At 38.8% G+C, this 72089-nt stretch overlaps 5 protein-coding genes and 1 long non-coding RNA gene across 7 annotated transcripts; 2 read left to right on the plus strand and 4 right to left on the minus strand.

The window, feature by feature from the left end:
* Nucleotides 1–3002: 3002 nt before the first annotated feature.
* Nucleotides 3003–3508, minus strand: LOC121992469. Its single transcript, XM_042546880.1, has one exon. The coding sequence runs from the start codon at nt 3358–3360 to the stop codon at nt 3148–3150; it is 213 nt and encodes a 70-aa protein (XP_042402814.1). The 5' UTR covers nt 3361–3508; the 3' UTR covers nt 3003–3147.
* A 140-nt stretch (nt 3509–3648) lies between these two features.
* On the minus strand, nt 3649–7100 carry LOC121992468 (membrane-anchored ubiquitin-fold protein 4-like). 2 transcript variants are annotated; one of them, XM_042546878.1, is made up of 4 exons: nt 6939–7100; nt 6679–6822; nt 4189–4359; nt 3649–4020 (listed from the first exon to the last, which is right to left on the minus strand). In XM_042546878.1, the coding sequence occupies exons 2-4, from the start codon at nt 6806–6808 to the stop codon at nt 3965–3967; spliced, it is 357 nt and encodes a 118-aa protein (XP_042402812.1). In that variant the 5' UTR covers nt 6809–6822; nt 6939–7100; the 3' UTR covers nt 3649–3964. The 2 variants fall into 2 exon arrangements, with proteins under 2 accessions (XP_042402812.1, XP_042402813.1); XM_042546879.1 differs by lacking the exon at nt 6939–7100 and adding an exon at nt 6337–6452 and having other exon boundaries at nt 3763–4020; nt 6679–6820.
* Nucleotides 7101–22952: 15852 nt separating this feature from the next.
* Nucleotides 22953–24729, plus strand: LOC121992470. Its single transcript, XM_042546881.1, has one exon. The coding sequence runs from the start codon at nt 23115–23117 to the stop codon at nt 24570–24572; it is 1458 nt and encodes a 485-aa protein (XP_042402815.1). The 5' UTR covers nt 22953–23114; the 3' UTR covers nt 24573–24729.
* Nucleotides 24730–27150: 2421 nt separating this feature from the next.
* Nucleotides 27151–28666, minus strand: LOC121990203 (chalcone isomerase-like protein 1). Its single transcript, XM_042544396.1, has 4 exons — nt 28410–28666; nt 28075–28318; nt 27898–27989; nt 27151–27388 (listed from the first exon to the last, which is right to left on the minus strand). The coding sequence occupies exons 1-4, from the start codon at nt 28663–28665 to the stop codon at nt 27249–27251; spliced, it is 732 nt and encodes a 243-aa protein (XP_042400330.1). The 5' UTR covers nt 28666; the 3' UTR covers nt 27151–27248.
* Nucleotides 28667–57684: 29018 nt separating this feature from the next.
* On the minus strand, nt 57685–58767 carry LOC121990204. The gene is made up of 3 exons (XR_006114500.1): nt 58207–58767; nt 57987–58096; nt 57685–57723 (listed from the first exon to the last, which is right to left on the minus strand). It is a non-coding gene; the product is annotated as an uncharacterized LOC121990204 (long non-coding RNA).
* A 2580-nt stretch (nt 58768–61347) lies between these two features.
* On the plus strand, nt 61348–64468 carry LOC121992471 (alpha-humulene synthase-like). Its single transcript, XM_042546884.1, has 7 exons — nt 61348–61499; nt 61692–61935; nt 62257–62629; nt 62803–63021; nt 63600–63735; nt 63826–64074; nt 64160–64468. The coding sequence occupies exons 2-7, from the start codon at nt 61767–61769 to the stop codon at nt 64451–64453; spliced, it is 1440 nt and encodes a 479-aa protein (XP_042402818.1). The 5' UTR covers nt 61348–61499; nt 61692–61766; the 3' UTR covers nt 64454–64468.
* The last annotated feature ends 7621 nt before the right edge of the window (nt 64469–72089 follow it).

Below are 72089 nucleotides of genomic sequence, written 5' to 3' on the forward strand. Positions count from 1 at the left end.
ATTCCCCTTCTTTTGTATCAAATTTTTTATATAACCGTTTAAAAGTTGCATTCACTGCTTTCTAAGTCTCTTTCTTGGCTATTAAATATTTTTTTAAGTTTTTCTCGTTCTTATAAATATATAATTCTTTATAGGTTCGTTTTCCCTTTATTTTCTCATGCACTTTTTCATTTCACCATCAAGATTTCTTATTTGGTGGTGCACGCCCCTTTGACTTGTCAAGTACACTCTTAGCTACTATTTTTAATTTTGATACTATCTTATCTCATGTCGTATTAGAATCGTCATATATTTTACCTAATACTTGTACTCCTACCTTTTCCTTAAATATGTCTTGTTTCTCATTCATTAACTTCCACCACTTAAGTTTAGGAACCATGTATATTTTTTTTATTGATACTACGTTTGAGGTTTATATCCAACACTACTAACCTATTCTGGATAGTTAAGTTTTCTCTAAAGATAATCTTATAATCTTTACAAATTTTTCTATCCCTCTGATTAATCATAAGAAAGTCAATTTATAATTTATTATACTCACTTTTAAACATTAACGATTGTTTCTCTCTAGATCATAAAAATAAAATCACAGGTTAGTTTGTTCTTTTGTAAAAATAATTAAGAAATAAATTGCTTTCATTTAATTTATATTTTTTATAAGTGTATTCATTTAGTTTACAATTTCCATAAATGACTTTATTTACTTTCCAATTTTAGATGTGCCTTTAATGGGAGGTTTAAGCTGATTAATTCTGGGTAACTGATTTGGCCCTATGAAATCCAGCATTACTCTATCCTTAAATTTTTAAAAAATTGAGAAAAGGTATGCATCATTACCTAAGGTTAGATGCGCCTTCATTTGATTCTTCAATATTATATGTAAATATAATTTCTATATCAAATTAAAATATCTCAATTTCAGTGCTTTAAATTTCATACACTTGGACAAATCAAATTTTACATTATTTAAAAACATTTAATAAAATAATCAATTCAAATCAAATTAAGATTAAAATTAACTGAGTTGCTTAAACAATTATTTAAACTTGTTCTATTTAAAAGATTATTGAGCTCTTACTTCTAGTAACTTGGACTATTTAAATTTGTTTATATTTGATTGGTTAGAGAGTTTAATATTATAATTTTTTTTTTCACAAACACTTTCATGTATCCATTCACAAATATTTTCATAAACATTATTTATTTTTAATTTAATAAATTATTCAAAATTACTAACTGTTCCTAAAAAACAAGTTCTTTAAAATACTAGACCTCGGTCGGCCCGTGGCTACCCCATGGCACCATAAGATTGATTAAGAGCGAGGGCATAGACATTAATAATAAAAAAAGAAAAAAATATTTTTCCCTATTTAAACAGAAAAAAAATACCAAAACAATAATTCACAAATAGATTTATTAATCCATTCACCTTATTTATTTTAAAAATATATATTTCCATAGATAAGGCTTTTTTATATAGTCCTAAACGTTCTGTCTCCGTTAGTTTTAGGACGAAAAGAACAAGTTTAAGGTGACTGACCCGTTGTCCATGCTCTATTCCCTCGAAATTAATGCAATTGAAAATAAGGTGAAATTAATGCAATTGAAAATAAGGTATGATCGTATCCGAAACTTGTGAAAAAGATTGATTGGGAGAGGTATGATCCTATCCGAAACTTGTAAAAAAGATTGATTGGGAGTGTGACTTCTAGATTAACTATTTATGGATCTTGTTCCGTTCTGTAACATAAAAAATATCAATATCGAGATAGGGAAAAAGTCTCCAATGTTGACATTCCAACGCTTAAGTCAGTCATCGAAAAAATAAAAAGAAATGGAATAACAGTAATCACAAGCATGAATAATAAATAACGTGTACATTCGTCGATACGTGAATTCTCTTTTATATAGTACCCCAGTGAACGACGTGTGCTCTCCTCAAGATGTGAGCACGTTCTTCAAATTATATATGAATAGATATGAGAAGGGTTCCACTACTTCATCGAGCGAAGGAGTTGTTCGATCAGGGATCTCCGTCCGATCGACTTCAGTCGATCTTCTCTATAATCCTTTAGCCTAGTTGATTGTTACCGGTCAATCAAACCAGCGCTCCGGTCGTCTAAGCGTTCCTTTACTTTATAATGAACCGCTGATATTTTTGCCATAGTACTCTTGACTGTACGAACATTCTACTCGAACAAACCACTTACCGATCAAACACTTCATGTCCAATCGACAACTACTGTAGACCTTCACTCGATCCACTTTGATGAACGTTGAATTTAACCTCCACGCCGACTGTTATCTCCGTCTGACCCATACTTGGTGTGCCATGGGCCCTTATCATTTTAACATAATAATCATAATATATATATTTTTAAAATTTTATAAATAAATTAAATCGATTAAATCAAAATATCATCATGATATACCCTAATCAAATCCAATCATATAGAAATTGGATACAACCTAATTAATAAACCAATCTAATTTGACTCTCCGATATTGATTAAAAAAAAAATTCTAACATCAATATAATGTTATTAATAAAAAATATAAATTGATTCATTAATTAATTTTATAATTGTATCCTTCTTTCTCTCTCCCTCTCCTTCTCTTCCGTTTCACTTGGTTTTTTTTGCCCCCAGGGGCTGGATCAGTTGGTAGGTTGGCGGGACGTTGCTCCAATTGGTCGAAGGTTCGAGTGTCACCAGTTGCAATGAGGGATAATATCCCCGTCTGCTGGTCTAAATGCCTCGAACCCCCGTCAACCTCCAACCCAACATTCACCCTGATTTACCTCCTCCTGCACACCTGTGGGGCCGGGCGCAGGGGGCCGCTGGGGTGGGCGGTTCCCACCTTTGCTCCAGTTTCACTTCGGCCCGACTAAAAACAAACCCTACTGAATCTCCTCCGACTTCATCCACTTTAATCTGATCGATCGACCGAATCCCTTTTAACCGCATAATATCATCCTATTTTGCAACCGACATTTGATGTCATACAGAATACAGCTACATCCATCAATCACAGATAAATACACAAAAATCTCGCCGGCAAGACGACGAGCTGTGCAATCCAAAAGAGCATGCCATGTAGAATAATTCACACAGATTTCACGCAAATTAACTTCGATATCAAAAAACATTAGCCGGTGTAGATGTGAACGCCAATGGCGATGAGGAAGATGGTGATGAGGGCGAAGTAGAGGACAGCGTGGACGAGTATAGAGAGGCCGCTCGTCTGCAAGTTGCCGAACGCCACCACCCGCCCATTCCCCGCCGGCAGCTGGAACAGAAGTCCCGGCGAGAGCACCACGAACAGCACCACCGCGATCACCACCGGCCCCCAATCCGCCATCCGACCGATAGGAGCAATGCAGATGTAGATGAGGAGGAGGAGAAGCAGGGCAGCGAACTAGATATAAAGAAGGGAAAAGAAAGTGGTGGTGGCGGTTGTTGTGGAGTCGCGTCGTGATGTGCTGGCCGTTTATGGAGGTGGGCGTGGCTCCCGGGTATGTGGCGACATGGGCGGCGGCAGAAGCAGGAGGAGCGTGCACGTACCCTCTTGCGTGTTCAATATGGCTAAACGTTGGGAGTGACGTCGCCTGCGTTGCAGGTCGACGAGATGCCGACAAGGCATGTGATGTGAGTACGCCGATGAACACAGATCGATATGGTTTAATTTTGAATACAAGGTCCTTGTAGAATTACAAACTAGAAGAATCGTACTAAACTAGGAGTAGGAGTCAGCAAAGGTAAATTAGAGACAATAAGGGCTCACATTTTCTTCTGCGGCACTTTCTTTGCGTGTTGCGGAATGAATGTAGATCTAGCTGCTTTAGTAGAAATAGCAAACGTACGTAGACAACAATTGTGCAAAAGCTTACAGACTAGAGAGATGGCAGCAGCTTCCTTCAAGCAAAGAACGTCTTTTGTTGGCGTGCTACAAGTGACTCGTCGTTCTACAATATCGAACAAGAGCAGAAAGTCTTCTTCGGCGATTCCTCAATCTTCTTTTCTGGTGGGAGAATCAAAGTGAATAAGCAGAACACAAAATTGAAATCTAAAGATTCTTCGAATTGTATAAAATAAACTATTCAGTCTTGCTGTTGTACCGTAAAATCCGGATAAAAACATGGGATTTTAAAAAATGTGGAAAACTACTTGCCGGAAAATCCAACTCTACCTGTTTTAATTTTAGACGAGGATTGTTGTACGACGACATGCATGGTGATAATCCCAGCGGGAATTTCACCAAAAGGGGATCTGCATTGTGCAATGGTCTTGTTGTTCTCTAACACTTTGCCGGCACTTATTAATTTCACATCATTAGCCACCTTCGGAACAATCTTCTTATCTACAAGGATAGTCAAGAACAAAATCATCAATTTGGACCACGTTAAGAGGTAAACAAATTTCAAAATAAACGAACATTATAAAGTTAGCAATTTAAATAGATAAATGCAGCTAGAGTTACAATAACGTGTAAAATATGTAGTGTCGCCAGATAATTATGCCTGGACACGAGATTTCCTACTCACATCAAATATAGTAGTGATTAGGATTTTCAGGAATTAATAGATGATGAATTTTAGGAACTCATTCTTCTTTGGGGTAAATAAAGCAAACTCCATTCAGTTTAAAACTTAACCTGGCCGGAAGGCAAAGTCTATAAGCTTGCCCCATAACTGAACTAGGCAGGTATTTCTCTGCCTCTCACCAAACTTGCCTATTATTGTATTCATGCACTAGGAGCAATTTTTTTCTTATTTGTCGTGACGAATGTTCTTGCAAAATCATCCATTGTTGCTATGAATTTTTTGGCACATAGGTTCTTTGGCCCACTTAGAAAAGGAACATGATTTTAACATACACTTCATTTAATATCATTGTCAAACACAACAGAAACTCCATACTTAACATACTATTTGAATAACCTCAAGGCCATCACTTCAATAAGGCTGGGGCTAACTACCTAATATTTAAAATACAGTTTTGGCTGCAAGCTAAGAAGAAAAACACCATTAGCCTTCTGCTACCATTCGCAGCACGTATAGTATCTGACAAAAAGGGGACTATTTTTGTGTGGCATTTTATGTAGAAAAAAAGAACCTATACAAGCTCCACGACTGAAAACAGTTAATGCAGAGTCACCTTGATACTTGATAGAAATATGTTCCAGTTCAACTTTAAGTTTGTCTGTGTGGTGGAGATTTGGAAACTGTATATTGAAAACACTATTTTATGTAATTTAAGTTGATTTTAAAAGATACTAGATAATAATAGTGACATACCCTTACAAAGCGTTTAAGGGCAGAAAAGGTTGTGATAGTAATGAAGGGATTTGTAAGCTTATATGGATAAACTACTATCAACTTCGATTTAAACCTATTAAGCCAATGGTTGGGTACAAAAGGTTATAGGTCGATTTTCTTATCTAGTTGAGTGGTGACAATTAATACTAGAGCATACTTAATCCTAAGTGTGATAAGGGATTGGAAAAGGCTCTCTCTGTGATAGAAGATCTATCATTGTGTCTCACATGCCTCTAATTATGAGTGATTTTGTGGCTGAGTTGGATTTTGGGTCTTGACAAAGACCTCAACTCTTAAGTGGTGGAATTATGGATGGTACTTTATCCTAGTCTTATTCATGAGTTTTGGACGGACGAAGGAGGTTTATATGTTTGTTGGATAAGCTACTATGAATTTGGCTTAAACATTTTAGATCAATAGGTAAGTTTAACAAGTTAATAGGTCAAGTTTTTATCTGGGAAATCATGACACAAAGATTTGTGGTGTAGATAAATAAATTGTAGGTGCAGGCATGCCTTTTGCACAATAAAAAACACTTTGAAATTTAAGCATCAAGCATACAGTATAAGAACTATTGCACGAGAAATAGCCAACAACTAAGGCACCTTATCCCAATGAGAAGAATAAAAAGGGCATGCAATCAAATGAAGTATAGATTCTCAGCCATACGCCATGAACTCAAACAAAAGAAATTGTTTAAAAGGTATAGTTCAATTCGAACATAGTAAACATGCATCAGAATGGTACCAAAAATAACAATATGAAATGCAAGATGTTCCATTATGCATATAAAAGCCTTTCAACAACTGTAACCGATATCAACCTCATAAAAGAAGAGTGACCTCGAAAAACATAACTGCAATTGAGATACTGATCTTTGCTCTAGATCTTAGCAATGTATACCCAATTACTCACTGAGCTTCCAAAGAAGTTTGAGAAAAACAATGGTCAGCTAGAGTAAGGGACTGAATTTATGGCAATCAGTTAGTATTCAAAATTAGCTTATTTGGTTTACTTACTATCCCAAAATTGAACATTTGCCTCAAACGTTCCCCAATCCCGTAACAATTTGACTAGAGGAACAAGAAACGCAATGATCGCCAACAACTCCAAATAATTGCAGAGCGTGCCGTGTCTGAATTGAAAAACTGACCTCAGTGGCAACGATATGATATTATGCGCATTGAAATCTAACCACTAATATTTGTTTATTTACTTTTTACACGACACGTGAGATTTCAAGATTGGGGGAAAAAGGAACGGACTGGAAAAACAAGTAAATACTTCATGAAATACACACACAAAGACTCTGGGTTTTGCGAAATAAATTTCAGAAGAAAATTTACAAGGTGAACTCCTACCTCGCGGCCATTCAGCGATTATCCTTTCCTTAAGCATGGCGACGGTGGAAGAAGAGGAGTAACAGATCGGACCGATGTCCGATCCATCGTACAGCCGGAACCTGAGCTCGATCAGATCTTCTTCTGGCATTTGTTCGATCCGATCTATCACCAATAAGCCATACCCCATCCAGAAAATCAATCACGGGTCACTATTTGATCACAAGTCGGAAATTTGAAGAGCAGTGAGAGAGAGAAGGAGAAGAAGAAAAAGATCGCACCTTTTGCTGCAGAATCGAGAAGGAAAGCCGAGTTCGAAAGCGGGGATGAGGATTAGAAGGGCAGCACCGTGGTAGAGGGCTCTGAGAGGAGATCCACGATACAAGTCGCTGGAGTTCGTGCTGGGGCGACAATTCCGAAGAAGACGACGCGGATGGAATAAAAGGATTATAATAATGCGACGGAATAGAACGGGAAGTTGAACCGACGTACCAAAGTTTGACCGAACTTTGTTTTTTCCCTCTTTTTTATTTTAATTAAAAATAAATAAATAAAATTAAGGATAAAATTAATTATTTTTTATCTAACAGCATGCTTTCTTTAATTTTAAAATTTCCGCAATGGAAAATTTTCTAAGTTTTTTCCTTTTACGCTTCCAACTAAAACCTTTGGGAAGTTCAAAATATTTGTGAATGATCAAAACAAAATTAAATGTACTATTGAATACATTCAATACATTCCTAAATTTTTTATTCATATAAAACTACTAAATGAAAACAAGTAAAAAATGTTTTAAAATATAAAATAATCCATGTTTGATTTTTCATTAAAATCCAAATACTTATATTATATCATGTCATCTAAATCTCAAAAATTTAGAGTTTAAGGTTTATAATTTAGAGTTTATAGTTTAGAATTTAAGGATTGATTCATACGGGCATAGGCTTAACAAGGAAGAGAGGAAAGGTCATTCTATCCAATTTAAACAAATAAACAAAAATAAAATCTAAGAATGAATTAATTAATCTACTCACTGATTATTTTATATAATTAAATAAAAATATAATTCATTCTTTCTCATTGAAGTGGTCATCGGCCTCTCAGGCTGTCCCATATTCTATGGAATGAGTTAAATAATTGGAGAGGTCTGACACTTGGTTAAGTATTTTGTATCTATTAAAAATTGACTTTAAAATCTATTAAGTAACTACTAATACAGATACCAACTAAGTCAGGATGGTTTAACAACTAGGGTTTTCATCAGGTTTAATAATTAAATGAGTTATACTCATCTTAAAGGCATCTCCAACGGTGAGTGGATTTTGATTTTTTCTTGTGTTTCAAACCAAATTTCTTAATTTTTGGTGACAAAAGATAAAATAAGAAAAGCTGGGAAAAATCTTCATTGCCCTAAAGAAACATTTGCTACAAAATAAAATTTCATTTAATTTTTTTATTAAATTGATAATATAAGTTAGACTCAACCTAAAGTCAATATATTTTTTCTATAAAAAAATATTTTAAGCCATTAAAAAAAACTAAATTAATCTTTTTCAAAATTAATCCCATATGACTGAAATATATCTAAAGGAGAAATTTAACTTTTTTTTACATTTTTAAATTTTTTTTATTAGTAAAAAGTATAAAAAAAATATTTTCAAAATATATTTGTTTTTTGGCCATTAAACTCGTATATTTAAAGTATGTATGATCATCAAAATATTTTTAAAAAATGAAAAAAAAAAAAACTCATATAGATCTTAATGGATATTACATATCAAGTGCCTATGTGGACATCTTAGAGAATACCGGCCTTTTGTCTCTTTAATTTTTCTCCTTTACGAAATTAAATAGCTGGTAATTAATTTTAAATAATTAAAAAATGATGGTAATAAAAAAGTGTCTTTTATTTTCACCATCATTAAAAAATGAGTCTCTTTAAAAATATCAAAAGACCATACTTAAAATTATTTTAATATTAACCACGTGACATATCACGCGGTACAGATTTTGCGTGATATACCAAGACTGTCATAAAATCTGGTTCCGGAACATGAGCTTGCGATCATAGGAAGTATTGTGACAATTAGCCACGTCATCTCTTATTTTTTAAAAATCATACAAGACTTTCATCGAAAACCTCTCAAAAATATTTATACTATGTCAGTGTCATATAAAAATAAATAAAATATCTCTCTATTGTTATAACTTCTTTTCGTTTCATCATATCATACTCAGGACTACGATACCATAATAAGATATTGAATAAGATATTCAATTTGTCATCCAGATATTTACAATTCAATCTCTAATTATGATGTATTTATAAAAAAAATTCTCCAAATGAGATGTGTACCCAACCTTCTGAGTTATCCGACAAATGTACTTTTCGATTTATCCTGATTATCAATAGAAAAATTCTATGGAACCTGATGCGGTGATGATGAAGGGCCCCACCCCGCTGCTACATGCCATAGTGGAGGTCAAAGGAGGTCAAAGTCAAGGCGATCAACGTGCATAGGGCATCGGCCGGTCGAGCGAAGTACACCCGAACGGGAAGAAGGATCTGATTTACTGTCGCCCTCGACACAAGGAGCATTCAAAACAACCAATGCTCAAGGGAGAACGACGCGCAGAAGCTGAGCCGAACGACTATCCCGCTCGGGAAGGCAGCGAGGCCTGGCATCAACAGGGTTCAACTTCGGCCGAGCGGCTACCCCCGCTCAGCCTGACAATAGAATCGACATCAGCCGAGCACGCGGACAGTGGACTTCCAGCCGAGCGGTCATCCCACTCGGCTAAGCAATAGAGAATGCGACAGTGGACTTCCGACCGAGCGGCTATCCCGCTCGCGCCCGACAGCAGATAGCATGAGGACAGCAGAGTTCCGGCCGAGCGACTATTTCGCTCGGCCAAGCAACAAGCACAGCAGGTTATCTTTTGATATCCGTTTGGGAGCTAGTGTCGTTGACAGGCGGCATGGTCAGACAGAGGATCGTACGGCGGAAGCTTCCACTATCACTTCAGAGATATGCTCGACCCGTTAAGGTACTATGTTAGGAACACTTTACTGACACGTCTTTTCAAGAAAAGCTTTGACATATGTGTTCACTTGGGGAAGCATGTACGCGCGCTACCGAAACTCTATATAAAGGGGGGTCCAAGCATCGGCGGAGGTACGTGTTACATGTGATATTTACGGTTGTGCTATAGTTCTCGTTGCTTCTTCTTCTTGCTTCGCTGGAGACTAACTTGAGCATCAGAGGGCCATCGCCGGAGACCCCTTCCCTACCTCGGCATTGACATCGGCTGTGTTGCAAGTCAGAGCAAAGTCTACAAGAGGTCAGCGAGAGCGCCACATCGCCAGCATCCATCTCATCGACTTACGGATATGATCATATTTGGCGTCGTCTGTGAGAACGTCACCTGCATCCAAGCCGAGAGGATGGAAGACGTTGGATGACTTACCACCATGACACTCACTCAGGAGGAGCTTGAGATGCTCGTTTAAGCTCGAGCAGCAAAAATGATCGAGCAACAACAACAACAGGCGTTGGTCGATCAGCTAGCGTCGCAACCTGCAACATCGACAGCCAATAGGTGAACAGGGCAAGAAGACCGAGCGGAGCAACTCTCCGTATGGGGACAAAACCGAAGGTCGACTGACACACAGGGGAAAGCACCGCCCGCGTCAATCCCCTTCCATCGAGCCTTGTTCCAGACCTCCTCGGAGATAGCCCAAGCGCATTAGGAGCGGGGATCATCTTCAGACGATGCTCCCGTTCGGGATACACGGAAAGGTAAAGCGCCCCGAAGCGCCACGTCTCCCGAACGGATCAACAGGCAGTTCTCAGAGGAGATCTTATAAGACCCTCTGCCCCGACGCTACACCCCGTTGGCGATCGGGACGTACAACAGGTCGATCGACCCAGATGATCATCTGGATCGGTTCGATAATGAAGCCACGTTGCACCAATACATGGACGGAGTGAAGTGTCGTGTCTTCCTCACGACTCTCTTCGGATCGGCGCAACGCGCTAGTTCAGAAGACTATCGGATGGCTCCATACGAAGTTTCAAGGATTTTCGAGCCATGTTCCAACATCACTTCGCCAGTAATCGACACTACCAGAAGACAAGCGTCAGCCTCTTCACCCTGAAGCAAGGGCCCAAGGAAGTGCTCCGAGCGTACATCTAGCGCTTCAATCAAGTGGTCATAGACATCCCCTCGGTCTCGTCCGAGAGCATGATGAATGCCTTCACCCAGGGGCTCGTCGAGGGAGATTTTTTCCGATCACTCGTCAGGAAGCCGCCCAAGGACTTCAATCACATGCTCAAGAAGACCAACAAATACATCAATGTGGAAGAAGCCCAGACAGCCAGAAGAAAGGAGGCATTGACTGAGCGTCAACCGTCAAGCAGTCATCAGCCACCCAAGGGACCAAGGGCTGAAGGAGCACGATCACACCAGGAGACCAGGGCACATGCCGTACAACATGTGGCGTCCGATCGGCCTAAGGCATCGAAGGTCAAGGTATGGACGCCTATGTTTTATTCATTCCACCAGTCGGTGACGCACAACACACGGGACTACCGAGGACTGACATTGATCGTTAGTCGACTGGCCCCAAGAGGATATTGTCGTCGATCTCCCTCTCCCGATCGACAACAAAGGCATTGATCCATCGGGCGGTGAGAGAAAGAAAGAAGGGAGCCTGAGGGTCATCACCATCAATGAAGGGAGGACACTAATCCCTCCAGGATCTCGGCCGAACGAAATAGGTCATTCGCTCAGGAAGAAGAAAACAGGTAGAACACTTCCCGAAGAGAGATAGGCATAATCGTCGGAGGGCCAACCGGCGGTAAATCCAACCGAGCCAAGAAGTCATACGCTCGGCGGTTGGAGATCCATGTTGTAGGATGCATTAAGGAGAAGGTCGAAGGCCCCCAGATTAGCTTCGGCCATAGAGACTTGGAGGGAGTAGAGATCTCTGATGATGATGCTCTGATCATTAGAGCGGTAATCACCAACTACACTATTCACCGGACCTTCGTCGACACGGGGAGTTCGATGAACATCATCTTCAAAAAGATGTTTGATCAGTTGCAGATTGATCGAAGCGAGCTACTGCCCATGGCGACCCTGCTTTACGGATTCACAGACAATGAAGTTTTGCCAATCGGCCAAGCAAAGTTGGCCATCTCGCTGGGAGAAGAGCCGTTGAGGAGGACCTGGACCACCAACTTCATAGTGGTGGATGCACCATCAGCCTATAATGTTATCTTGGGTTGACTGGCCCTCAATGAGTTCCGGGCGGTGGTGTCAACTTACTGCCAGAAGATAAAGTTCCCAGTGGACGATCAGGTGGGCGAGGTCAAAGGTGACCAACTAGCTGCTCGGCGCTGCTATGTGGAGATAGTTAAGACTGAGGCAAAAGCCGCTCGGAAGACTCCGCGGCTAGAGGTAAACGCTATCACTGAGAAGCCTCCCACTCTGGTATATGAAGAAAAAGAGGAGGTCCAAATCCATTCCAGTCGAGCGGAGGCAACAACCTTCATCGCCGCTGATTTGGAGGACGAAGAGGGAAGGCAACTCGAGAGGCCATGGAGCGCCAACCATCCCCAACCCTATAGGACTGGATGAGAGGTATGCAAGTGAATACTTTTTGTATCTTTTGTATGTCTGCCGAACGCAGGGCTAAGTTTGAATAAAAAGCAAAGGCCTCTTGAAGTACATCTTTCTCAACAGTCGAGCAGCGACCTTAAATCCGGGATCATGTAAATCGTCGAGCGACGACGTTAAACCTGTGTCTACATCAAATCGTCGAACGATGACGTTAAACACAGGTCTACATCAAATCGTAGAGCAATGACGTTAAACGCGGGTCTACATCAAATCATCGAGCGATGACCTTAAACCCTTGTCTCAATCGATGGTCGAGCAGCGACATTAAACCCTTGTCTCCATTGACTGTCGAGCGACGATCTTAAACTCGAGTCTTTGCATATTCTTCATCAGCAGTCGAGCATCGGCCTTAAACCTTTGTCTCTATCGACGGTCGAGCGGCGACCTTTAAACTCTTATCTCCATCGATGGTCAAGAAGCAACATTAAACCCGAGTCTTCGCATATTCTTCATCAGCAGTCGAGCGGTGCCTATAAACCCTTAAGTTAGAGACTCCCGCACCGATCGACCAGGTTTGAGTTATATTAAAGCCACAAGCTCTGGAAGTCGAGCGGCGACTATAAACCCTTAAGTCAGAGACTCCCGTGCCGATCGGGGCGGGTTTTGAGTTGTATTTAAGCAACGGGCTTAATGTTAGAAACTCTCCTATCTCCCGCATTCAGGGTCGAGCGATCTTCACTAGTCTCGGACCAGCTTATCAAATCTCATATCTCCCCCGTTCAGGGTCGAGTGGTCTTCACTAGTCTTGGGACAGCTTATCGGATTCCTCATCTCCCTCATTCGGGATCGAGCAGTTCTCGAAAGCTCAGTGAGCGGGCAACCATCGATGAATATCCGACCGTGGACCCGGACTACGAAGTCTTCAGAATATAGCGAACATTCGACGCTATTCTTTAAAATACTCCCAGGGTCGAGCGGGAGATCGCGAAATCATGGACTCCAAATACTAGAGGGGTCAATTGGCTGATAGAATAATTATGAATGAGGCCAAGAGCTTTTGCAAATAATCAGAAGGAGTCGAAAAACATGTAAAGAGGTAAAGCTCGTCCGAATGGATGAGCATGCATTTAAACTTCAAAATTTTTGCATTTTAGAGGAACACTCAACCTCACTCAGGAACGCTCGACCTCACTCAAGATAGTCCAGAGCATTGTCAGGTAGAGCGACAGTGAGCTTGTCCCAGCTTATGACATTGCTGGTCAGGTCAACCGGCAGATGACCTCCCTCGCACAGCTAATCGATCGTCCCGTCAATCGTCAAGTCAAATAGTCGAAGGGTTCGGTCGGCGACTTTATCGTACAATGCATTCGAGCGAATGTAGGTTTCCTTCCTATTCTCAAACCTACTCGACTCAGTGTCTTGGTAAATCTTTAGAGTCGCTTGGGAGCCCTCTAGCTCATCCTTGGTGATGGCCAGTGTAGCATCCTTCGAGGTAATTTGGCCGCGAAGAGCCACTTCTTTGGCCGAGCGACTGTTCCACTCGACGATCAAGAAGTCCTCGGCCTCCTTGAGCTTTTGGGCAAGGGCCGGGCCTCTTTATTCTTCTCGTCGAGGTCGATGATGGCCTGGTTCTTTCGCGCATTCGCCGACTCGATCTTATTATCGAAGGTGGTGACTTGCTTATTGAGTCGCTCTAGGATAGTGGTCTGCCTGGCGCTCTTAGCCCGTTCAGCCTCAAGCAGTTTGTCGCTCTTCTCCAGAGCGGCTTGAAGCCTGGCCACCTCGACGTCTGTCTTTTCCTGAGCGGCGGAGGATTGACCGCTCAACGCCTTTAACTGCTTTACTTCCTCCTCAAAAAACTCGAGCCTGTGGCACATGGCCAGGCTCTCCATCTAGTACTGCGGACAAGCAAGAAGGGGTTAGCACCGAGAGGAAGTAAGGTAAGAAAGTACAACAAAGGGAACACTTACCCTAGTGGGCATCTGGGTGTGGTTGTTCGCGAGCACGCCCGGAGGCATCATCGCCGCACGAGCTCGGGCGCCCACCCAGATCTTAGTGAGCGGTCCCTAGATGATTATCTGATGCTCGGGGCCTCGAGACCCTGTGCTCAGCTCGTTATAGTCTTCGATGGGCAGATAGAGGATATCCGTTATGTGGTGTTGGCCGCTCGTAGGGCTGTAAATGAACCAAGCGTTCGTGAACAAGCTTGGTGTTCGGCTTGGTAAGAGCTTATTTATGTTCGTTCAATATACATTAGATTAATTAAACAAACAAGCTTGAATAGCTCGTTAAGCTAAACAAACAAGCTTGAACACATATGTGTTCAGCTCGTTAACGTTCGTGAACAACGTTCGTGAACAATGTTCGTGAACAATGTTCATGAACAATATTTATTAATAAAATTCTTTTCAATATGCTAAATAAACAATAAAATAAATAAATAAATTTAAATTATCAATCTTAATAACCAATCAAACAATTAAAAGTTTCAAACAATCAAACAAGCTTGGATTGAGAGCTTGATAACATCTAAATGAACCAAGCTCAAACCAAGCTCAAGCCAAGCTCGAACCAAGCTCAAGCCAAGATTGAATTGAGAGCTTGATAACATCTAAACGAACCAAGCTCAAACCAAGCTCAAGCCAAGCTCGAACCAAGCTCAAGCCAAGCTTGAATTGAGAGCTTGATAACATCTAAACGAACCAAGCTCAAGCCAAGCTTCAAACAAGCTCAAGCTCATAAAAAATAAACCAAGCCAAGCTTGAACACTCATTTCAAAAGCTTGGTTCATTTTAAGCTCGGCTCGGCTCGGCTCGGTTATCTTATCAAAAAAGCTTGAACACCCCAAAGCTCGGCTCGGCTCGGCTTATTTACAGCCCTAGCCGCTCGAGGTCGATTATGGCGAGGTCGCCCAATCGGAAGGGCGAGACGCGGACGCCGGATGGATGCATGACTTTTGATTTGAGGGCTTCGAAGGTGGCAGCATGAAGGCCACCGGAGGTGTGGTGAGGGTTCCCTACAACAGCTCAGCTAATGAGGGAGTCTGGTCAGATGATGTAGCAGCCACAGTTTCTGGAATGGGGGTCGACATCTCAACCTACTCGGCAGTCCTCACCCCCTAGGAAGCGGAATGCGACGCCTTTTTCTACGAATCAACGACTCTCTTGAGGAAGCCGAGCCTGACTCTCCCTAAACTTGGACAGATTTTAGCCACTTGGGAGGCTGTTGTGAACCCTCAGCCGCCCCAATACTAGGAGTCCGGCTAGTCGTCCCTTCGCCCACCACAACGGGCGTCTCCTCGCTCATGCTGAGCGGATCTCTTGTGAGTCGACCGCCTGTAGGTCGCGGCTCGGCAGTTCTTCGACGACCACCACATTGATCGCGGCGTCTTTGAGCTTCACCCTGCCAGCCAAACGTGCTCGCATCATGACTTCGGCTGTAAAAGAGAAAGAAAAATCAGTTAGCATTAAATGAGGAATTAGAGAAGCTTCATACCTAGGCTGGTCGGTAGCCGGGTGCGGATCGGACTTAGGCTGAAGATATAAAAAACATCCTCCAACAGTAGCTTATGGATGCCGTATTTATGACCAGCTTGTTGGTTGCTACTCGGAAAACCTAACGGTTTCACTGTACAAAAATTTTGTACAAAGGTCTGAACCTTTTCCTAGCTACCATGTGTTCTTTTAAATTAAACTTGGATCGCCTGCAGAACTTAACACGTTTGATCCTAAGTTTAATTTATTTGTTCTTTTAGGTTTAGACTTGGATCTCCTGCGGAACTTAACACGTTCGATCCAAATCACCTAGGTCACGAAGATAATTAAATATCTATTTCGAAAATCGGCTTCCAGTACTGCATGGCGAGGCACACGACCTTCTTGGATATGAGAGCAACCACCACCGACTAGACAAAGCCTTTTAAGGAAATTAAATATTTAACATTCCCATAGTAACCCTAGGTTAACCGCTAAGAACAATCAAACCATAAGGAAAAGGAAAAATAAAAGAACACAACTTCGAAAACTAGAATCGCATGCCTCTTGTATTTGGTATTTTTACAAAGAAACAAAACTAACATGATGCGGAAAACAATTATTAGTTATACCTTTCTTTGTGAATAATGACCTCTTGATCTTCTACCGTATTCCTCTTCTAATCTCGGACGTTGTGTGGGCAACGATCTTCCGAGACGAGAACCACCTAGCACCTTCGTCTCCTTCCTTCAAGTTTCGGCCAAGCACAAAACTTCTAAAGGATGAAGAACCTTTTCCACCAACCAAGCTCCAAGGGATGCAAGCTTTCTCTCCTTCTTCTCCTAGCTAAGATCCGGCCACCACTTGATCTCCAAGAAAGATGAGAGGTTCGACCACACCAAGGAGAGGAGAGAATTTGAAGAGGCCGGCCACAACAAGGAAGAAAAGAGGGAGAAAATAGAATAGAGGTTGTGTCCATGAAGGCACCCAAACCCCTCTTTTATAATCCTTAGCTTTGACAAATAAAGAAAATTTAATAAAACCTTCCTTAATTCTTTTGCCATTGAAAAAGAAAATTTTAATTAATTAAAATTAAAATCCTTTTCTTAGTGTATATGGCCGGCCACATCAAACAAGCAAACAAGGAAATTTTTCGCTAGAAAAATTAAAGCTTCCTAATTTGCTTCCAGAAAAATTTTAAAATAAAATTTCTCTTTAATAATCCCTTCATGGTTGATGCTATAAAAGGAAATTTCTATAATTTTAAAATTTATCTTTTCAACATGTGAATGATTTATAAGGAAAGTTTTTACCAAAATTAAAATTAACCTTTTAATCTACAAATAAGGAAAGAGATTTAACTCTTCTCTTAATCTTTTGTAGAATTTTATAAAAGGAAATATTTTAATTTTTAAACTCTCTTTTAAATCATGTATTCCACATAAGAAAAAATTTAAATTTAAAATTCCTTTTCTATTTTTAATGGTCGGCCACACATAGGTTGAACCCATGCTTGAGCCGGCCACAATCAACATGGTTTGGCCGACCCCTTGCTTGGGCTCCAAGCAAGGCTTGGCCGGCACCCTTTTGATGGGTGTGAAGGTGGGTATAATACTCTATAATTAAAATGCTACGATAGGGACCGAGAGGAGGAATTGGTTTGGTCTCCCGATAAAATTAAGCATCCCGTGTTCGCCCCGAACACACAACTTAATTTTATCAATAATAATTTATTCAACTAGAGAACTATTATTGAACTACCGCACCAATCCCAAATTACATTTTTGGGCTCCTTCTTATTATGATTGTGTTAGTCTCCCTGTGTTTAAAATGTCGAATGTCCACTAATTAAGTGAGTTACTAACAACTCATTTAATTAATATCTTAGTCCAAGAGTAGTACCACTCAACCTTATCATCATGTCGGACTAAGGCCACCTGCAGGATTTAACATGACAATCCTTATGAGCTCCTCTTGGGGACATTATCAACCTAGATCACTAGGACACAGTTTCCTTCTATAATCAACAACACACACTATAAGTGATATCATTTCCCAACTTATCGGGCTTATTGATTTATCGAACTAAATCTCACCCATTGACAAATTAAAGAAATAAATATCAAATATATGTGCTTGTTATTATATTAGGATTAAGAGCACACACTTCCATAATAACTGAGGTCTTTGTTCCTTTATAAAGTTAGTATAAAAGAAACGACCTCTAATGGTCCTACTCAATACACTCTAAGTGTACTAGTGTAATTATATAATTAAGATAAACTAATACCTAATTACACTACGACCTTCCAATGGTTTGTTCCTTTCCATCTTGATCGTGAGCTACTGTTTATAATTTATAAGGTATTGATAACATTATCTTCTATATGTGACACCACATACTATGTTATCTACAATATAAATTAATTGAACAACTACAAACAAATGTAGATAATTTGACCAAATGTGATTCTTTATTCAAAATAAATGTCTACGAAAGCTTTGGCTTTTAGTATACACTCTAACACAGCTAGCATGGAAGCTGTGTTCAGGTAGTCCGATCGGCTCTTGTAGCTCTTCAGGAGAGGCTGAGGCACCACTTCAAGCTGCCAGCTAGTCGGGAAGTCTGGCCACTCGGGAAAGCCCATGAAGAAAAAATATTCCTTTTAGTGCTTGTTGGAGGTTGACATCCTGTCGAAGAATACTAAACCGACTCGAGACTGGAAGAGGAAAGTCCCTGGATCGGACAGTTTAGGGTGATAAAAATAATGAAGGATCCGGGGGTAAGAGGAATGTCGTGCAGACGGAATAGGACGATGACTCCGCATAGCAGCCGAAAGGAGTTTGACACAAGTTTTGAGGAAGGGAAATGCTAAAATATTTACAAACTGCTGGAATAAAAGGATGAAGGGGAAACCACAGACTAATGATAAATTGGTCTTGGAAGAAACAAAGGCAGCCAGTCGGTGGAGAATTGGGCCGAGCAGACGAAGAAGGCAGAATGATCTGATGGTCAGGAGGGATTTCAAAAACATCTCGCAGGCTCTCAACGTCGCCCCATCAAAGCTAGACTCCATGAATATGTACCAGGGTCCAAGGACAGAGGCAGACGACTGCGAAGAACTTGCCATCACAAAAACAAAACAAAAACAAAAACAAGAAAAAGGTTAAGGGGGAGAAATGCGATCGAAGAGAAAGGTTGCTGGAATGTCGCCGGAACAGAAAAAAAGGCTGAAAAGCACGAAGGCGACCGCGATTGGAAGAAAACTTACTGTGAAGGAGGTCGTCGGGGAGCGAGGGATGCATCAAACAGAGGATCGCCGTAGAACGAAGAAAACAGGAGCAGATGGGCGTTGGAGAACTCGAACTCGAAGAAGTGTGCGAAGGAAGCGACGCGGCGGGCTTATAAGCCTCAGGCTCGCCCGACCGGAGCCGTCTAATCTAGGTCGCGGAAACCCAGGCCAAGATCTCACCGTTGAATTTAAACAGTCAAACATCACATCACGCCTGCCACGTCAGGCGTGCGGCGGTAGCGGGCGTGACACGTAGCGCACTACCACGGGTCGACAATTTATGAAGGCGTGAGAGGGTGCTCAGCCTTAATGAACGGGGATTTGCACAGCTCCCAAGAAATTTGGGTGACTTTAGCCTGGCTCGCACTCGCCCGAGACATCCCAAGGTGAATTTTTACAAGTGCAAACTTTCGTCGTGCCGATCGGATCGAGGGAGCATACTTATGCTCGAGCGACAAGCTTCAACAGGCCGATCAACGAGGATCGGTCTTATCTCGATCAGGAGACCACCCCGTGTCGAAGGCCGATCGTGAGGAAACCTACTTGGATAATTGTCCAGTCAGTCAGACTACAACCTCCTTTGACTAGATTTGAGGGGGAGGCTTGTGATGTGATGATGATAAAGGGCCCCACCCCGCTGTCACGGTGGAGGTCAAAAGAGGTCAAAGTCAAGGCGGTCAACGCGCATAGGGCATCGGTTGGTCAAGCGAATCACGCCCCCGACAAGGAAGAAGGATCTGATCCACTATCGCCCTCGACACGGGGAGCATTCAAAACAACCGACGCTCAATAGAGAACTACGCGCAGAAGCCAAGCCGAGCGGCTATCCCGCTCGACAAGGCAGCAAGGCCTGGTATCGACAGACTTCAACTTCAGCAGAGCGGCTACCCCGCTTGACCTGATAATAGAATCGACATTAACCGAGAACGCGGACAGTGGACTTCTGACCGAGTGGCCATCCCGCTCGGCCCAGCAATAGAGAATGTGGCAGTGGACTTTCGGCCGAGCTGCTATCCCGCTCGAGCTGCTATCCCGCTCGGCTTGACAACAGACAACATGAGGACAACAGAATTCCGACCGAGCGGCTATTCCGCTCGACCAAGCAATAGACACAGCAGACTATCTTTTGATATCCTTTTGGGAGCTAGTGTCGCTGACAGGCGGCATGGTCAGATAGAGGATAGTATGGTGGAAACTTCTATTATCATTTCAGAGATATGCTCGGTCCGTTAAGGTACCGTGTAAGGAACACTTTACGGACACGTCTTTTCAGGGGAAGCTTCGAGATGCGTGCTCGCCTGGGGAAGTGTGTGCGCGTGCTACTGAAACTCTATATAAAGGGAGGGTCCAAGTATCGGCGGAGGTACGCGTTACATGCGATATTTACGGTTGCGCTACAGTTCTCGTTGCTTCTTGTTATTGCTTTACCGGAGATTAAATTGAGCGTCAGAGGGCCATCGCTGGGATCCCTTCCCTGGCTCGGTATTGACGTCATCTGTGTTGCAGGTCGGAGCAAAGTCCACAGGAGGTCAGCGAGAGCGTCACATCCCAACATCCATCTCATCGACTTTCGGACAGGATCAAAACCTAATCAATCACCCTTAACTAATTAATGAGACTAACTGAATATATCATATTTATTTATACGTCCACTCATGTTTATTTATAATTTTATTTACTATATATATATATAATATTAATTAATATTTGTAATTATATTAATATTTTAAATTCTATATTTTTATTTATATAAAAATAATAATTTGATAAAACATAAATAAATATTTAATAAAAATATAAAATAAATAAATAAAAAAAACATTAAACGGGACAGCGAGCTTGCATATCAAGAGGAAGAATGTAAATTATCTTTACCGTTTATTTTTTAAAAAAAATATAAATCCGATTTTAAAAATTTAAGATTAATTTATAAAAAAATTATAAACTCATAGTATAACCATGTGTTATAAACTCCTATTACTAGGACAGTAAATGAACCAAGCATTCGTTAACAAGTTTGGTGTTCGGCTTGATAAGAGCTTATTTATATTCATTTAATATACATAAGATTAATTAAATAAATAAATTTGAACAACTCGTTAAGATAAACAAATAAGCTTGAATACATATGTGTTCAACTCGTTAACGTTCGTGAACAACGTTCATGAACAATGTTCATGAACCATATTCATTAATAAAATTCTTTTCAATATGCTAAATAAACAATAAATAAAATAATATAAAATAAATAAATAAATTTAAATTATCAAACTCAATAACTAATTAAATAATTAAAAATTTCAAACAATCAAACAATATTAAATTAAGAGTTTGATAACATCTAAATGAACCAAGCTCGAACCAAGCTCAAGCCAAGCTTGAATTGAGAGCTTGATAACATTTAAACGAACCAAACTCAAGCAAAATTTCAAACAAGCTCAAACTCATAAAAAAATAAATCAAATCAAGTTTGAACATTCATTTTAAAAACTTAATTTATTTTAAACTCGACTCGACTCGACTCGATTCGATTCGATTCGATTTAATTATCAAATTAAATAAACTTAAACATATCAAAACTCGACCCAACTCAGATTTATTTGCCGCCCTACCTATTAGGGTGCATTTGGTTCTGGGTTATTCTTGATAACCTTGGTTATCCATCCAAGGTTATCAACAAAAATCTTGTTTGGTTTAGGTATTTGATGATTCCCAAGTAATGTTACATGCCCGACACGTCAGCAAAAGGGTAATGCAGCCCGGAATCGGAAAACCTCAGAAAACTAAGGTTTTTCTTGATTCCGGGGTTAACGAATTTTTTTTTACCAAAAATACCCTCCGATAAAAAAAAAACATGAAAAAAAGAGAAAAAATGTAAAAAAAATATTAAAAAAATGTAAAAAAAAAAAAAAATGTTTTAAAAATTTTATTTTTTTAAAAAATAAATAATTTAAAAAATAAAAAATAAAAATTTTAAAAATAACAAATAAAAATTTTAAAATTTTTAAAAATAAAAAAAAAGTAAAAAAAATTTATAAAAATTTTAAAATTTAATTTTTTTTTTAAAATTTTAATATATATATATATATATAAATTTAAAAATTTTAAAAATAAAAAATAAAAAATAAAATAAATAAATAAAAATTAAAATTAAAAAATTGTAAAAAATAAAAAATATAAATATAAATAATATAAAAATATAAAAACACATAAAAAAGTAAAAAATATATCAGAAAAAGAAAAATAAAAAAACATTAAAAAATAAATAATAATAATAAAACTGAGGGTAATACGGTAAAATATTAAACTAGTGTATTTATTAAAATCTTCAAACAAATAAGTTTTTGTTGCATTACCTAAGTTGAACCAAACAATAATTGATTATATTTTATTCCCTATAATTTTGATTATGTGATTACCTGATAATTATATAACTAAAATTATACATGATAATTAAACGTATCCTTATAGATAGGGCATCTCTAACTGCGGTTAATTATATCGTTGTGTGTAGAGTCTGTAGACGCTGCTGCACACCGTTCAATTACCGCCACAGATGCACCTTCTGACATTTTTATTTTTTCTAATGCTAGCGGTTATTAAATGGTGTGTGGACGCTGGACAGCATTGTACAACGGTAGGTGGATTTTTAACTCTTTGTTTGGCCCCATCAAAAAATGGAGTCAGACATGAAGCTGATTTTGATATTTCGAACTCAGTTTTTTAATTTTTGACACGTAACAAAGAGAAAAATGAAGGAGCTGAAAAAACCTACATTGTGGACGCTGTTCGATCCTACCAAGCGGAACTCCCTCTGCGTCCCACCTTTGACTGCCCAATCATATCGTAGAAACCGGAGTTCGGGTAGCTGACAACGCACGCGACGTGGGATTATCGGCAAGCGCATAAGTCCAGCGCGAGGCGCAGGCAGCGGCGCTTGTGGACCGCATAGCGGTCGTGGTGGGGACGCCCCCCCATCGCGTTGCCCTCTGCTGGCCTTCCGCGTAGAAAAGCGGCCCGGGGTGGGGGAGCCCGCAGAGAAAGAGGGCGGAAAGCGGAGACGGCGATGGATGCGGTGCTCTGCGATGAATTAGTGCAGGAGATTCTCCGGCGACTGCCGTCCGCCGACGCGGCCTCCGTCTCCCTCGTCTCCAAGCGGTGGCTCTTCCTCCTCCGCTCCTCTACCACCTCCCTCTCTCTCTCCGTCCCCCCGAATCTCCCTAATTCGCCATCGCTCTCCTCGATCCTCGCCCACTACTCTTTCCTCTCCGAGCTCACCGTCGTCTCCAATCGCAAGGAGGAAGAAGAGGCGGAAGGCGGCGCCGATGACCTATTGTTCGCTATTGCTTCCGCCGCTTGCTCCCGCCGCCTCACCCGATTAAGATTCATCCCTGCCGCTCCGGTTTCCCCTTCCGCGCTTCAATCCAGCGCCACCGCCTTCGCCTCCCTCACCTCCCTCCAGATCGCCTCCCTCTTTCCCCTATCCTTCTGCTGGCTCTCCTCCCTCCCCTTTCTCAAGCGTTTCTCCCTGGTCCGCTCCCGCCCCAAACGCCGCCTTACCCAAGAACCCTTTCCCGATAATGATGACAGCGGCGGCAAAAACCCTATCGTCATGCTGCCGATGGAGAGTTTGTCGTTGTCTGGCATCTACGCCACAGATCGCGGGGTCTCCTGGCTTTGGCGCCGCTGTGGCAACCTCCGGTGGCTGCAGTTACGTGCTTGTGAAGGAACCGGCGAATGCGCCTCCTCCCTCGCCTTCCCCCTCTGCCTCCCCGGCCTCCTCGGCCTAGAGCTCCGCACCTGCCGCTCAATCGCCGACCGCATCCTTCTCCTGGCCGCCGACCGATGTCGCGACCTCACCTCTCTACTCCTCTACGATGGCGGCAGCCGCGATGCCCTCCACCACTTCATCCAACGCCGCGGCGCTGCACTCCACACCCTCGACCTCCGCCTCCCTCTAGACCTTCACAACGACCATCTCTTCGCCATCGCGGTTGAGAACGGCTACAATTCCGACCGCCTCCGCCGCCACTGGCTCTCCTCTCTCCGCCTCCACAGCTGCTGCCTGGTAACCGGAGACGGGCTCCGCTCCCTCGCCCTGTCTCCTGCCGGCGCGGCAATTGAAGAACTCGCCCTGGTGAACTGTGACGTGGTGGAGAGGGAGTCCGGTCTGCTCACCTTCCTCAGCCAGAGCATGCAGCGACTCCGGAGGCTTGACTTGTCGCACAACGAGACGCTGACAGATAAGGAGGTGGGATCAATGCTGGCTTCCTGCCGGAATCTAGTGGAGATCAGACTCAAAGGTTGCAGAGCACTAACCGGCGATTCCTTGAATTTCTTGCTCAAGCACCTTGGCAAGCAAGTGCAGTTGCTAGACATTTCTCGATGCCCAGCCATTGGAAACGAAGCTATTGAGAAATTTGCAACCAACGCCAGCCGACTGTGTCAATTGATAATCGAGGAGGACAAGCTGACTGAAGCAGCTAGAGCTTGGGTATCTCGAAAGGCCATTAAAATTGCTTGATCTTGCAAATTTCAACCTCAACAAGGTACACTATTCAAGCTTAAAAAGATCCTAATTTATCTTTCCTAGAGTTGTCTATTCTGTAAATAAAAATCTCAGCTTCATACAATGAACTTGATTTCTATGAATATATTACATATCACCACTTCAATTACCATACTATGTTATTAAAGAGTTAGAAACAATTATCTTTCTTGTCTAGGAACCTTGATTCTCTTTAAAGATATTATAAGTGTGGCTTACAAGAAAGAATTCTACCTTACGTAAATTGAAGTAGTCGTTCAGATTATCTGATAGACATAGCCAAAGAGTTTCCAACCTTCTTTTTCTTTGAAGGGAAAAAAAGGAGCAATTTTGCTCTGTTGGCGATGAACATAGTCTGCTTGAAATTGACTTTGGAAACTCAAATCGTAATGTTTCTTGGATCATGAAGAGAGCATGATCTTGAAAGCATTAGTTGGAGTTAATTTGGATCAAGAATAGTAATGATAATGGAGTGCAATTAGAAGCATGGTGCAAGAGTATATGGTGAGAAGGAATAAGGGAGAGCTGTGGATTAAGACAATTGACTTATTCTTTAATATCACTTTTGTTTGGTTGAATGTCACACAATTCCTTAAGTCCCAATTCATATGTTGATATGAACAGAGATTTTTTAATATTGGTAATTATCATTTAAAGACAATATGAACAGAGATTTTTTGATACTAAGTTGAGTTAATCTTGGCCCACTTCGACAACATTATATCAATGGAGATATACTTAAAACCTTGTAAAAAGAAAAACCATGTGAAATTTCAGCCAAGTTTATCTGTGATTTGGAAGAAGTTTCATCTTCCATATTTAAGTTCGTTGCCCACATTCGAAATGGATCTGCAAAACCGCTTGGCATTGTTCTTTTAGGAGTTCTTTTGTTTCTGATAGTTGCAATGCTTCATATTGTGAACTCGTATTTGTGTCTAACCTCTATTGCTAATGTTTGTTGAAACTTTTATCTAATTTATGTCATATCAAACAAGTAGAAAATTTTCCCAATATCTCCCTTCTCGTCTCTTAAATCTTGCAATTGTCGAACTTCGATTTCTCTTTTATTTCATCTTTTACTAAGCAGAATGTTTTTCTTGACGATACTCTTTCTTTTTTTTTTGTTAGTTTTCGTCTATTGCCTTTGTCAAGCCTCACTTGCAGTGGAGTTTAAATTTTAACTCTTTTAATGACTTTTGAATAGAAATTGAGTTATCTTTCTGCATTCTTTTCTTCCAATAAAATAATTTTCTTTTCTCCACAAAAAAAGGTAGAAATTTTTTCACACACACACACACACATATATATATATATATATATATTAAATATTTGCCCGTAGTGTTTTTTTTTGTTTTCTTTGTAATTTGTATCTTTTGTAGAAAACAAAATTATAAGGGTCTATTCAAAGGAAAAATAACACAAAAAATGGATTTTTTATGATAATTGTGATCTTTTTATAATTTTTTGTGATTTTAAAATTATATCTTTCTCCTGATTTTTTTTAAATAAATATAAATATCTTATTATTTTATTAAGAATATGTCCCTCTACTAATTAATTTTAGTGAAACCCAAAATGAAGTTATATTAATATCTTTTTTTTTTCTTTTCACATCGAAAATAATTTCAAGGTTTATTAATAATTTTCATAAATGCATTGGATCTGTTGCGGTGTATTATTGGAATTTTTTTCATTAATTAATTAGTGATCTAGAGCTTGATATTCAGCTGCGGCGTATTATTGAGAATTTTTTTTATTAATCAATCCGAGATCTGGAGTTCGAGATTCAGCTCGGTGTATTATTGAGAATTTTTTTCATATTTTTTTTTGACTTTTTGACTAAGATCAAGTATGATATTAAAATAATTTTTTTATATGAGGGAGTATGTTACAGTAGCTTACTGCTGGGATTCTTGAGAGTCACCCTAGTATTGTATTATTGTAGCTTGGGTTTGATTCATCCTTACCCAATTTATGAGTGGTCTTTTGACTAAGATTAAGTTAAGTGTAGTATTAGTTTTTATAAGTTTAATATATGATATAAAAAATTAAGTTATTTTTTTTACGAAGGAGAGTTTGTTATCTGCACATGTTCCTATATTATATTACATATGCAACTAGGGGCAGAGCCACGTATAGCTTTGGCGGAGTAGTTGCTCCACCTTAATTTTTTGTAAGTACCCTTAGAGGTGTATAACATTATAAAAATATTTGAGTCTTGTTCCATTAAAAGAAATAAGTAGGGCAATATTTAAAAATTAAAATTATTTTTTATACGCCAAATTTTCTTTCCTCATATCTGTCACTGCATTGACTCACATGGTATAAGGGACCTAGCTCATGTAACGTGTGTGTATGATCGCTAGTATATAATTAAAAATCATGTCAGCGCACCCGGAAATAATTTTAAATATTATCTTATTTATAATTGAGTGGATCATTATTATCAACAACAATCTCAAAATACATATATTGGAGCAAAATATGATAATGCTCCTCCAGGTGGGCCCAGTAGTATCGCTGGTACACGGTTGGTTATATATAGACAAGTAAATTAAGAGATATTTTGCCCATTAAAATTATTTATCCTCAATGCAAATCTCCAACTCCGTTAATAGATCCAGTAATTTTCATATATATATATATATAACATTATGGTCTCAAAAGAGAGAGAAGGGATGCTCCAAATTTTTCCTTGGCCTCTTTATCAAATGCATCATCTCCTAAGTACATGTGAAAGAATGCCCTGCACAACAATTCATTCTTCACCTTGCTCACCAACTCATCTGCCACTGCATCAAATGAACAAAACCCACACATTTTAAAAAAGGAAGCAATTATTAATCAATACAGTCAACTAGAAGGGATTAGTTGGATTTGGGAGAGTGAAATAGAATAATTCATTCTTTTTGATGATTTATTTCAATACTTGGATGCATAAATAATTTGAGTGAAATTACTTATTTTGGTTCTAGTTGTTCAAGAGATAGAAGGTCTCCCTCCATCTTTATTCAAATATAATATAATAGTATTTAATAAGTCATCATTTGATAATTAAAATAGGAATAAAGAAAATAAATTAATGAAGTAAATTGATCAAATCAAGCAAAGAAATAGCTGGGTCAATTGAGCTAGTTGGATAAGAAACTAAGTTAAGATTGAGCAAATCAATAAAGACAGGTGTGTCAATCAAGAGAAACGTGTTGTTCGAGTCAACTTTGTAGGTCGGGATGGGCATGCCAATCAAATTATGTTGAGTATCAACCAAGTCAGATGCCTCAAGTGTACAGGATGACTGGACCTTTTGTGTGCAGCACATAATCAGGGAACCTAGTGATTTCGATGACTGTTCCAGCAGGCAACTTCATGCTATCCTTTGCAGCTCCCAGAACCCTGTAACAAAACTGTTTATGATAAGTAGTTCTAGAAATAGATAACTGTCTATGTTACTCGACTTCGAATACAAACATCCTCATACATAGTTATTAGTTCCTCATCGGTTCGATCGCTGGTGAGCTTCTTTAGTGATGCTCCAAGTCCTTCATCAAAGTTCTTCCTCACAAGGCTCATGGTGAGGCCCCCAAACACTATCACCAGCCTCACAACCATGCCAACATCACTGTTGATCACTGATTCATATATTTCCTTTGTGGCCATCTCTGTCGCCTCCCCATGTTTGGGCCTTAGCAGTTGCTTCAACCCTGCAATGTCACCATAAATTCCTGCAATAATAACAAAAAAAAAAGTTCCAGTCACTTCACATGAAGCCAAAGTTCTCAAGACAAATTGTCATAAAAATGCATTTAATATCACCGAAGGCATAGATGTTTAATCCAAATCCCAGAATCTTCTTTCTCCTCAACCCACTGGCTTGCAGCTGCATGCCATTAGGCAGCTTGACAGGGAATGGGACACCAGTTTTGGGCTCCACTTCCATATCATCCTTCTCCTTCTCCATTGTTAGCTTTGTTGCAGCCTCATCTCTTGCCGTTTTCTGCTCATTCTCCTCTCTGGTTTCTTCTTGAACCAGCTCAGCTTCCATTGTTGCGGGAGTAGTGAGGAAAGGCATGCAGATGAATTAATTTATAAGGAGGTAGTGTTCGGATGGGGAGTGGGGAGGAGTTTAATTGATTGGAAAAGGTTAACTGATTATGGTTGGGATATGCCTAGTCTGTTGACTCATTGAATGCGCATGGACATATCAAATTTAAGTTTCTGGTTGGGAGAATGATGGGAGAGTTTGAAAAGTATCCTTATGGCTCAGTTTACTATTGCCGGAGTTTGGGATGAAAAGTTAACGGGTTCAAGAGGAGGCTGCAAGTTCATGGTAGGCTCGCGAATAGGTTGCAAGATTGTGGCTATGCGACCAATGGGCTCACAAATAAGCTGTGAACTCATGGCAAGATGATTGACAAACTCGCAAGCTCACGGCCAGAGTTCACATTAGGAGCTCGAGTTCATGAACGATGGAAGGTAGTGCTCATGAAGAGGGGGTGAGCAATCAAGACAATTTTAGGACTCAAGCTTAAATTATATATATATTTTACATATCACCACTAAGATAGATTTCCGAAATTGATGATAAAAACTGCAGGCTTTATGAAACTCTGATGGCTGAAATATTTGAATGAAAGATATGGTGGGAGGAGACAAAAATAGTAAAACATATACATAAATATTGATTGCCATTGAACCGCAATTGACTGCATGGTCAAACCTATACAAAGAAGTTTTATCAATCGATTTTTTCTGTTCGATTAGATCTCTTAGGGATCATGAGTCTATTTACACACATATTACTAAATTGAACTAATACTATCACTAAAGTAAAATATTATTAGGTAGATTTAGTGTATTTTATATCGATAAATGTATATATGTTAATTAATATTAGAGCATAATTCGCTCAAAGAAAAATTAATTTTATACCAGATATATGTTTAAGGGAAGCTCATAACTATGCACATAATATGTCATGCCAGAAAAAAACATTACATGCTGATTAAGGTTATTGTGAGCTATGGTCCCAAACATATAACTCATGTAAAGTGTTGATTATGCACATAATATGTCGGTCTAAAGGAAGACATGTTATATGGTTAATTAAGATTTGAACTATAGATAGAGAATACCTCTATCAAATTACATTTTAGTCTAAATACGGAATGTAATGTTGTATTTGATATCTCATTAAGGGCTCATTTATATGCATATTTTATATTGCATAATTCAGAGAGAGAGATGATACCTTGCACACTCTTATTCTGCACACTTATGGGTGACCTTCACAAGTCCGGACGCTCGGAAGCACTTCCGAGCACCCCGATTCATTTTTTGAGAATCAGGGCACTTGAACCATGGATGGCGCCCATGAGCGTGCGGGGCAAGGATGTTCAAGCTAAAATTTCTCTCTCTATATATATTTTCTTGGCATTAATTGTGAGCACTGTTTTTTCTCTTCTAATCCAGTGCAATCAGTAACTGCTAATATTAATCACATTCCTACACTTGATCAAATTTTTGCCCAATGGAAGGAGTACATCGTCATTGTCTTAGACTGCATAGATTTGTACTATGCATTGAATCATGATCATTCTATATTCCTGACTAGTGCTAGAGGGTTGAATTTGAAAAGTGATAGATATCTAATCGCACGAGTCTAAACATCGTGAAGTTATCAATTCTAGAACCAATTAAGGGTTCCATAACTAAAGCTGAGGATGTTAAAACTTTCCTGAAACAACTTGCAAACCGTTTCACTTCAAATGAAAAAGGTCAAGACAACTTGAGTGTTATCAAGTCTTGTCTCTAGGGATGTAAACGAGCTGAACTGAGCCGAACAGTATTAGGCTAGAGTTCGACTTGTTTAAGTTATATTCGGGCTCGAGCTCGAATCGAGCTTTTATCACAAGACTTGAGCTCTACTCATTTTGGAATTACCAAGCTCGCGAATAGTTTGAGCTTAGCTCGTTATTAGCTCGATTATCCTAGTTAACAAGCCTAACTTATTAAGCGAGCTCGAGCTTATTTTAGAGCTCATTTTTTGGCTCGTTTTAGAGCTCATTTTGCATGCTTGTTAAGCGAGTTTGAAAACTCATTTGAATAAATATTCAATAAACCTAACAACTAAAATAATATAAACTCAGCACATCATTGAACATGTTCGCTAGCCCTTTAATCAAGTTGAGCTTGAACTCGAGTTCATGAGACTATAAACGAACATGTTCTTGAGCCCTTTAAACGAGCCGAGCTTTAGCCCTTTAAACGAGCCGAGCTCGAACCCTTTAAACGAGCCGAGCTTGAGCTCGCGAGACTATAAACGAACATGTTCGCGAGCTCACGAGCCGAATGTCCTTAAGCTCGAGCTCGGCTCGATAAAACTTTCGAGCTCGAACTTGACTCGATAATATAAACGAACGAACTCGAACAAGTTTTTTACCGAATCGAGCTCCAAATTGCTTGCGAACCGTTTGGTTCATTTACATCCTTACTTATCTCAATGCGGTACGATGGAGACATTATGGAGATGTCTAATCTCGCTACAAGATTAAAGACACTAAAACTTGAGATGTCTGAGAGTATATTAGTGCACTTTATCCTGATGTCACTCCTGCACAGTTCACTCTTTTTAAAATTTCTTATAATGCTCAAAAGGAACAGTGGATATTAAATGAATTTATTGCTCAATGTGTACAAGAGGAGGATAGATTGAGGAGTGAGACATCTGAAAGTGCTCACTTAACATCCGCTTCTCAAGGTTCAAGCTAGAAAAGGAAAAAGATCAACATTAAGGGTAAAGATAAGCAAATTTTTGGGTTTCTGGCCATAAGGAGCAAAAGAAACAAGATCAGGAATCTCCTTGTTTCTTTTGCAAGAAAGATCATATAAAGAAACACCAACCAGCGTACTAAGAAAGATAAATTTCTCAATTTTGTTAGTTCAGAAGTTAACTTAGCAATTATGCTTAATAACACTTGGTGGATAGATACTAGTGCTACTACTTACATAAGTATCACTATATAGGATATTTCAAGAGCCAACTGCCGCTTAATAGTGAAAGATATATCTATACGAGAAATGACAAGAAAACTAAAGTAGAGTCCATAGGTATTTTTAGGCTCTATCTAAGAACTGATGTTTTTTGATTTGGATTTGGAAAATACATTCGTTTTACCACCTTTTAGATATAACTTAATTTCTATATTTTGCATGTTTGGACAAATATGATTATTCTTGTTCATTTCAAAATGAATTTTTTAGTATTTTTTTTTAAAATTTAGTGTTGGTTGACAATGATTCCTTGGTTAATAAGTTATGTAGATTATACACCTTAATTTCTAACAATGAAATTATGTATAACATAAGTATAAAACACACTTTGATTAACAAGAATTCATCCATGTTGTGTCATAGATGCTTATGACATATATCCAAATAACGTTTAGAAAAATTAATATCACATGGAATTCTCTATTTCCTTAATATGTCATACTTTGATATTTGTATAGAGTGTGTTAAGAGAAAAATAACTAACAAAAGAAATACGAGTACAAGCCGATGTAGTGATGTCTCAGAACTAAGGACCGTTTCCTGAGGCATATTAGAATGGACATACATATTTTATTAATTTCATAAACGACTATTCATGATACAATTATTTATATCTTATTCATGAGAAGTCTCAATCTTAAGACATGTTTAAAATTTTCAAAGTCGAAGTTGAAAATCAACTAGGTAAGAAAATTAATATTGTGAGATCTGACCGTGGTGGTAGATACTATGGTCGATATGACGGATTAGATGAATAATATCTTAGATCTTTTGCGAATTGCCTTGCAAAGTTTGAGATTATACTTCAGTATACCATGCCTGACACGTAGAATGATGTAGCTGAACGATTAAATCAAACCTTAAAAGATATGGTAAGAAATATGATGATATTTTCTTTTTTATAAGAGTTAAGACACTCAAGACTACAATATACCTTCTTAATAGAGTTCCTAATAAGACAATATCTAAAATCTCAAACGAGATGTGAATGGATAGGAAGTCTAGCATTAGACATTTGTACGTCTGGGGTTGTCCAATTGAGACTAGGCCTTATATGCATAATGAAAAGAAACTTGACTCAAGGATTGTGAACTATTATTTTGTAGGTTACTCTGAAAAGTCTAGGAGAATTTTATAATCCCTCAAATAGGTCCTTTTTCAAGAAGGTAAATGCAAATTTATTGAGAATAATGGGACACTAAGATTAAGAGCATATCTTTTGAGGTGGAAAATATATATATATATATATATATCCTACATTGTGGACATTGTACATCCACTGAGACTAGTACATCAAGATATACTCATGTCATCTATAATGTAATTGGAGGAACCTTCCACTCAGGTTAAGATATTGCCTTATATGGATGAGCAAGTACCTCCGCCATAAGGTCTTTAAAGCAATCCACTAGGGAAAGGAGATCCACAATTGCTTGTGATTATGTTTATCTTTAAGAGTATGATTTGACAAAGAGTTGGACAATGATCCTATATCTTTCTAATAAGTCAATCAATGCTATAATTCTGATAGATGGATCGAAGCTGTGAAAGAAGAGTTGAAATCTATAAAAGATAATAAGATTTGGGAACATATTGAATTGTGTATAGGAGCAAGACGTGTTTGTTGTAAATGAGTAGTTAAAATCAAATGGGATTCGCTGGACAATGTTGAGAAGTATTAAGCTTATCTTGTTGTCAATGGATTTACTTAGAAGGAGAACATCGATTATAAAGAGACTATCTTACCTGTTTCGACGAAAAACTTTCTTAAGCTAATCATGACACTTGTAGTTTATTTTGATTTTGAGCTACACAAAATGGACGTAAAAACTATATTTCTCAATGAAGAAATTGAGTAAATTATATAATGGTGTAGCTAGAAACTTTGAGTCTGAGGATTCAAAGCACTTAGTATGTAGATTAAAGAAGTTTATTTATGGTATAAAGTAGACATCTTGTCAATGGTATCATAAATTAATCAAGTGATTATTGTATTTGGTTTTAAATAGAACCCAATTGATTAGTGCACATATACCAAGTTCAGTTGGAGTAAGTTTGTATATTTGTCCTGTATGTGGATGCCATTTTATTGGCAAATAATAATAAAAGATTGCTGCATTAAATCAAGTCATTTCTATCGGGTAATTTTGAAATGAAGGAGCTTGATGAAATATCCTTTGTGTTAGGACATTCAGATATATCGTGATCATTTAAGGGATATTCTTGAACTTCAACAAAAGACCTATATTGAAAAGATATTCATATGGTATAACATGGAAAGTTGTGTACCCAAAGATACACCAATGTTTAGATGTGACAGATTCAGCTGTAATAGTGTCCACGATTTGAATTTGAGATAAAAATATGTAAAAATTTCCTATGTGTCAGTTGTAGAGAGTCTCATATATTCATATGTATATATATATATGTTTGGATATAACGTATATAGTGGGGATGTTAGGCTACAATTCTAACTTTTGACTGTGATCAGAGGCCACAATTGATCACAATTTGAGGCTAAGTTTATATTTGAATAAAGTGAAGCTCAAGTCTGGGTGATCTACCAATGTGGAAATGTCATATGTATGTGGTATTTTTTATCTAACAAAATTGGAATTGTGAGTTAAAGTGATGTGACTTCTGACCAAATAATTTAGTTAACTGATTGAAAGTGTGGTCTTGTGAATGCCAACAAAGTATGTGACTTTTCAATGGACGAAACTTTAAAATGACTTGGAGTACTTTGAATCTCATCAAACAGCTATTAATCGAACAAGTAGCTGAAAGAGACTTAATTGTATTTTGATGATAGCAAGCTGACGATGCATAAAAATATATTATCAACTTACATTGGCATTCACAAGACGACACTAATTTCAATCAATTTTCTAAAATGTCTGATAATAAGTCCCTTATGCCACTAATTCAACTAGATAAAATCAAGAATTGATAAGAATGAGTAAGAAGGGCTTGAATGAATTTATGTAGTTTTTATCGGTTTAGTGAATTGGTTTGGAAATGGGAGATTTTTCTTTTTTTTTTTTAAAGAGAGAGATAAAAAGGGGGTATCAATATCATGTCAACATTAACGGGTAACAGTTCAAGTTGAATTAGTGGCTAAAGGGGCTTATTACCAAACAATTTAGAAAAATGATTGAAACTAGTGTCGTCTTGTGAACTCTTATCAAATAGATACAGTAGATTCCGTGCAATGAACAAGGAGCCTTAACTATTCAATAATGAAAAAAATATCTCAGGTTATTTTTAATGGTCGGTTTTGTCCTATAGAAATTTTCTATCAGTTGTCAGGATAAATCAAGAAGTGCACAATAGTGCTTTTCATTTAGAAGAAAATTTTTTACAAATATGTCATAACTGGGGATCGAACTGTAAATTTCTAGGTGACAACCTAAATGTCCTACCACGAAACTATAACTCTGGGACATCTTAACTATTCAATAAGCATTAACTATTCATGGTGATGATGACTTAGATCTATTATTTGATGAATGATTAAGTATTCAACAACATACTGATTAGCATATACATTTTGCATCTGAAAATATTTATAAAATAATCTAAACAATTCAATACGCTTAAACAAATTTCTCATGATATATTTAAAATGGGGCAATAATCAAAAGGACATCCATCATTTAACAAATCATCATAGGAGTTCCTTTTCTAATTTATGTCAAATGGGTACTCCATTAAAAATAAACTATCCAAAATACCTTTTAATTGTGGTATGGTCTAAATTTTGCCTTTATGAATCGGGTTTAGATTTTAGAATGTGAACCACAATCGACCAACTTACCTTGTTTAGGGTATTAGTATTTTCCTCAACTCAGACTAATTCCCTACCACATTTAGTTTTTTTACAGGGATCACACGTCGACAATTCATGAAAACAAATTCAAAGGTATGCAATAGGGTGTCTCGAATAGAAGGTGAAATCAATATATTGTCATCCTGAATCTCTCATTCAAGGTTGAGAGTTTTTACAACATTAAGGGTTTAGTTTGTTACCCATTGTTGCTTACTACAAGATAATAGCAAGTTTCATGGTGGATGCTTCTACTTTGTGGGAAGCAGGAATGTTGTTTTTGATGCTCCCATAGAACCTGCTATGATCTTGTAGCAAGAAGTAATAATTATTCAATGTTTTAGTTGTCCAAATTCTTTGACTATGAACACATTAGCGATTACAAAGGTAGTTGCTACTTACTAGCTTCTATATGTTGTAGTAGCTACCTGCTAGATTCTACACATATCATCAAGGAATGGATTCTATTTTGATACCTTGGTAGCTATTATAAGTTCAATTCACGTGGTTGTAATATCTAATGTAGGTCCGTTGAACCAGCCAAGGGAAGGGGGGAATAATCTTGCAATAAAATTAGCACTTCTCTTGCTGTCTAACTTAGTAAGGACAAACACACATTAGTCGGACAAAATAAATGAGATAAAGTAAAGTAAGAGGCAGAGAGTTACTTGATCACAACTATAACGACCCAACTTTCCTTATTTCGAGTTCTAAATGTCCTTAAAAATATTAAGAAATGCTTTTAAAATATTCTAGAGATTTTTAGAAATTTTTTGAGTATTTTGATGTAATTTTTGGAGGTCGTTTGGTATTTTTACAAAACGAAAGAGATTTTTGACAAAAAAATGTCCAAGTCAAGATTTGAACCGGAAACCTCGGGTTAAGTAGAGATTTGCTTAACCAACAAACTAGTCGCGGGTTTCTTAATAAAATCTGAACCAAATGGTATTTAAGCTATAGTTGGAACATTTAAAATAAATTGACATAAAAAGGGGCGCGGCTGAGAATCGAAGCCTAGGCCTTTGGCTCGGTCAAAACCCAGCTAACCAACTGTTCCGCAAATGTTTTATGATTAAGAAGGGAAGCGAATATATTTAAGTAATAGTTGGTGATAGAAATTTTAGGTATTAAAAGGAGAACTTAGGTTTTAGCCGAAACCTAATTTTCCTTCTCCCTCACGCACGCGACAGCGATTTCCTCTCGGGCGAAAACGAAGACGAGGCGAAGGCTTTGTCTCCGGCGGCCGGCCAAGGGGTGAATCGGCGAGCTCTTCTCGGATTGAAGCTCGTCTCATCAAGGAGGACGTGCGGACACGAAGGGAACGCCAAGATCGCGAACTAGCCGAAACCCTAGAAGCTTCCCTACGGTTGTAAGTCCAAGAACAGCGAGGTAAGTACTACTCACCTGTGGTAGGAGTTGCTCTGAATTCCTTTTTGGGTTTCGTTTCCTTGCTTCCGGATCTTGCTGTGCAGAGTAGAAGTATATGCTAGGGTTTGCGTTGCTGTGCTAAATTGCTGTGCTAAGGTGTGCTGTACCGAATTTGCCATGTTAGGGCATTAGGTTTTCGGATTTTTATGCTAGGGTTTCCTTTTTGAATAAGCTAGGGTTGCTGTGTTGAAATTTCTATGTTAGGTTTCCTTTTAGAAGTTGCTATTTAGATAAGTCACTATTAGATTCATCTGCTAGAGATTCTTTTATAAACAAAACTTTGGATGAAGCATGCATTTTAATTGAGCAAGTGACACTGAATCTCAAAGAATGGTCAGACAAAAATTGGATGAAATCTCCCCTCTTAATTCCTGATTTGCAAGCCAAGGATGCAATAACAACTATCATACAAGAGTTTGTACCACTGCCCATGAACAGAGATGAAACTTTATCAACTCACAGAAATTTCATCAAATCACAAAATGAGGAGTCAAGAAGAATAGAGAAGTCTAATGTAGAATATAATGTCATCAAGTTGAGAAATGACAAGAATCTTAATGAACTTCTGAAGAAAGATCTATATAGAAATAAGGAGAAGAACAATGGATGACCACAAAAACTCAACTCCAATACTCTAGTAAGTGTCTATAGGCCACGTGTACCTTTCCCTCAATAGTTGATCACACCAACATTGGACAAGCAATTTGAATTTCTGCCACAAACTTAAAGTAAATTTGGGGAAAAGACAGACCGATGCTTTCCAAGACCTCCAATAAAGATTTCTTTTCCACAAAGGCTAGTGGGGGCTAATAACGATAAAGATTTTGGCAAATTATGTGGTAATAATTTAGTTGAATGCAAATTTGTTGACGTACTTGAAAATGTAGATTTATCTAATGATGATTGTGATGATGAAATTGATTATAAATTTTTAGACTTACCTATTGGGGTTAAAGGTTGTTACAGTGAAATAAACTTTTTTGATGATGAGTGTGTTGAGAATGATAATTTCAAAACTGTCAGTCAAGTTGTTGACTCTCTTGCTAATGATATTGATATTGATATATTCTTTGATGTATATGATGATGTTAATGTTTTAGAAGGAAGTGTAGGGAGTTGTATTGTGAAAACAGTATCTTAAGAATCACTTTTTTGTTCCCACAACCCCTTGATACTATGAGAGAGGCAACAATTGAACAAATTATAGATAAAAGTGTAGGGACTTATATAGAGATAACAGAACCCTAAGAATCACCACTTTTAGTTACACTACCACCTGAGCCAGAGCCAGAACCATCATTTGATCAAGAAGAAGACTCATCCTCTTGTTTAGAACTTTCAGGTACCTTTCAGCAATGCAAAGTTAGTATTTCTTGTGATCTTTTAAAAAATTTCATAGAGGTACCTGTAATTAATTTTGTTGGGCGTGATTCATTTTTTGATACATTCTTTGTTAAATTCAAAATGATTATAGTTCTATGTGGGAGGTATGATTTTCTTTTGGGTGTGCAAGTTTTCATAAGGCAAGAAATTGGAAGTTCAATCTAAACTATATCCGACCGCCAAAAAGAACTTTCAAGGAGACGAAGATGGAGAGAGCGGTACTACACTATATTATTCTTATGACGACAACTGTCTTCATAATAATATAGGTCATTGGAATAAAAGTTCGAAAGTATCTTACTCCGGCCAAAGCGAGATTTAGAAAAAATCAAATAAGGGGTCAAGCTAATGACCTAAAACAAGTACTTCTTAGGAGACAATCCAAGTTCTTTCTTATTTTCATTTAAATTTTTAGTTTCTTTCTAGTTTCTTTTCTTTCTTCATAAATAACCCAACTCCTTTACTTAATTTTTCTTATTTATCTTCTTTTTATATGATTCAATGTTGTGGAGGAATGCTAATGCCAGATAGAGAGGTATCTTAAGCACATGAATGGCTTATCCATTTATAGCTCATCTCTTGGTAACTTCACTTACTTCAAAACCTCCTCCATACTATATTTCTTATTTTCATTGGGATAATGAAATATTTAAATCTGGGGGATGTATTGGGTTTAGATTAGTATTATTTTAGGGTTTAGATTAGTTTTTCTACATTTCTTTTATTTTTTTACATAATAAACACCATACATCATATCATGATTGTTTGTTCCTCACTTCAAAATACTAGCATACTTGTTCTAGATTTCATATGGTTTATTATTACTTATAGTGCTAATATGTTTAGTGATCTATCTTTTTCTATCCATGTTAGTATGAAGTGAGCAATTTTTTTATTGTAAAAGTTTAAGTTTTGGCCTTATTTTAGGATCTCCCTAAACTTTGTCTAGTTTTGATGGTAGATAACTCTGAAAATAGTCATGATTCATAGAACTTGATTAATACTAGTGTTTCCATAGTGATTTCTCAAACTACATTTTGGTTACTATATGAGGCTCGAATCTTGTCAGCTTATTTGAAAAAAAAATCAAAATATCTCTACATTTGCATTCATGTGCATTTATGTTCAAGTGTTGCACCTGACAATCACTTAGAGAGAAAAAATATGAAAAAATGAATAAGAGATAAAAAAAAAAATAGTTGTCATGAGTGGAAACTAGTGAGTTACCCCTTTGAGATCAAGTTAGGTTACTGAAAAAATAACTACTATGTTTCTCTTGATATCGAGCACACCTTTAAGACCCTTAGTAAATTGAGAAAGATGAACCATGCGAGTGGCAAGTCAATGCCTATTGCTGGGATCACAAGAAACACGGCCTTATGACGACTTAACTAGGCTTATGAATTGAAACTTAATAAATTAAGGCTGCTATTGCACTAAGCATGGAGAACTATTACTTAGGTCGTACTCAAATAAATTTTGTATCTTGCTCACTAGTGAATTCATTTGATAGGACTAAACTAATTTGCTAGAGATTACAATGTACTATTTAACCACGGACATCTATTGCAATATTTTCTTGACGAGAAACAAAGGTTTAAGTTTGAGGGTGCGATGTGCGTAAGTTATATATGTTTTTAGGCAATGTTTGACCTAAAATCTCTGAATGATATGAAACAAGCACATCAATCTCCTAATGATATAAATTGTCTCAAATATCAATTACACCTAATATATATATTTTTTTCATAGTTACATCAATTAGATGACTTTATAAATCAAATGACTTAGTGAAAAAAAGTTATTGTTTGAAAATGTTAAGGTCATTTTGATATTAAACAATCATTCATCCCAGTATATTGGGTGAAATTCATGTTTGAGGTCATTTATATCATCAGGAGATCAATACAAATACATAGGAACTAGTTTTATGTTATTACAAGATCTCTAGATTTATCATTTAAATTTAAGACACATTTATTTGTATTTTTAAAAAATTACCAATTTACGATGAATCTATAAATTTGTCGCCAATTGGCGATGAATTTATAGATTCGTCACAAAAGTTTAATTTTTTAAAATATAAATAAATATTTACAAAATCAGGAAGATAGACCTAGAAATCTCAGAATGACATGCAATAAGTTTCTATTTGTTCGTAACGATCTCCTAATGATATAAATCACCTCAAATATAAATTCCACCCAATATATTTTTTTCTATAATTTTTATAACATGAATGAGTTTGAAAGTTTTATTTCTTATTAAAATAATTGTGAATTTTAATATATTGGGTGGAATTGATATTTGAGGTCATTTATGTTATTAGTGTTGGAGCAATCTGGGTACCCTAGGTTTTGATGTTTAGGCAAAGGTTTAAGTTAGGTTTATTGTTGTATTTGATATGCATTGTGAGTGTGCAAGATACAGGTACAACAAGGAAAGTCCAAGGGTGAGTCTTGGCGGTGTAAGTCCAAGCATGTAGTCTTGGCAACGTAAGTCCAAGTGTGATCTTGGCAAAGGAGGAAAGTCCAATGATGAGTCTTGGCGGTGTAAGTCGAAGCATGTAGTCTTGGCAACGTAAGTCCAAGTGTGACTTGGCAATGAATGAAGTCCCGGAGGCACGACCTCTTGGCAAAGGAAGACCCGACAACAATGACAAGGCCGATGGAAGCTCCAGAAGGCAAGACGTGAAGGATGGGGAGGCATCCGAGGGATGCAAGGCTGATGGAGGAGGCTAGAAGGCTAGGTCTAGGTTGGTCGGGCGAGAACGAGTGCTGAGTGAATGTACTCGGGGTAAAATCCCAAAATTAGGGTTTACTGTAGCAGTACTGCAGCGGTACTGTAGCGGTACTGTAGCAGTCGACTGGTGCAGTTGACTGGTAGCGAACAGAGGGTTGGTATCGAGCCGTTGGGCTGCAACGGTCAAATTTCCACGAAGGGCAGTCGACTGCATGTTTTAGCAGTCGATTGGTAGGCGGAGTTTTCTAACCTGTGACCTATATAACCAAACATTGGAAGCTTGGTTGAAGTTGACGAAATTAGTGGTAGTTAACCCTAATTAGAGTCTCCTAGTGCCCAAGTGATCTAGCGTGCTTGTACAAGGTTGTGGCGAGGTTTCTCCACCCACAAGGAGCTACACGAGCTAGCCGGAGGTTTTTCGGGGAGTCGTCCACCGACGGATCGGGATCGTCCACCTTACGGACAGCCGTGGAGTAGGGGCTTCATCTCCGAACCTCGTTAAACGAACGTGTAGCTTGGTTTGCATTTCCTTTCTTTGTCTTGCTTTTAGTTTAGCTTGTTTGTTTTTGTTTGTATTCCACTGCGCAAGCTAACAATAGTGTAGGAAGTAATCGATTTGGGTGAGACGCTATTCACCCCCCTCTAGCGGCCGTCAAGATCCCAACAAGTGATATCAGAGCTAGGTGAGCTCTTGTTGGACTAATCGCCAAGAGAGCGGCTAGAGGAAGAAGATGGAGTCGGAGGGACCTCTCGGATGGGGCATCCGAATCCCACCTCCATACGAGCGCGAGGACTTCGACTATTGGAGGAAGCGCATGGAGATGTGGTTCCAAATGAATTGGAACCAATGGATTGCGTTGAAGGAACCGTTTAAAGCTCCAACGGACAAGAAGGGAAAGCGTCTTCGACGTCGATATTGGACCGATGAGCAAAGGGAGCAATCGGAGACGGACAAGGAGGTAACTAGAATTTTAATTAATTTATTATCTCTTAATGCGATATTGAATGTAGGTGAATATGAGAATGTAAGTGACCTTTGGAAAAAGGTAATTGTGCTTCATGAGAGTCCTACACAAATCCAAGAAGAGGATGAACCCAAGGAGAAGGACTCATTGGTCCAAGAAGAGAAGGATCAATCGAATGTTGATACGAGCTCAACATCCGAGGAGGAGAAGGAAGATATGGAGGTATCATCCACATCTTCAAGGGAGGAAGAAGTGGAACCGTCCACATCTTCAAGTGAAGAGGAAGAAGAGCAATCCAAGGAAGAGATCTTTGAAGCTCAACCCTCCACCTCAACTACCAAGAAGAGCACAAAGGATCACATCAAATGCTTTGAGTGTGGTAAGATGAGGCACTACAAGAGTAGGTGTCCTTCGCTCAAGAAGGTAAAGGAGGTAAACCCTAAACTCACTAAAGTTAATTTAGAAACTAATGTGAGTTGTAGGAAGAAGAAGGAGAAAAAGCACATTAGGTGCTTTACATGTGGTGAGTGGGGTCACTACCACACAAAGTGCTCAAGGAGAGGAGAGCTCAAGAAAATGGCGCACTTGAATAAATGGGAAAAGAAGAGGAGCACAAGTCAAGGGGGAGCTTCAAAGGTAAAAGGGAAGGTAATCCCTATTTTGAAGTTTAATCCAATCTCCAATTCTTATATGCTTGTTAGAAATAATGTAGATTATTTACCTAAGCATAATCATGGATTTAGGTATAATGATAGAAATAGGGTTAACATGGTAGATAACCCTAAGAAATCATACGCTAAGGGTAGACCTAATAAGACCCAAACCACTTTGCCTAAGGGAAGGAAAGTGGGTGAAAACCTAAGCATTAATCCCAAGAAGGGGAGACACATGCCTAGGAAGGGTAGGTCTAGGAATGTCCATGATGGACATGTTGATTCTAGGGTTAGAACCCTAGAATTGGAAAATCAAGCCTTGAAGACAAAGCTTGAGGAAATGGAGAAAGTCCTAGAGAGGTTCATTATTGGACCTAAAGGACTTGACATGTATTTGGGTGGTCAAAGACTCAAAAATATCAAATTAGGTCCCTCCAAGACCAAAAGGAGGTCAAGTGCTAAAGTAGCACATGACATTGGTAAGGGAGGTGTGACCAAGGATAAGGGAGAGTGATCTAAGGCCAATAATAAGGAATATGCTAGGGTGACATATAATTATGGCAAGTATGAGATGTCCAAGGTTAAGGACAAGAAGAAATTAACCAAAGACAATGTATCTAAGGTTAAGAAGGTGAGTTTTGTAGGCCAAGTGTCACCCGAGGTGCACCGAAGTGGCCTAGCCATAGTGGATGAGTCACCAAGGGAGGTGACTAAGGTTAAGATTCCTAAGGTTAGGAAGAGCTTTTGGAACCCATGGTAGATGAGTTATCAAATGTGCCAAGTGATTAGGAGACAGACTTAAGCCTCTAACCTAGTGGGTTGGCACAATTGGGATATGTTTTGTGCATGGAAATATGAATTGGGTTCATATTGCATGAAAATTAATTTTTGATGTATATATGTCATATAAACTAATGCTAGGGATGCATTATGGTTTAGTATGGGCAGATACATCAAAAGGAAGCCAAAACTAGGACATTAGGTCAAGGTTCAATTGAACCATTTAGCTAGTTTTGAATTTTGTGTCAATCTTGAGATCTGTGATAAATATATTTATATATATATTTTTCCCAAGTAGACATGGAAAAAATAGACCTCTCCACAAAATTTGGGATTTTTTTGGAGGTTTGTGGAATTTTTGGCGCATTTCTGAAAGTAGGTAAAAAAGGTTGATTTTTGCCCAAAAAGAGTACCAGTCGACTGGTACAGTTATCAGTCGACTGGTAACAGTAATTTTCAGCACAGAGGACCTCTGTAAACTCATTTGACGAGGCCAGTCGATTGCTGGTTTTACCAGTCGACTGGTAACACTGTTCATGAGCACAGAATGTCTCTGTAAGCTCATTTTGACGATGACAGTTGACTGGTACTTATAGCAGTCGACTGATACGGTCTGAAAATGTTTTTCAACATTAGAAAATGATCAAAAGAGTGATGAACATGTATGTAATCTTATGGGGGATTAATACATGATGTTTATGGTCATTAGAGGTCAAAGAGTCCAATAATTGGGATATTGTTGGAGTTCTTTTTGATGTATGGCAAAGGGGGAGAAATTTAGGTTTAAGTGGGAAACCTACATACCTTTGCAAGAAATCCTAGCTCAAGGGGGAGCTTAGGTGAAGGGGGAGTGATTGCTCATTTATTAGCAAAGAGAGAGAAGTTTACCTTTGCAAGAAATCCTAGCTCAAGGGGGAGCTTAGGTGAAGGGGGAGCCTAGGATTAGGTTTCATGATTTATGCATGTGTATATTGTATATTTATTTACATTATTATTGCTATATTGTTTCCCTAACTTAAACGGGTTGCCAAACATCAAAAAGGGGGAGATTGTTGGAGCAATCTGGGTACCCTAGGTTTTGATGTTTGGGTAAAGGTATAAGTTATGTTTATTGTTGTATTTGATATGCATTGTGAGTGTGCAGGATACAGGTACAACAAGGAAAGTCCAAGGGTGAGTCTTGGCGGTGTAAGTCAAAGTATGTAGTCTTGGCAACGTAAGTCCAAGTGTGATCTTGGCAAAGGAGGAAAGTCCAAGGATGAGTCTTGGCGGTGTAAGTCGAAGCATGTAGTCTTGGCAACGTAAGTCCAAGTGTGACTTGGCAATGAATGAAGTCCCGGAGGCACGACCTCTTGGCAAAGGAAGACCCGACAACAATGACAAGGCCGATGGAAGCTCCAGAAGGCAAGACGTGAAGGATGGGGAGGCATCCGAGGGATGCAAGGCTGATGGAGGAGGCTAGAAGGCTAGGTCTAGGTTGGTCGGGCGAGAACGAGTGCTGAGTGAATGTACTCGGGGTAAAATCCCAAAATTAGGGTTTACTGTAGCGTTACTGCAACGTTACTGTAGCAGTCGACTGGTAGCGAACAGAGGGTTGGTATCGAGCCGTTGGGCTGCTACGGTCAAATTTCCACGAAGGGCAGTCAACTGGTAGGCGGGGTTTTCTAACCCGTGGCCTATATAACCAAACATTGGAAGCTTGGTTGAAGTTGACGAAATTAGTGGTGGTTAACCCTAATTAGAGTCTCCTAGTGCCCAAGTGATCTAGCGTGCTTGTACAAGGTTGTGGCGAGGTTTTTCCACCCACAAGGAGCTACACGAGCTAGCCGAAGGTTTTCCGGGGAGTCATCCACCGACAGATCAAGATCGTCCACCTTACGGACAACCGTGGAGTAGGAGCTTCATCTCCGAACCACGTTAAACGAACGTGTAGTTTGGTTTGCATTTCCTTTCTTTGTCTTGCTTTTATTTTAGCTTGTTTGTTTTTGTTTGTATTCCACTGCGCAAGCTAACAATAGTGTAGGAAGCAATCAATTTGGGTGAGACGCTATTCACCCCCCTCTAGCGGACGTCAAGGTCCCAACAATTAGGAGATCGATAAGAATATAGAGAAACTTGTTTCATATCATTCCGAGCTCTTTAGGTACATATATTGAATTTCGGACACATTTATTTTTGTTTTTAATTTTTGTGCCAATCTACGATGAATCTATTGATTTATCGCCGATTTGCGATGAATCTAAGGTTTTGTTATAGCATTGGTTGCATTATGTCTCATGCTTCTACGACGAACTCTGTTTTTATTGCAGAGTTTGCAAATATTGTAATAAATTTTAAATTTTGATGTTGATTGGTAACGAAATTTGTGATGAAATATTTTTGTTGCTATTTTGATTGGCAACAAATGTTGTATTTGTTGGTAAGTAAAGATCAATATTAAGTTATTGATGCTTTATAGTAAATTCAATATGAGAGATGTGCTATAAAGAAAGAGAATTCCCCTCACTATTCGGTGTTTTGTCTGACACATTGGTCGACTCATGTACAACATTAGGGATATGCTAAAACTTCATAGCTCAATTTTAAGATATAAATATATCAAAAGTATTTATTTTTAAATATTATTTTTTTATGAATATTTTAGATACATTTTGATGCTCACGCGAGCCTTTCTTACACAAAGCATCGCGGACATAATCTTATCTCAAATGAATAAATAGATATTCATACTTTAATTTCTATTCAAATTCCTGTATGTCAAGGATCTATTCTTTTAATTTATTTTCATGTGTATGTGGAGTATGTGAGACTACCTTAACAATACTGTTTATGTGATTTAGGACGACCAATATAATATGATTCTTTAAATTTAGAAGGATCCTAACTTTTAACACATAATTGGAATCAGATTTTATTAGTGATCACGTATATAGAATTTAAAGATTTACTTTTATTATAGTGGAACTCGTAACCGTTAAATTTCGGGCCTAAAAAGTAACATTTAGGTCCTTGTCAAAGCCTTCAAAATTTTTTTTACTATTTTTAATCATTTTTATTTTTTATTATATTTAGGTTAATTTTGATATTTATGGATTAGGTTTGTCTATATTAGTGTCATATTTTAATAATTTAGATTTCTGCTTTCTTTATAATATAGGAAATGAGTTTCATATATTGATATTTTTTTTCCTTTGTTCATCTAAGATTTAAAATTTATATAAATACTATTTAGTTGTATGAGCATTTATTCCTCAAATATATATTAACAATGTTTTTTTTTAGCAAATGGCAGAGTTTTCTCGTTATTTTCTTCATGTTTTCTTCTCCTAAATTCTCCCTTCTCATCTATCCGTAGGATAATCACTATCCTTCTTGATAGGGCTGTAAATGAACCAAGCGTTCGTGAACAAGCTTGGTGTTCGGCTTGGTAAGAGCTTGTTTATGTTCGTTCAATATACACAAGATTGATTAAACAAACAAGCTTGAACAGCTCGTTAAGCTAAACAAACAAGCTTGAACACATATGTGTTCAGCTCGTTAACGTTCGTGAACAACGTTCGTGAACAATGTTCGTGAACAACGTTCGTGAATAATGTTCACGAACCATATTCATTAATAAAACTCTTTTCAATATGCTAAATAAATAATAAAATAAAATAAAATAAATAAATAAATTTAAATTTCCAAGCTCAATAACCAATCAAATAACTAAAAGTTTCAAACAATCAAACAAGCTTGAATTGAAAGTTCGATAACATCTAAACGAACCAAGCTCGAACCAAGCTCAAGCCAAGCTCGAACCAAGCTCGAACCAAGCTCAAGCCAAGCTTGAATTGAGAGCTTGATAACATCTAAACGAACCAAGCTCAAGCCAAGCTTCAAACAAGCTCAAGCTCATAAAAAATAAACCAAGCCAAGCTTGAACACTCATTTCAAAAGCTTGGTTCATTTTAAGCTCGGCTCGGCTTGGCTCGGTTACCTTATCAAACAAACTTGAACACCCCAAAGCTTGACTCAGCTCGACTCGTTTACAGCCCTACTTCTTGATAGTATTATGGCATTATAAGCACATTCAATTAAATTTTAAAATAAATAATTAAGATTATTCAATTCAATTTCTAAATTAAAACAGTTGTTTGAAATAGTTGTTTAAATTATATTACTTGATAGATGATCTTAGAAAAGAGAGAACATGTATTAGAAAATATTAAATATAATAATTAATTTTGAATTCTATAGTTAATTTTATCTATTACAAACAACAAATCAACTTCTTTGTACTTATCAAATTAAACATATCCAATTACATATTTAATATCAGCAACAATAATTAAAGTTTTTTATATACCAATTTTTTTTAAAAAAGTCATTTACTAAATATTTTTTAAAAATTTAAATAAGCATTAACCTACTCGATATAGATGGCGACGAGGAACACTTAGTTATAATATTATTTGACGAATGTTGTAACTACTTAAATCTAGTGATATTTTGCATCTAAAATATTTAGGGAGTCAATAAATTAAATTAAATTTACGAAAATCATAATATAAACAATTTAATATGCTTACGTGCTTTAAAAAATTATCATCGTATATTTAATATTGTAAATATATTTTATTGGAGCAAATGGTAATAATATTCATCTAAGACTCTTTAGCATCGTCAATCACACCCATGTTTAGTGCCAAAAATGGATAATCAACCTTTCGAAAAAATTATTTTTCTTTTCATAATCTTTGATTATATATTACCAATCTAGAGTCTTAGAAAGATAAAAATGAATCAGAAAAATATAGGACAAATTTCTTATACCATTGGTTATATCATATTTATGGAGCGGCGAATTTTTGGGCCGAGTTGGATTTGAACCAGCGTAAACATATCGTCAACGAATTTACAATCTCCAACTAGATATAGACAAACAAATTACAAAGAATATTTTATCCTATTATAACGATCCTTTGTATAGAAAATAGACATCTAATAAGATATTTTTTATCAGTTGAGGATTGACCTTAAAATTCATTAGAATTGATGCGGATGTAGGTGGGACTTAGGTGGAATTAAGGAGATGGAAGAGGGCATTCTCGTCATTGGGCAGGTTAGGGCTTTAAGATGAAGCATTGTTCACCAATGAAAGAGGTCCGTTTCTAGGTTTGGTCTGCTGCCGCCAAAGAACCTGCTTCCTCTTTCCTAGCTGGCATCGACGCCGATCGCCGACCACTCCTCTCTTCTCCCTCCTTTCCTCCGACCTGCACCTCAGCGCCACCAACAGGAGGAGAAGCCGCCGCCGTCGAGCACATTGGGTGCTTGTGTCACGCCCCCAGAGGAGTCCCTGTCCGAAGAAATTTCGGCAGCATCTCCCCTGTACGGCGGACAATCTGAAACTTCTACATAACCCATATACCTCAGCCACAGGCGGCTGGAATAATAACAGTAAATAAAACCAATCACCACGCAGTTTATATAAGTATTCAGCCTCTGGCTGTCACAACCACGCAGTTAATAAAATAAACAACATAGTAATACTCTGACTCGAAATCAACCCTACTCAACTACACTCGTAAAGCCCAAATCCGATTTTTCTTACCTCCTCTACCGTCCAGGCAGGCATGTAGTAGTATAAAATCGAAAACAAATCCATCAACGAGACAAATTATATAATATCTAAGTATTCAACATCCAAATCCAAATATAGTCAAGTGAGAATCAAAAACAATACAAACGATAGCAAATAGCTGGAGGTCTGCAGGGACCAGCACTACGTGCAGTGAGGACTAGCGACTGGAACTCCCTCCGGACAGCATCAACCTGAAAATAACAACAATGGAGGCGGGGTGAGTCCAACACTCAGCAGGTACAATTGATATACAAAGTAGGGAAACAACACCTAGCACTAATCATGCGTACAGTCTCCTGATAAGAAAGATAAAAATGCATCTGAAGTAAACAGGAGAATACTGTACTAACCAGGTCCTGAGTATAAGGTCAAACAGTCCGAGGGATAAGGAAATCCTGTATGCATGTCAAACATAGGTATCCAAACAATATGCAGCATATAAATGCAGCAAACACAAACACAAGCAATAAATGCAGCATGCGTATGATGCGTCCTGGTCACCCCTGACGCCAGTCGATCATCTCACACAATAGTGAGGCCGAGTGGGTAGGGCTGTGACAACCGTGCACTCTGTCGTCACTACTCCTGATGAGTGACCGAGTGGACGGGATGCTGTCGGAGTACACCTATCCTCCTACCCCAAATCATAAATGGGGGAGCGCAATGCTCTCAACTCCCGATACACAGTGACGGGGAGGAATCCCTGCCGGATAACACGTTGTGTCTCACTACCCATGAGTGGACCAACGGTGCCTAACAGAGTCCCTGCTGCAACACACTCTGCCTGAATCGACCACTAACCCATGAGTGGTGGTGTGTGCAGATCCATGTAACTGGTGATGTGCTCAACAATAATGGAGCGGACTATCGCACAGCATGTAATCATGTAAATGGTGCATGGCAATAACTATAAAAACTTCCTGACCTAATCCATATATATAGAAAAGTACACCCTAGGTCAACGAATCATATCGAATCAAAGGTACACAGAAGGTATAAAAACCTAGGTCCTGAACATGGTGAAGCATGGTATATCACTACCCCCTATAAGCATGTATAAACAAATAAAGTATACATGGGATGTAAATCAAGCAATCAATCAATCATGTATCAGATAATGGGTAGTGACTAACCGAAAGAAATAAATGACATAATTAATGCAACTTATTAAATTCACTACTATGTATATCAAATGACATAAGTCAAAAGTACCCGCCTCCGATAAAATGGTCCAAATCTGACTCCGAGATACTCGTCTCGCGTCAAAGTCCTGTGATATCAAAAATACATTTTTATTTAGCTACAAATTAAACGAATAGCTAAATAAAATCCTTAAGAACAATTTTAGGGATAAATCCTAAATCATAATCTCGACCTTCCTAAATTAAATCCAACAATTAACTAGAGTTAATTTCCCTTTAACCCTAATCATAACATTAGATTAAAAGTCTAAAGCTAATCAAATCTACATATTCCAAACATAAACATAATCAATCTACTCAAAGTTCAAAACCCTAAACCTTACCTCAATATCCCAGTCGGGGTCACTGATCTACTGCCAAAAGTAGTGGCTGCTGGACCAAAGAGCAGCCCACAACACCCCAATTTCCAGATCCACCAAAACAGCACAACCTACTGCAATTATCGGATCGAAATGAATCAAAAGGTCAACATCACAACAAACCAGGTCAACAATTAATCAAAATCCTTGCACCTACAAAATTTCCAACCAAACTAAACCTCACCGGGGACTTGATCAATGGCAGAGGGCACTAGGGCAAAGGATCTTGTCGGCTGCCGGCGCTCGGAAGAGGAGAAGAAGACTTAGTTCGGAGCTAGGGCACGCGAGCCCTCAAGAGGAGGAGTCGCGGCGGCAAGGCACAGTGGTGGCAGCCGGCACTAAAGCTCGGCTGGATCCACGTCGGTGAAGGGAAGAAGGCGTCGGCTCTGTGCAGTGGCGCTTGGCGTCACAGCGGCAGTGAGGAGGGGCGTCGGCACCTAGGGCTCGGCTATTAGGGCAAGGAGGAAGATGATCGGGGTGGCTCGGTGCGTCGCCGGCGGCTAGGGCTTCGGCAGCAGGGGGATTAAGGCTTCGGCGTAGGCTGTGGTGGCGGCGAGAGGTGGCTAGGGCAGAGGCTAGCTTCCGGTCGAGAGGGGCGGACGGCGGTGTCTCGTCGGACCAGAGGAGAGGGAAAAGGAGGCAGTGGCGGCGGCTGTTGCGGCGCCGGTTAGGGCAAGGAGAAGCTTCGGGAGCGCGAGGGAGAGAAGGAGAGTCGGGCACAGTAACGGGAAGGAGTAAGAAAAAAAAGAGAAAACAAATAAATAAGAAAAGGAAAAAGAAATAAAAAAATAAATCTTTTCCTCTCTTGAATGGGTAGCCCAAACAGGCTTTTCCGGACCCCGTTTTTATCCCCGTCAACTCGTCCGTACGAGCTCCGAAAAATTCCTGAAAAATCTCCAAAAATTCTGGAAAATTCCCTTATTAATATTCGCCTACTTCCGGTATTTTACATTCTCCCCCTCTAATAAAAATTTGGTCCCCAAATTTCATCATCTACCATCAGCAAGTACTAACAACAGGCAAAGAGTGTAGATGCTGAACGGTAAATAAATCACATACCTCAAGTGAAAAGATGGGGATATCGAGCTCGGATAGTGTCCTCGAGCTCCCAAGTAGCCTCCTCGTCCGAGTGATGCTGCCATCCGACTTTAACCAGCCGGATAGTCTTGTTCCGCAACTGACGCTCTTTCCGGTCGAGAATCCGTACCGGAACCTCCTCATATGTAATGTCAGGCTGGACAGGAACTGGAATATCTGTCAGCACATGCGTCGGATCGGGTACATATCTCCTCAGCATGGATACATGAAATACATCGTGCACGCCTGACAGGGACGGTGATAGTGCCAGTCTGTAAGCTACCGCTCCGACCCTCTGAACTCTCTGAGGTCCCAACAACTGGGTCTCTCGGATTCTCGTCCTGATCGACGACTGAGCAACTATGGTAACAAGAATACCCTGCTCTGTCTGTCCCTGCTCCTCAATGTCTAACTCAGAGAAATCCTGAATCAAATCTGTGACCACAACTCGGTGGCAAGCTAAAGTCCCTCTGGACTTCTAGCTAAGTGCATCAGTAACCACATTAGCTTTTTCCCAGGTGATAGCTAATGGTACAATCATAATACTTCAGGAACTCCATCTATCTCCTCGGTTGAAGATTAAGTTCCTTCTGAGTGAACAGATATTTGAGACTCCCATGGTCAGTGAGAATCTCAATGTAATATCATACAAGTACTGCCGCCAAATCTTCAGGGCAAAAATAACAGCGGCCAACTCCAGATCATGAACTGAGTATTTTCTTCTCAGGCTCCCTCAACTATCAAGAAGCATATAAGAATAATCTACCGTGCTGCACCAGAACAACACCCATACCCTGTAGAGACGCGTCGGTGTAGAGGACAAATTCGTCCTCTTCCGAAGGTAAAAACCAAAAATCAAAGCCGACACTAGTCTCCGCTTCAGCTCCTAGAAGCTGGTCTTGCAATCCTCAGTCCAAGTAAACTTCACGTCTTTCATGGTCACGCGTGAAAGTAGCATAGCTATGCGGAAGAAACCCTCGACGAAAGGTCTGTAATATCCTGCGAGTCACAAAAGACTGCGGATCTCCTACACTGATTTCGGCTGCTTCCAACGGTAACAACCTCTATCTCCTGTGGAACCACGGTACACTCCTACTGGTGACCGTGTGTCCCAAACATCATAACAGAAGACAATCCAAACCAACACTACTGATAATCATATATAGATGTTCTCGTCGAATCATCTCTAGATCTATGCAAAGGTAGTGTACGTGACTCACCTCGGATCCGTAATAGATCACAACATCGTCCACAAAGATAATGGACACCTATCCAAACATCCTCGACATACCAGGATCATCGAGTCCCTGAAAACATCTAAGGCACTGTAAGCCTATATGGCAAAAATCAATACACATAATGTCCGTATCACAGACATTCCTATCCATAAGATCTCCAATAATAAATCGAAAAATCTGATCATCAATAACATAAATCACCAAAGAATAAATCCTCCAGGGTGAGAGCAACGCTCCATCACAGGAAACACCACATATGTGGGAGCAACGCTCTACCACAAGAAATCCTCAATATGTGGGAGCAACACTCCACCACAAATAATCTGAAATATGTATCTGAAATAAATATAGGAGCAATGCTCCGCTACCAGCAATCCGTGATATGTGGGAGCAATGCTCCACCACAAAATAATACATAAGTACCCCAACGCACCTAACTATCCAGCTAGAGGCTGTACAAGATCTCTCTACCACAATTCACTGTGGTTAGCCTAGGCTATAACAACCTAGTAACTAATCAAATCCATCACCAACTCTATCAACATCCTAGTGGGTCATCCACTGATAGGAAAATTAATTGATGGGTTAATTCAACAAATGACATAATGCAGTCACTCCACATTCTGCATTCAGTATAAGTAGAATCATCATACTGCTACCAATGTATACACCTAGCACACATGCTCACACAATATATGTATGATCAACAAAATCCTCCAATTATTATACACCAAACATACTCACAACTCAGGTATATTCAGTATGATACCTCCAACAATACATACCGAACACGTGTGCAAAATCAATGTAGGTAAAATCAACAGTACACCACAAACAACACTCACATGACATATCTTCACCTATGCCAAGAGTATAACCAACATATACTTCCAATAAAGCATACTAAACTCATGTGCACTCACAAATCAAACATAATCAAAAAGTTACCTCAGATACCACACCAAACACATATGTACATATCATAACTCAGATTAAATCGACAAAATGCCTCCATCAAAACACCACCGATGTACTTATACTACATCTCGGATTTAATCAACAAGCTATCTTCAATAATACCTCCAGATACATACACCGAACTACATATCTATGATCCACAAGGAACCTTCAAATCATATCAAAACATGGATACATATACTACTTGCAAATGGACAGTCTACCACAGGACTCCTACAACCCAAAACAATCATGATATACATGCAAAATCAGCATATCAGCTTAATCAAAGAGACCAACCTTATGCTACCAACACTCATGGATTACCGGTATATCTAAACAAAATTCATGCATAGGTATCAAGCATGAATACATCAATCAAAAGCAACCCAAAATAAAGCAACCTAATCATCCAGTAACAACCCTGCTCTAGTTTCAAAGGAACTGGTATCGGACAAGAACGATATACACACCGTGGTATAACATTGCCAGTCAATGTCATACACTACCAAGACTATATCCAATGGGAAAAATTTTATCATCATAAATCCAGATGTACTCTCCCAGTATACACTAGTAACGATTGTATCCCATAAGTGTTAAGCAATTAGCTCTACAATTCCTTACACCAGCGGGGTCACATAACCCAATGCACCCTCTAAGTTATCCCACCAGGTATATACAGTCCACGGTCAAAGTCTTCATGGAATAGGATACATCGATCATTTATAAAGTATCCAAGCTGAAAATGATTTATGACTAAATCAGTCCTTCCCACGTCAGTACAAAACATGTACTCAAAGGTGCTCTAGATACATAACTAAGCACAAATAACCTAAAGGTTCGAACCTCTAAAAATAGAGTAGGGCAATCCTTTACTGATCAACCAACAAAACTAAATTATTCAACTACTAACTAATCAAGAATACCTTAATCCTCCACAAGCAACTAAGGTATATCCAACCACATAATATCATATGTATAAATGTGTACAACCCAAAAGAAAAAGTCAATATTTAGGAACATCAAGACACTCTCATTTTCATCCTCAAAAATATCAGCCCACATAATATCAGATGAATCAGTCTCTACTCCCCATGAGGGCAAGTTAGCATTCAAAACATCAAATCATTATTTATCCACGAAGTCCAATATCAGAGGAAGCAATTATCCATTTTATCATCCTTTTAACTAACCACAACTAACCAGATTATTAAAATCTCATAGGCACACTCAACCATAAACTCTCTAGCACCCAATTTATAATCTGATCACCAACCATAATCATCAAACCTGTGAATATTATAAATGACACTCACTATGTCACCATCAATGACAACCCAAATATAAATCATCAAAATAGTTATCCACTAATAGATCATCAAAACAAATATCTAATAATGGATCATCAAACAACCACATAACATTTACTCTCATAAATCATTAGAAATCAACACATCGCAATATCTGATCTTCCAAAATCCCTCAACCTCAAATCATTCTCAACAATGATCAAACATGATAACTCTCCAATGACCAATTTTCATCGTATCAGATACCCTAATATCCAAAAGATACGAGTATAAAAACTCTACTAGCTAAGTCCACAGGAATATATAGGTATCATCCATTACCCAACTAACAATAGCAGAGGCTGATATGTGCCTCCATCTCCTAATAGTAGTAACAGAAGCTAAAACTACTGATGGTATGATATGAAAAATCACCAGAGACTATAATCCTTGATCTATATTAGGGTCGACCAAGATCAGTGGCTAACCCATCACATGTAATATGGCTACAACAACCAGACAGGTATTAAAGATAAAGTGCTAATAGATGTCCTAACTATCATAAAATAAACATCATACCTATTTGCCGTCTGGAGATGTTCCATCGCTGTCCAGTCCCCAACTTCTGACATCAAAATTCCGAACGAGAAAAATCGTCGGAAATCCATATAAATCTGAATCGGAAGTCCAAAATATATACATAATAGAAAATCCGTGCAACCCAAATAACTACCCAGTTTGCCTCACAAACTTGGCTAATCCAAAAATCCAGAACACCAAAATCGAGTACCATAACCCACTCTGATACCAATAAATTGGTATCAGCCAAATCTCAAAATCCGCAACACGAAAATCAAAACAAGTATCGCCAAACTTGGTGCTTTGATACCAAGTAAATAAATTGGTATCAGGTTATCCCAACATCCAAAATACGAAAACAAAAGATCGTAAAACTGTGCTCTGATACCACTAAATTGTCACGCCCCCAGAGGAGTCCCTGTCCGAAGAAATTTCGGCAGCATCTCCCCTGTACGGCGGACAATCTGAAACTTCTACATAACCCATATACCTCAGCCACAGGCGGCTGGAATAATAACAGTAAATAAAATCAATCACCACGCAGTTTATATAAGTATTCAGCCTCTGGCTGTCACAACCACGCAGTTAATAAAATAAACAACATAGCAATACTCTGACTCGAAATCAACCCTACTCAACTACACTCGTAAAGCCTAAATCCGATTTTTCTTACCTCTTCTGCCGTCCAGGCAGGCATGTAGTAGTATAAAATCGAAAACAAATCCATCAACGAGACAAATTATATAATATCTAAGTATTCAACATCCAAATCCAAATATAGTCAAGTGAGAATCAAAAACAATACAAACGATAGCAAATAGCTGGAGGTCTGCAGGGACCAGCACTACGTGCAGTGAGGACTAGCGACTGGAACTCCCTCCGGACAGCATCAACCTGAAAATAACAACAATGGAGGCGGGGTGAGTCCAACACTCAGCAGGTACAATTAATATACAAAGTAGGGAAACAACACCTAGCACTAATCATGCGTACAGTCTCCTGATAAGAAAGATAAAAATGCATCTGAAGTAAACAGGAGAATACTGTACTAACCAGGTCCTGAGTATAAGGTCAAACAGTCCGAGGGATAAGGAAATCCTATATGCATGTCAAACATAGGTATCCAAACAATATGCAGCATATAAATGCAGCAAGCACAAACACAAGCAATAAATGCATCATGCATATGATGCCCATGATGCGTCCTGGTCACCCCTGACGCCAGTCGATCATCTCACACAATAGTGAGGCCGAGTGGGTAGGGCTGTGACAACCGTGCACTCTGTCGTCACTACTCCTGATGAGTGACCGAGTGGACGGGATGCTGTCGGAGTACACCTATCCTCCTACCCCAAATCATAAATGGGGGAGCGCAATGCTCTCAACTCCCGGTACACGAGGAATCCCTGCCGGATAACACGTTGTGTCTCACTACCCATGAGTGGACCAACGGTGCCTAACAGAGTCCCTGCTGCAACATACTCAGCCTGAATCGACCACTAACCCATGAGTGGTGGTGTGTGCAGATCCATGTAACTGGCGATGTGCTCAACAATAATGGAGCGGACTATCGCACAGCATGCAATCATGCAAATGGTGCATGGCAATAACCATAAAAACATCCTGACCTAATCCATATATATAGAAAAGTGCACCCTAGGTCAACGAATCATATCGAATCAAAGGTACACAGAAGGTATAAAAACCTAGGTCCTGAACATGGTGAAGCATGGTATATCACTACCCCCTATAAGCATGTATAAACAAATAAAGTATACATGGGATGTAAATCAAGCAATCAATCAATCATGTATCAGATAATGGGTAGTGACTAACCAAAAGAAATAAAGGACATAATTAATGCAACTTGTTAAATTCACTACTATGTATATCAAATGACATAAGTCAAAAGTACCCGCCTCCGATAAAATGGTCCAAATCTGACTCCGAGATACTCGTCTCGCGTCAAAGTCCTGTGATATCAAAAATACATTTTTATTTAGCTACAAATTAAACGAATAGCTAAATAAAATCCTTAAGAACAATTTTAGGGATAAACCCTAAATCATAATCTCGACCTTCCTAAATTCCTAAATTAAATCTAACAATTAACTAGAGTTAATTTCCCTTTAACCCTAATCATAACATTAGATTAAAAGTCTAAAGCTAATCAAATCTACCTATTCCAAACATAAACATAATCAATCTACTCGAAGTTCAAAACCCTAAACCTTACCTCAATATCCCAGTCGGGGTCACTGATCTACTGCCAAAAGTAGTGGCTGCTGGACCAAAGAGCAGCCCACAACACCCCAATTTCCGGATCCACCAAAACAGCACAACCTACTGCAATTATCAGATCGAAATGAATCAAAAGGTCAACACCACAACAAACCAGGTCAACAATTAATCAAAATCCTTGCACCTACAAAATTTCCAACCAAACTAAACCTCACCGGGGACTTGATCAATGGCAGAGGGCACTAGGGCAAAGGATCTTGTCGGCTGCCGGCGCTCGGAAGAGGAGAAGAAGACTTGGTTCGGAGCTAGGGCACCAGCAGCAGGGAGTCGGCTGTGTCGCGAGCCCTCAAGAGGAGGAGTCGCGGCGGCAAGGCACAGTGGTGGCAGCCGGCACTAAAGCTCGGCTGGATCCACGTCGGTGAAGGGAAGAAGGCGTCGGCTCTGTGCAGTGGCGCTTGGCGTCACAGCGGCAGTGAGGAGGGGCGTCGGCACCTAGGGCTCGGCTATTAGGGCAAGGAGGAAGATGATCGGGGTGGCTCGGTGCGTCGCCGGCGGCTAGGGCTTCGGCAGCAGGGGGATTAAGGCTTCGGCGTAGGCTGTGGTGGCGGCGAGAGGTGGCTAGGGCAGAGGCTAGCTTCCGGCCGAGAGGGGCGGACGGCGGTGTCTCATCGGACCAGAGGAGAGGGAAAAGGAGGCAGTGGCGGCGGCTGTTGCGGCGCCGGTTAGGGCAAGGAGAAGCTTCGGGAGCGCGAGGGAGAGAAGGAGAGTCGGGCACAGTAACGGGAAGGAGTAAGAAAAAAAAAGAGAAAACAAATAAATAATAAGAAAAGGAAAAAGAAATAAATAAATAAATCTTTTCCTCTCTTGAATGGGTAGCCCAAACAGGCTTTTCCGGACTCCGTTTTTATCCCCGTCAACTCGTCCGTACGAGCTCCGAAAAATTCCCGAAAAATCTCCCAAAATTCTGGAAAATTCTCTTATTAATATTCACCTACTTCCGGTATTTTACAGCTTGGGTTCTCTGCCACCGCCGAGCACAGGGGGGCTCGTTCGTGCTTGTTTTCGCCGCCAAGTGTTTTCTCCCTCTCACACTCTCCGCCGGTGTCGATGAAGCCGCCGGTGCTCCCCTCCTCCTCCCTTCTGCTCCCCTTTCTCGCTGCCACTTTTCTTCTAGCATGTCATGCCACCGCTGGCCATTTTGCCCAGCTCTTCGACGATCGTCGGGCATGACGCCGATCGTACCAGCACTGGTCAATGCGCGCGACTTGGTCGCCTGCCTCGTCGCCGCCGACCTCTGCCTCGGCTTCATCGGCTACGATCTCCAGCTAGCTCTCGCCGAGCTTGCCCTCTCCGTCATCATCTTCTTAGGGATTCTCCTCGGCTTTCCCTCTCCGCCACCTCCTCCTCTCGCCGGCGCTGAAGTCACTGAGGAAGATCGCCGCTGCCTTCGGCGGGCGCCACCGCCAGCAGCCGCCGTTGCCTCCTCTCATGGTCGTCGCCGCCGCTTACAGCAGCTACCGCCGAGTCCAGCGGCCGCCGCCGAGTCCAGCGGCCGCCGCCGAGTCCAGCGGCCGCCGCCGAGTCCACCGGCCAATGTTGCCCCCCGATGTCACATCTAGCGACAGCCACCATCCACCCCCCGGCCGCTTTCGGGCGAGGAGCTAGCCCTTGAGCCATCATGGATTCGACCTTTGGGCTACTGTCGTTGCACTATCTTTATGACTTGTGTCCGGCCCTGTGTGTTGTGTTTCGGCCACCGAGCCGCTGTATTTTATATTGCTATTATGATTGTAGATTACTAGCATTATCCGACCTACGTGTCGCGCCCCGGCCTGCGAGTCGCTGTGGTATCCCAACTTAGGAGCCGTCGCTATATTTCGACCAACTTGCCGCTTCCTGGATCCATGCTGCACCGGAGTCCATGTCATCACCCCTAGAGTCGGCTCTTCAGCTGCCTCACATTCGTCCACTCTTCAGGGCCGAGACGACTCGAACCGCATCGCGACCAGCTCACCGACCCATCCGAGGACGCCCCCCCTCCCCCCTGGGGCCAGGGTACGTCATTGTACTTATCTTGCATTTAGTTAGTTGTTCTACTATTATTCGACCACTCATATATCCTTGGGATCTTCCTCGAGCATCGGAGTATTAGAGACTGGGGAGTCCCGATCGCTGGCTGCAGGTAACATTGACCGGAGGACTTCGAATGACTTGGTCAGCGCAGAAGATAGCTCACCACCTGGGTCAGGGAGATACAGTCAACATTCCAGACACATCATCTCAATATCTCCGTTTTCTCAAATTTTCGACAGGATCAAGAATAATCATGCATACAGATATCAACTTTTATTATGTTAATCGGTCATTTTCATTATGTTAATTTTTTTCTTGTGTCTAATGGTATTTTATGAATATAATATTTTCATGTTCAGACTATCTTAAGGAGGAGATATATCATAATAATCACTGCATGCAGAAGGTTCTAATAAAAAACAAGTGATCACATAAATATTTGAATGATTAACCTGTTTGCTCCTTCATGACAAAACAATAACTTAAATAATTGATTAATTAAATATCTCTTACACATTCTCTTAAAAAAAAAAACTAACACATGCATCCCGACAATTATTAACAAATGGTTCTAATATTATAAATTCTTAAAAAGACATTCATGAAAAAGGAACCAACTTAAATAATTAATTAAATAGCTCTCCCACATGTGTCATACTAATGATTAACAAATGATTATGATATCATATGCATAGAAAAAACATTTTAAAAAATATTTCATTAATTAAAATTAGGGCTCCAAAGGACTTCATTCCTATAGAAGGAACAACCCATTTAATGTTTATTTATCATAATAAAGAAAGTGCTTATTTTCATCTCGAACATCCCTTACAGTTTATCTGTAGATTATATAAAGATAAATAAATTACATGATCGAATTTTTTTTCCAAGGACTCGATGAGAAATAGATCTCTATCTCATTATAATAAATTTATAATCTTATAATTAACAGGACACCGTATAAATTATTTAATATTTATTTATGTGAATATGGATCAATGCATGCAATATACCCATAGCTATCGATCATTTTTATTTTGCCGTTTTCATTATAAATGTATCATTAATTCAATCCGGCCAGTTTATTATGCCATTTGCTGTGTCCAATCCGTCTATGAAATATAATATTTTTTATATGGGTAAAGCGTCAAAGAATTTAACTTATAAAGTAATTAATTAATTAAATAGCTCTTGCACATGCTTTAAAAAATATTCCCCGTGCATTAAGTAAGCTTATAAATAGCAAGAGAAAGCTATGCATCAGCCACAAACCTCTTGATCAGTTCTTTCTAACTTTCTAATTAAGATGGAGAAGCAATCAACCACCCCGGTTAGTAGCAATGAAGATATAGTAATTCGTAAAACATCAAAATATCATTCGAGTATTTGGGGCGATTATTTCATCCACCACACTACTTCTCCTGCTCTCACAGAGGTATTTTATTATCTTCTCTCCACGTTTAATTTATTCATTATTTCTCACTAAAATTTTTTCATTAATAAACACCTATTCATAAAATATATAATCGTCTTAAAGGAAATTGAAAAGCATTGAATTATTTGTTTTAGTTATTTAAAGGTAATATATATAGTTGTTGAATTTCATTTTTCATGTTTCATGATGTAGGTGTCAGTTAGAGCGGAAGAGCTAAAGGAGCAAATAAAGAACTTGTTTCGAGAAACCAGTGACATATTGTAAATTATGAATTTGATTGATGCAATTCAGTTGCTCGGATTGGATTATCACTTTGAGAAAGAAATAGATGCGGCGCTGAGTTTAATTTCTAAGCATGATGCTCAGAATTATGAACTTTATGAAACTTCTCTCTGGTTTCGATTACTTAGGCAACATGGTTTCTATGTGGCTGCAGGTAGTTAACAATATAAATAAACAAAAATTATTACACTATATATTTTGCCCGATAATATATATATATATATATGCGCCTGCAGGTAGTTAACAATATAAATAAACAAAAATTATTACACTATATATTCTGCAATATGGTTTCTATGTGCCTGCAGGTAGTTAACAATATAAATAAACAAAAATTATTACACTATATATTCTGCCAAATATATATATATATATATATATATATATATATATATAATCAAATAGTTTGGTCTATATTACAATGTACTATTTGATTTGTTGTGAGATAATTATTAGTATTTCCCCACTATTGTAGATGTTTTTAACAAGTTCAAGGATGAGGAAGGAAACTTCATGTCAACCTTGAATGAAGATGTAAAGGGATTATTAAGCTTATACAATGCAGCTTACCTTAGGATTCACGGGGAATATATACTTGATGAAGCCATATTGTTTACAAAGAATAGACTTGCATCATTGTTGGATGAACTTAAACAACCTTTAGTGATATTGGTGTCTCTTTTCCTTGAAACACCACTATGCCGGAGAAATAAACGGCTCTTGGCAAGAAAATATATCTCTATTTATCAAGAGGAGGAAAGGCGAAATGAAGCAGTATTAGAGTTTGCAAAGTTGGATTTTAATATGCTACAATCTCTTCACCAAGAGGAACTAAAGAAAATTTCAATGTAAGTATATTGAAGTTTCTTTTATGAAGAAATATTAGAGTACCAAAGAAGTTGAATAAATGATTTCAAACTCACATATTATAATAATTCACATGATTTCTTTGTCTAAATAAATGTTTTATTGTAGTTTAAATTAATTACCTTATCTTTCTTTTGTTTTTACATATTTGAAGATGGTGGAATGATCTAGCTCTTGCTAAATCACTAAACTTTGCCCGTGATCGAATTGTGGAATGTTATTATTGGATACATAATGTGCACTTTGAGCCTCACTATTCTCGTGCAAGATTAATTTGTACCAAGGTTATTTCATTGGTGTCACTTATGGATGACATATATGATAATTATAGCACATTACAAGAAAGTCAACTATTAACTGAGGCAATTCAAAGGTACCTATTGTATCCATTATTTTGCTAATTTTTGTTTTTCTTAATATTGCAATTAGTTGAGTAGTCTACATAGCTGATAAAACATCATAATTAAAATAAATTCAACTCAAAATAAACAAAAAACTGAAAGTTATAAAATGATAAATTACTGATCTAGCTAATTATAAAAGAATAATTAAAAACATAAGAAAAGGGAAAAAAATTATGAGCTAAGTATTGTAAGTTATTATAACAAATAGCAAAATGCATTTTTGATATTCCTTTAAAATAAAAAACAATGAAGACTACTTCTGATTAAAAAAACACATTAGCACCTACTTTATTTCTCAATTAAAGGAGATATGAACACATCTTCTGACTTGTCAAAACAACTTTAAAATACCTGTAAGTCAACTAATATTTTGATCATTATCTAAAGATTAGATATCAACAACAAACATGTAACAATATAACATCAAATAAGTATATAGTTATTATTTCTAATTTATTTCAAACTAATTTTGATATTCTTTATAAAGCTTTAAGATATCATGACAATATAGTTAGTCAATTATGCATGTTAAGTTTGCTCATTTCAGGTGGGAACCTCAAGCCATTGATGAAGTACCAGAATACTTAAAGGATTTCTATCTCAAGTTACTAAGGACTTTCAAGGAATTTGAAAATGAATTAGAAAGTGATGAGAAATACCGCATATCATTTCTTCAACATGAGGTATATTTAAGTACATTGTAAAATTGATTAATGTCTCTTTTTAACTTGTCAAATATAAACTAATTAAGTTTATCGTTTCCTTTTATGTAGATAAAAGCTTTATCAAGGTCTTACTTCATAGAAGCCAAATGGGGCATTGAAAAATATGTGCCCACACTAGAGGAACATCTAAGTAACTCACTAGTCACCACTGGATATCGTTTGCTTATATGTGCCTCTTATGTAGGCATGGATCAGGTGGCATCAAAGGAGGTATTTGAGTGGGTTGCCAGCTTCCCCAAAATCATCAAAGCCAGCTCTATGATTTGTAGACTCATGGACGATGTAACTTCACATGAGGTGATTATTTCAGACAATTAATTTATTTGGTAGATGTTCAAAGATATATTTTCTTTTTCTTAAAATTTCTTTTGGAATTTTCCAGCTTGAGCAACAAAGAGAACATGCAGCTACAACAGTAGAATGTTATATGAAAGAGTTTGCCACAGATGAAAAAGAGGCTTATAAGAATCTTATAGAGATGTTGGAGGATTCATGGAAGGATCATAACGAAGAATGTCTCCATCCAACACAAGTACCTCGACTTTTAATTGAAAAAATAGTCAACTTTTCAAAAGTAATAGCAGAATTTTACAAGTACACCGACACATACACCGATTCCAAAACTACAATGAAAGATAATGTCAATATGTTGTTTGTTGAATCTGTTCTTATTTAAGAGTGTTGCACCCTACCAATCCTATCTAGTGACTATAATCAGAGGCCACCATCGGTCACAATTTGAGGCCATTTAATCCACATTTGAATAAAGTGAAACTAGTTGATGTTATTGAAGTACTGGAATGCCTTAAGTATAAGGCGTATATTGTAACATGCATGTAACATTGTAGTAAATAAAATAATTAAGTGCTTGATTATCATAGTCTATAATCATTTTATTTTATTGTCAATCTAAAAATCAAGATTATTCAGTGATATCAATGGTTGTAGATTTGATTTAGATATATGAGATGAAGGGATCGGACTGTACGCTAACTATAATCGACCGGTTCTTGTAGGCACTATTCAATGATACCTAGGCAATTATAGGACGGTATTACTAGACGCCCTTATCATGATTCGTTGGGTATTAATCAGAGTTAATTCTGACATCTTATAATTAAAGAGTAATCATATGATGGGACTATATATTAAGGACATCCTTGAATAAAGGACGAGTATCATCATGAATCTAAAAGAATTGTAAACCCACGACTAGATGTATCCCTGAACCATTGAGGATCATATAAGTATTGATTTCTCTATTTCTGGTTGAGAAAGTCAAATTCAAGTAATTGAATTTGACGAATAAAGTTTGATATGATTAAACATTGTATTGATAAATAAAGTTTGATATAATCAAATGCTAGAGTAATTTCCAATCAATAGAAACAAGGAAAGTGGAAGACTTCTACATAAAGTCTATAAATTTGATTTATATTATTTTAATAGCGAGCAAGTGTGTGTTTGTGCAGCTGGGCCAGCAAGAGGGGAGGAGTGAATTGCCTGCAAATAAAATAAAACCCTCCTCGTTCTTTCAATTTAAGAATGACAACAATAATAAAATAAAACAGAAATAAAATAGTAAGAGAAAAGACCCATACTTTTGACTTGGTTACAACCTAGGCGGTTGGAAAGCACACTAAGAAAGTCTCCTTCTCTCAAGGCGGAGAAGCCTTTTACACTCTAGAAGCTCAAACAGTTGCAAGGAAGTTGATACAGAGTTAATTGAATAATTTCCTAGCTCCAAGGACCTTTATATAACTCTTGGAAAACATATTTCGAGCCTTGAGGGTGCCTCCAACGAGGTTGAGGGTGCCTCCAGCCGAGGTGAGCAGATAAAACTTTATCCGCGCGCAAACGGCCGAGTTGACCCAGTTGAGGGCACCCTCAACAATATTGAGGGCGCCTTCAATGTTAAGGGCACCTTCAACACTGTTGAGGGTGCCTTCAATGTTGAGGGCTCCCTCAACACTGTTGAGGGGCGCCTCCAATGGCTTCTTCAGCTTTTCTTCATCTTCATGAAGGCTTCCGAAGTTCCGATCGCTTAGGTGATTGCGGCCAACCGAAATAGGGCTCACCCGAACTCAATTTCTGGCCTTCTTCTCAAGCAGGCTTCCGACCCGATTTCTCGTCCCTCGAACGTCGCGCACGTTCTTCTCGTCCACCGGTGTACTCTTCCACAGCTCTTTCGTCTTTCGGACGCACCGAGCCCGTCGGCTCCCTTCCCGTGCTGTCCTTCTCGCTAGTTGCGTCTTCCACTCAACTTCCTACGCTCCTATGCTCCTGCAGACTTAGACACAGGGATTAAATAACAAACAAAACCTAACCTAACTTGGTTGATCACATCAAAATAATCACGGGGTCCAACAATCTCCCCCTTTTTTATGTGCATCAACCCAAGTTCAAGTTAGGTATAAAAACAGACAAGTAGTAATTTAAAGAAATTACTAAACTAATATTTTAAGCAAAAAAGATTGCAATAAAAGAATTTGTAACCTTAAGTTAAAATTAAAAATTTTAAAAGTATTAACTTCCCTAAAACTCTCCCTAAACTTATACCTATCTTTCCCCCTTTGATCACATAAAAAAAAAAAACTGAGGTAATAATTTTCAAGTAAAAAAATTTCTAAGTAAAAGTTCAAGTTTTTAAAATAAATCATTTTCAAAATAATTTCTAAGAAATTTTTTTGAGAATTAGAAAAAAAAAATATAAGCAAGAAAAATGTTCCAATTAAAAGAAAAAAATTCTAACTTAGGCATTTTTTTTTAATTTTTTGTTTTGACAATTTAATTTTTTTTTTAAGAAAAATATTTTAAAGCATTACTTACTTTCAATGCTTTATCAGTAAGTTAATTAAATATTTTATTTCAATATACTGGCTTCTAGGGAGTGGTGAGGCACTAGGCCTTTTTGGTTATTGGAGCAACAACCACTTTCTTAGACAAAAGCTCAAAAGAAATTAACTGTTTAATTTTTCTTGTTGAAAGCGTTAACTTTAAAAATTAAACTAGAAAAGATTTTGGAACCCAGTATAGGTTCCTTCCTATTGGACTAATCAAGAACTTAGGGGGTACATAACTTTTGGGAACTTTTCTAAGTTGTCCCTGATGTTTTCTAATATACCAATTCAATTTTCCATAAATTCTAATTTTTGATTTTGGAAATTTATTTAAGCATGAATTATTTTTCAATTTTTCAATTTTCCAATTTCAATTTTCAATTTTTCATTCTCTAATCTTATATTATCATACATTTCTAGAGGACATGTTTTAGCTAAGTTTAATTTTAACTCGTTGTTTTCCTTTTATAATTTAACGAAAGCTTTAGTGAGCACTTTAATGAATTGAAAAGACTGCTTGGGAGTTAGATTATGTACCTTACTTACGTCTATTTCTAACGCTCCCCCTTCATCGCAGCTTTCTTCTTCTGGTGATCCTCCCCCTTCATCTATGCTCATCTCTGAGCTGGTTTCTTCAAAGATTTGATGGTTGGTCATCAATGCTACTCCTGAGAATGCTGAATTTCATGTTTGATGATGTAGGTGTCGATTAGAGCGGAAGAGCTAAAGGAGCAAATAAAGAACTTGTTTCGAGAAACCAGAGACATATTGCAAATTATGAATTTGATCGATGCAATTTAGTTGCTCGGATTGGATTATCACTTTGAGAAAGAAATAGATGCGGCATTAAGTTTAATTTCTAAGCATGATGCTAAGAACTATGAACTTTATGAAACTTCCCTCCATTTTCGATTACTTTGGCAACATGGTTTTTATGTGCATGTAGGTAGTTAACAATATAAATAAGCAAAAACTATTACACTATATATTCTGTCAAATAAAAATATATATCTAGAAAGGATGACAATTCATCGTCCATGTTGCCTAATTCCAAGGATGACAATTCATCCCATATAGCCTTCAGACTCTTGCGCTTCAAGGACGTCGGCCTTTGAGATTTCTCCTTGTCCCTTTTCTTTAGTTTTGGGCAGTCATCCTTGATGTGCCCTTCCTTGTTGTAGTTGTAGCATCGGCCCGTCCTTTTGTTGCACTGATGCTTTCTCGACAGCAATCTATGTAAAATACCGAAAATAGGCGAATAATAATAAGGGAATTTTTTGAAATTTTTAGAATTTTTCAAGAATTTTTAGGAGCTCGTATGAACGAGTTTACGGGGATAAAAACGGGGCTCGGGAAAAGCCTGTTTAGGCTACCCCGTTTTAATAAGGAAATGTTGATTCTCTTTATTTCCTTTTTTTTCTTTTTATTTATTTTATTTTATTTCTTTCCCTCGTCGTTTCCCTCTTCCCCGAGCCCCTTCTCTCGCGCCCGACGCTTGCCCTAACCGCCCTCTTCCAACCTGCACCGCAAAAACTGCCGCTTCCCCTCGTGATCAAAAACCTCCGGCCTAGTCTCGCCACTGCCGACCATTTTTCCTTCTGCTCTTCCCTTCTCTTCTCCTCTACGCGCAGACACGAGCGCCGGCCACCTTGCTCCTCACGCACGCCACCCACCGTCTCGACGCCACTCCCTCTTCCTCTGCAGAGCGTCGCCGCCGCATGGAATAGCGCCGGCCGCTTCCAGCCGCGTGCCCTAGTTTGTCGCCACTGCTCACTTGAGTCTCCCTGAGCCATCCTTCCTCTTGTGTTGTGCCCTAGATTTGGGCCACAACCGTTGTCCCTCTTTGCCCTAGCTGTCTTTCGTTCACCACTGGCTACTGTCGCCGTTGATCGGCCGGCATTGCCCAGAACCTCTCAGCACCTCCTGGCGCAGCCGACGCCTCGCCTCTCTTCACTGTGCCGATTCCGCCAGAGAGGTAAACTGCCAATTGGGTAAGTCTATTTACTTTTGGGTGCAAGATTTGTAGAGGTTTGCGTTTTGATATCATTATGGGAATGGTCTAACTATGAAGGATGCCTAGCAGTGGTTCTTGGGTAGTGACGACAATAAAACTATGACAGCAGTAACTCCATCCACAGTTTCCAATAGTTGCCCCTATTCCGGCAGCCCTCATTCCAGCAGTAAATGATCAGCAGCAATCAATGGCTGTGATTTGTGGTAAAGTGTAGGATCGTGATACATTTTGTAGTGAATTTGGATTATATGGTTAGTAGGATTATGTAGATTGGTTTTGGATTTGTGTTAGCTTCTCGAGGATTAGATTTAGCTAATTTATTTATATGTAATTAGCTAAATCCGGATACCCTGTACTACAGGACTTTGACGTGAGACGTGAATCTCAACGTCGAATTTGGATCATATTGGACTATTCTTGTTGGAGGCGGGTACTTTGACTTTATGTCTTTTGATATGCATAATAATATTTTTTTAACATATAGCAATGATTATGTTTCTCATTTGCTTCGGTTGATCACTATCTGACCTGTTACATGCTTGCTTGTTTATTTATTTTGCACATCATGCTAGTGTTTACCTGATTATGCCTATTTTTAGAGGTAGTGACACAACCATGTTATTTATCATGTTTAGGACCTAGGGTTTTTGATACCTTATCTGGTCTGTGTACTTTGATTTGATTTACTTCCCGATGGTACACATTTTACATGTATATGGATTATTGCTATGCTGCTCAGTATTTTGCCATGCTTAGTATCATGCACCATTCGCATGATTGTGTTGGGTTTTTCGGACCGTGAAAATCGCTTTTTCGCGTCGCGGAAACCCCGAAACTCCCTAGCCAACGGATCCGTGCGAAGAGTATAGAACAAAATTTTTCATGTACGAGTTTACTAACTAGATCTTCTCTTAGATCTATATGTTTAGAAAATTACCCTTGATGCGTGCCCTTTTCGAATCCCGCTCGTCCAAGGAAGTGCCGGATCTCAAGATTGTCAACGTAGAAAATCCTCTAGAAGTATCCACACGAACAAGATGTGTTCTCTAACACACAAGGATGGAGAAGAGAACACCACAAGTGTGCTAGCACTTCTTGATGCTCTCGGATGGGATTGGAAGAAGAAGAAAGGAAAAGAAGAGAACACACTCCTCTAAAAAATCTCTATGTGACTTTCACTAACCTTTCTTCTTGGATTAGACTCACTCTCCTTTCTTCTCCCTTGCTTGAAACCCACGACCAAGAGAAGAGAAGGAGCAAAAAGAGCTTGAGGAAGAAGATGATGTGAATGTGAGTGAATGAAAAATTTATTCTCATTCAAAACTAAAAAGGTAACCCCCATTCTCATTAAATGTGGCCATTAAAGAGAATAGATTTGTAACCCCCATGAGGTGGCACACTTTGATGATGTGGCACATCATCATTAGTCCTCCTAATGCCAAATCACTAATGATGTGGCAAATAGTCAAGTCAAACTTGACTCTTCCTCTTCCTCTCAAGTCAAGTCAAACTTGACTTAATCTCTCTCATGGTTGATCTAATCCAACCATTTAATTCAAGCCAATTTAATATAATGAATCTAATTCATTTAATTAAATTGATTCAATGAGTCATAATCTAAATTAGACTCATTGAACACATGAATCAACTTGAGTCCAACTCAATTAGCCCAATTAGGATTACTCTTAATCCAATTTGATTCATCACATGAATCTAATCCTCTTGGTTCATCATATGAACCTAATCTCCATCCACTTGTTCTTTGTGTGTGACTGAATAGGTTCTTGTAACGTTGGCAATGCCCCTAAACCCATTTAGGACCAAAAGTAATGAGCGGTATCTAGCATACATCATCACTACCCAAGTTACAAGAATGTTGAGATCCAACATCACCTTGTGACTACTAATTATGACTCCTCACAATATATGACAAGTGTCCTTCTATCCTAGACATCTAGATTGATTAATGTGAGGCATAGACTATGTCATCCTCTAATCAATCTAAATCTTGAACTCCAAGTAGACTCACTCAATCAAATGAGCTCAATATCTCATATTGACTCATTTGGGCATGGCCATGCACTACGTGGTCTCACTCTATCAAGAATATCGATGTCTCTCCCATCATATAGGAGGGATAGATTCCATCTACATCACTCACATCTCTCTGCATAATTTGTTACATACCCAGTAATCGCCTTTATAGTCCACCCAGTTACGGGTGGCGTTTGACGAAACCAAGGTACATAACTCCTTATGTAGGGAACCATGGTGACTTCAGGTCTAAGGACTAGTAGTCATACTAATAGCCACATGAGAAAGTATATGACACTCATATAATGATCCATGATACTTTCTCATGGCGGGTCATTCAGTATACATTCTCTAATGTATACCCATGTGTCAACTTGATATCTCTATATCCATGACTTGTGTGATCAAGTCATCGAGTTGACCTACATGCTAGTCTTATTGCATTAACATTGTCCCTGAATGTTAATACTCGACTAGGAATGATTAAGAGTAGTGTTCCCTATATCATCTCACTATCGGTTCAACCAATCGATTGATATAGGTAAGAACCTTCTACTCAATGATGTTATTATACTTTGTTTATTTTGCACCAATACAAGTAAGTATAATAACCAAAACCAAATGCCTTTATTTATATAGAATATGATACAACAAGTCCATAATACAATCATCAAATGATTGGCTCTAGGGCTCTAGCTAGCAATCTCCCACTAGCACTAGTGCCAATCAGTGTAGGCTCTAAGCCCCAATGACCTAGTGTGATCATCATGCTTCCTCTGTGCCAAAGCCTTGGTCAAGGGATCTGCGATGTTAGCCTCTGTGGGTAGTCTGCAAATCTTCACATCTCCTCTCTCGAATGAGATGGAAGCGCCGTAGTATGTGTTTGGTCCGCTGGTGTGAGCGAGGTTCCTTCACCTGTGCTATAGCTCCATTGTTGTCACAATAGAGCTCAATAGGGTCAGCAATGCTGGGAACCACCCCAAGTTCAGTGACAAACTTGCGAATCCAAACTGCCTCCTTTGCTGCCTCTGATACAGCAATATACTCGGCCTCTGTCGTAGAATCAGCTACTGTGTCCTGCTTCGAACTCTTCTAGCTCACAGCACCACCATTTTTGCAAAACACGAACCCGGACTGCGATCGATAATCATCCTGGTCGGTCTGGAAGCTAGCATCACTGTAACCCTTTACAGCTAGCTCATCATCACCTCCATATATCAAGAAATATTCTTTAGTCCTTCTTAAGTACTTAAGAATATTCTTCACCGCTATCCAGTGACTTTCACCTGGATCTGACTGGTATCTGCTCGGCATGCTCAAAGCATACGAGACATCAGGTCGAGTACATAGCATGGTGTACATGATAGATCCTATGGCTGAAGCATAAGGGATCTGATCCATGCGGTCTCTCTCCTCTCTAGAAG

This window comes from Zingiber officinale, chromosome 6B (assembly GCF_018446385.1).
Source record: "Zingiber officinale cultivar Zhangliang chromosome 6B, Zo_v1.1, whole genome shotgun sequence".
Lineage (NCBI taxonomy): Eukaryota > Viridiplantae > Streptophyta > Magnoliopsida > Zingiberales > Zingiberaceae > Zingiber > Zingiber officinale.

Coding starts and splice junctions, on each gene's coding strand:
- LOC121992469 (XM_042546880.1), bottom strand. CDS start 3,360: ATGGCGGATTGGGGGCCGGTGGTGATCGCGGTGGTGCTGTTCGTGGTG.
- LOC121992468 (XM_042546878.1), bottom strand. CDS start 6,808: ATGCCAGAAGAAGATCTGATCGAGCTCAGGTTCCGGCTGTACGATGGA. Junction 4,360..6,678: donor AATCGCTGAATGGCCGCGAG/GTAGGAGTTCAC, acceptor CTATCCTTGTAG/ATAAGAAGATTGTTCCGAAG. Junction 4,021..4,188: donor CTCGTCTAAAATTAAAACAG/GTAGAGTTGGAT, acceptor TTCTCCCACCAG/AAAAGAAGATTGAGGAATCG.
- LOC121992470 (XM_042546881.1), top strand. CDS start 23,115: ATGGATGCGGTGCTCTGCGATGAATTAGTGCAGGAGATTCTCCGGCGA.
- LOC121990203 (XM_042544396.1), bottom strand. CDS start 28,665: ATGCCTTTCCTCACTACTCCCGCAACAATGGAAGCTGAGCTGGTTCAA. Junction 27,990..28,074: donor GATGAGGAACTAATAACTAT/GTATGAGGATGT, acceptor GTTTTGTTACAG/GGTTCTGGGAGCTGCAAAGG. Junction 27,389..27,897: donor TTATGTGCTGCACACAAAAG/GTCCAGTCATCC, acceptor CATTTGATGCAG/TGGCAGATGAGTTGGTGAGC.
- LOC121992471 (XM_042546884.1), top strand. CDS start 61,767: ATGAATTTGATTGATGCAATTCAGTTGCTCGGATTGGATTATCACTTT. Junction 61,936..62,256: donor TGGTTTCTATGTGGCTGCAG/GTAGTTAACAAT, acceptor CCACTATTGTAG/ATGTTTTTAACAAGTTCAAG. Junction 64,075..64,159: donor ACGATGTAACTTCACATGAG/GTGATTATTTCA, acceptor GGAATTTTCCAG/CTTGAGCAACAAAGAGAACA.